The sequence below is a fragment of the Lissotriton helveticus genome, chromosome 1_1 (genome assembly GCF_964261635.1).
Source record: "Lissotriton helveticus chromosome 1_1, aLisHel1.1, whole genome shotgun sequence".
In the NCBI taxonomy this organism is placed as follows: Eukaryota; Metazoa; Chordata; class Amphibia; order Caudata; family Salamandridae; genus Lissotriton; species Lissotriton helveticus.
This window is the reverse complement of record NC_136057.1, coordinates 290,517,125-290,589,213: the sequence shown is the minus strand read 5'-3', so window position 1 is coordinate 290,589,213 and position 72,089 is coordinate 290,517,125.

Sequence of the window (72,089 nt, the reverse complement as noted above, 5' to 3'; positions counted from 1 at the left end):
ATAGTGTAGAGGTCCCACGGCCGGGGGGGGGGGGTGGGGGGGGGAGGTGCCTGGAGTAAATATGTCAGAGGGGTGATTTTGTGTGATTCAGTTCTAGTAGCTCCCAGCAGTGCTCCCTGCGACTGATGCGTCCTGTGACAGTTATACCTAGGTATTAGCTTTGCCCCAGGTGACAAGTCTTAAATAACTTCCCAGGTGATAAGGGTCTCATGTATGAAAAAGTCCCCCATATTGTGCATTTTCAATTTATGCAGGGACTGTATTATTGCTCTACCTGCAGTTAAGGGGGGAGGATGTGGCCTTACGGCTAGAGCAGTCAACCTCGAAGCTGGAGAACTGAGGGGCATATTATCAAGGGGGTTTAAAAGCCAAGAAAGCGGAGATAAAATGATCTCCCTATTACCTAGCTGTCGCTAACACCAGTTAGCGACAGATAGTAGGAGAAAGCGACCATCTTGGGCCCCACTTTGCATGTCAGTGATATTTATCACTAATGACATGCAAAGTGGGCGTGCCAAGATGTTAGCGACTGGAAACAGTCGCTAACATCGCTATCTCCTATTACCAACATTTGGAGATATTCGCGCTAAGCGCGAATATCTCCAAAAGCTAACACCTGCCCTGAGCAGTTCTTAGCCATGTTATCCAATGGGAGGTGGATAACATGGCTAAGAGCATTAGCTCGGTAATGCATGAATATCGCTGACTTTTCAGCGATATTCATGCATTGCGGCCGTTTTTTATTGCATTTGCGATAAACCTTGGCAATACCAAGGTTTATCTGCGATAAAAATCGCCGCAGCTCTGCGGTAAAATTTTGTCTCTAACCAAGCAATAGCGATAATTATCGCTATTGCTTGGTAATATGCCCCTGAGTTCGAGTCTCGGCAATGACGCCGAACTTCCTGTGATTCAGGGCAAATCGCTAAATCTCCATGTGCCTAACAAAAATGAATGTGTCCTTCTGCGAAACAAAACTGGGGCTCATGTAAAGCGCTCTGATACCCGATGTCTCAGGTCCAGTTCGCACTAGATGAAACAAAAAACAAAAATGAGCGGAACAATATGCAGCATTCTATAGGAGTTTCGGCGAGTATAGTAGTGGGATCTGCATTGCATCTGCAGCCTTCTCAAGGAGGTAAGTCGTGGTGCCTTTAGGGTCAATTCTGTGGAATCTGTGTCCAACTGTACTAAGCAGGGACATAGGGGCATATTATCAAGAACGGCGATAAAATTAACAGGAAACTGCTGCTAAAGCGGCAATAATGGGCTTGATAAAAAACGCTCTTGTGAATTCCCATAGCAGCCCAGGTTCTGGTGTTAACCTGGGCTGCTATGGGAATTCACAAGGGCATATTATCAAGCCCATTATCGCCGCTTTAGCAGCATTTTCCTGCCGCTAAAGCGGCGATACTTTTATCGCCGTTCTTGATAATATGCCCCATAGTTCTACTCCAAGAAACTAAAATTGGTTATAAGGAAGGTCTTCTAATGAAGAAGGGTTGAATTTCTGATATCACTTGTTTTGAAGCAGGAAGAAAACCAGGGTTCCTACCCTAAAATCGAAGAAATTGAAACTGACTGTAGTCGCCTCTAAACACGACACCAATGGCAGATGGTTACTTACTAGACTAAATAATGGTTTACATGATATCGATATTATGAACATATATGTCCCCAATGTAGACAATCCTCTATTTTGGAAGACCCTCAATAAAAAGTTTGTAGACATCCCATGATGCTCAAAATCTATTGTGGGTGGGGGCTTTAATCACCCTATGGATCCCATTCTACATCGCTACTCTGCTTTTTAGTTTAGAATTCATAGGGCACACAAACAAATACTTAGTCTTTGCGCCTCACACCATCACTTGGATGTGTGTAGACTTCTCTATCCTAAAGGTAACAATTTTACTTTCTTCAACTCCTCTCAGTCCAGTTTCTCATGCATTGATCATCTACTTGTAGACAATTCACTCTACAAAGCAACTACTAATGTTAAGATCCACCCTATTCTTATCTAGGAACATGCTGCATTATCCATGTCTATCAGATTTGTGTCTGACATAAAAACTGGCAATGTCTGGTGTTTAAATACAAAAGTCCTGGAGAATCAACAGGATATTGAGATCTTCAACATGAAATAGGCCACTTCTTTAAAGAAAATGAGCACTCTGTTGAGCCCTCGGTAATTCTGTGGGACACATTTAAACGTGCCATCATGGGATATATTATAATACAGATGGCAGCCATACATGGCAAAATTAAGAGAATATTACATAACTTCAATACCAAAATAAAAAACAAAGGAGAGGCATTTAGAAACTTTAATGATAAATTCTTACTAGATGAGATTAAAAACTTCAAATACACCTATAATACCATTATCAGTAAAAGGGCATATCTCAGTGTTCACGCACAAAACTCATGCTTCATAACAAATCTGGGAAAATACTCAACACCACTATTAAATGTAATAACTACAACAACCAAATATCTCACATCATGGTCCATGATGGCTCACAAAAATTCAAAACTGAAGAGATACTTGCGGTCTTCAAGGATTTTTACAGTAAACTCTATACTCCAGAGGCACTATGCAATAAAACTAAATGAATGCTTAGACTTTCTGAATTCCCTTCTCATGGTCTCAGTCTCTGACTCGAATAGAACAAATTTGAATTGGCCATTTCATACAGAGGAAATTGTTAAAGCTATAAAATCTGCGTGGGCGGTAAAGACACCATGGCCCGATGGCTTTCCCACTGCCTTCTATAAAGTTTTCCCCCTCAACCATTAACCACCTCAAAAACACATTAGATCACTTTGTGCGCTAGGGCATAGTGTCGGGATCAGCATTAGAGGCCACAATAGTGGTCACTCCTAAAGATGGAAAGGGTCATTTTGAGCCTAAAAATATCCATCCCACCTCACTTTTAAATATGGAAGCAAAAATGTTTGAGAAGGTTTTAGATAATAGATTAGAGAGTTATATACTCAAATTGATTCACAATTCTCAAACTTGCTTTGCAGAGGGTCGTCTTGCCAGGGATAATATTCATACATTTTGCCACATAATAGAAAAGTCCTGCCTCTCTTCATGGTGATCACACTGGATGCCAAAAAGGCTTTGATAAAGTATCATAGCCTTTTCTCCATGCTGTCTTGGAATCCCATAATCTTGGGCACTCATTCATTAAAATGGTTATGGCTTCATATGCCAACCCCAGAGCAAACATCAGGATAAATGGCTCTGCCTCCTCATACATTGACCTACACCTACACAAGACAGGTATGACCCCTAATCCCTCTAGTTTTCTTACTCCCTATCGACCCCTTACTTCAATTACACAATGCTGCCCTGGGGATCAGTGGTTTCCAATTCCAAGAGTTATAAAACCGCTGCCTATGCCAATGATATTCTCATCTCCTCAGAAGGTATTAAAACCGTAATTCCAAGCATTACCAACGTCATTCACTCATTCTCCGAGGTCTATGGCTGTACTTTAAATAGGGATAAGACTGCTGTCTTTCCTTTAAATCTGTTATGCTTCTCCTCATACCTAGGTGGCTCAGGTCTTAAATGGCAACTTAAATAGTGCAAATACCTAGGTATCTGGTTCTGTGGAGAACTAACTGAGACAGCGTAATATAAGGAATCACACACTATTGTCAAAGTTAGGGATCTGCTATCTTCATGGTCGCCGAAGTTCATCTCTTGGTAGGGCAGGCTCCAAACCCTTAAGATGATGATCACTCCTAAAGGGAACTTCGTATCCTCCATACTCCCGCTAAAACTTTCAACTTCTTTCTTCCATAAAATTAATAACATTACTTAGAAGTTCCTTTGGAGTGATAAGAGAGAAAATGATCTCTTATAAATCACTTAGGAAAAGTCCTCATGGAGGTTGTAGTTTCGAAAATTAGAACCCTTATCAGTCTGCCTTCCTGGTGTCCCAGGGGCTTTTTGGTTACTTACAGAAACTCTCCAAGATAACTGGAGATAGAGCGTAGTATATGCTCGCCCTTTCATATATGCTTTATTGTTACAATGTCAAAATTCACTATGCCTCATTCCCAACAAATCTTTATGGATTCCGCCAATGCTTTAAAGATTCTTGACGAAATTAAAACTGAACTTGATGGTCAAGTCGCAAAATCATGGGCCACCCGGGGCATTACGCTGATCGGACACCTATAAGACACCAATGATGACCGCTCCCCTTCTCGACCTTAGCAGATAGGTTTGGCCTTTCTAATGTTGACTTTTACAGTTTCCTCAAAATAAAGGTGAACCTTTCAAAACGTACTCTCACCAAACAATCATCCCTATCACTACGTCTAGCAAAATGGCAGCATTCAGGGCTTCTTGCCTATAAAATCTATAAATTCTTATTGGAACCATTCACGGCACAACCATCGATACTATACACCAAATGAACCAAACATTTCAATACTGACGTCTTTAAACATATTACTGATGAGCAATGGCGAAATATTGGTAAACTTGCATTAAGCTAACAATATCAGCCACCCTCTTATACAATACACATTTTTTACAATTAACTTGCTACATTGGACCCCAGCCAGACTTCATACACTAACCTTACAAGAGACAGACACGCATCATGGTTCACACAAACACAATTTCTTTGAATGTACACTTCTGGATCCATATTGGCACTCAATACAGGGTAGACTTTCAGATATATTTGACATTCCCATAACCCTAAGCTTTCCTATGATAACTTTAGGTCCCTGGGCCTTAGAGTACACTATGAATCTCTACACCAAAGACATGGACCTCTTAGATTTGCTTCTAGCTATTGCTGTGAAAATTATTCTTTCAGAATCATTTAATTATCTCTGTCACCATACTTGGTGGGCAAGGTTTTCATACCTCAGAGAGGCATGCTCTATGCAATTTCGATCGCAGTTCAGTGCAGTGTGGTGCTTTCTAGATATTTTAATTGAGAAGAACAATAATGTTGGATGAATTACCCTCACTAACGCCCTAGGGTATGGCGAGGCCCAGAGACAATTTCTTACATAGCTCACTTTTTAATCCCCGCCCCTCTAATTCTCCTCTCCTCTGCCTCATGTTTATAATTCTACTCTAGGCGCTTTCATTATAATGTAAGCAATACTTTATGAGAAAACTCATATTCCCTAACTTACATCTCACAGTGTGAAAACCATTTGCCATGCATAGCCCTCTTTTTGTCTGATCCCACCTACTCCTTTATGATGGTTGATCTCTTTCATACATTTCTTCTATATGCATATATTCCAATGTACCATTATAATTGTGTAAGGAGGATCTCTTGTAATCCCCATATGGAATTGTATATAGCCTACTTGGAATGATTGTACTACAGAATACCTTGTACTTGTATCGCATGTCATCTGATTGTATGTTTATGCACTTAATAAAATACTTTGAACAATAAAGCCAGGCCGCTGGCAAGAGTGGTGTGAGGGCCCTCAGAGAGAGCATTCTCCATATAGCAATGCTTATATAAGAAGGGACGAGGTGGAACATAGCTGACTGGGACACACAAACGTTCGCAATTCCAGGAACAGAATTGTACTGAGAAGCATTAGAAGGTACAAAATCAGAGGCATAACTATCAGTGGTGCAGCCAGTGCAGTGGCACCAGGGTTAAAAAACAAGGGAGGCCCACCTTGCTTGTGTAAACTGCATCTTTTTTACTTGTTGGCCGCTCAGATCAGTGTTTTTCCTCATATCTGCCCTGCACCAACCTCTCTGTTTTTACTCACTGGCGAGAAACTGGTAGGCCAGGAAGAATAGAAACAGACCAACTGCAGATAGCCAAGGAGATGGACAGTGGTTTAATTTGTAGATTACTTCTGATTACTTCTGAGAGGTTGTATTTCAATGGTGGTCTGGCTGTTTGTCAGGAGTTGTGGTGCTTTATAAATAAGTGACTGCAGCATCAGCCATCCAATGACAGAGCAGTTCAGAATAAAGATATTTTAGAGAAGGGATGCTGAGAAGGCAGAGTATTTGGAGAAGTTAATGGTTCCTATGTGGCCAGAATGGTTCTAGAAAAAGACACAGGAATTTGTGTCCGGTATTTAGAACAAAAGCTATAAATGTAGAGTTATGGAATTAATGCTGGAGGGAGCAATGAAGTATATACACAGGGACAAGAATAGAATAAAAAAGAACTATGTAATTTATTTTAAGCAAAAATAGTACAGCACATGCAATGCTTGCTGCTTGCCACTTGCCACTCCCATGCTCAATTGCTATAATCATATTTTCCTCTAAAAGCTAGAAGAACTTAAAAATTAAACAGTAGTGGAAAGTTGAAATAAACACATCTAGGGAAGAGAAAGTGATTTGCCATTATGAACTAAGTTGAGTGCTTCTGTTCTTGTTCTAGAAACATTGACACTTACCTGGCATTAAATTACATTTTGTTGTCTGTACATACAGTCCCTCCTGAGGTGCAAAGTCTTTTCCATTTTTCGAGGGGGTGCCTGGGCACATTAAAACAATGTTATAAATGTTCTTGCAGTTACAGTAGTCCATTAAAGTGCAGTACTGGTGCTGCAGAAAGGTTTCTTGACCTGAGCTACATAGTAGACACCACAGAGACATGTTTTGTTGTTCATGAATTTGAATCTCAACTAGTCTATAGTTTCAGCTTTTTGAAGTTGGTAAATTATACAGTAATACCTTTGAACTGTAGAAAAGCAGAACAAAGCACTATGTACAAAAAATGTTATTATATGAGATGCCTTGAGGTGTAGAAAGTTAGTAGGGAGTTCCGAAGACCAAAGGAGAATGAAATAAGTATCCTGTGATCGAGAGTAACAGTGAAAATATAAGACCACAAACCTGAGAAACCTGAAGCCCTCCTAGATATGAATATATAAACACAGAGGAAAAAAGATATTTTTGAAGAGAATTAATGTGTGCATGTGAGAAAGAGAACGGGGTTAGAGCTATGGAAATTGTATTAATTTGCACAGAGAAAAAACACTAGTATGAAAGAGTACAAGATCAAAAGGTGAAAGAATGCCCCAAAGAGAAAGCATAAAAGGAGCCTGAGAAACCCAGAGAGCCACATAAAGAGTGAAAGAGACCCACAAGAGCAAACAAGGCCCCCTTGAGAATGACGGAGAAAGGCAGATAAGCCACGAGAGAAAGCATATGAATTGTGTGGTTTGTAAGGATCCCTGAAAAACAATAAGTTTACATTCTATTGAACATCACCAACATACTTTGTGCAGAGAAGATTAAAGAAGCCAGAAATGGTAGATTGTGTTGAGTGGACCTGTGTCAGGGGATAGACAAAGAGAGGGAGGGGGACAGATGAGCAAAGAGAGAAAGTTAATGTTAGACAACCTAGAAGGGAGTGAAAGAAAGAAAGAACACCATTAATATAGGGTAAAAAGATCCAAACTAGGAAAATGGGTTTGGAGAGCCCCATAGAGACCGGTAACCCACAAACAGAGTTGAAAAGTAAAAGAGAGAGCCAGTAAAAGATAACCAAGAGAAAGGAGAGCAGGCTTTGCGAAAAAGAAAGAAATATTGTGGAAGGAGAAGTCCACTAAAACAATGGGTAAAGGAGACACACAGGAAGAAAATTAGATAAGGAAACACTGAGGAGGACTAAATCAGAATTCCCTTTACATGAGTTTTTTGTCAGTGTTCAGTGCATTGTGTAATGGGCCAGATCGTGAGCACAGAGTTTGAAGTTCTCTAATTAAGTATCAATAGCTCACACTAGTCTGATCAGCCACTACCATATCTTCCAACAGTGCTACCTCCTCAGGCTGCTCAGCGGGATCGAGGTTCATTCATTAAGGACCATGGACCACTTCCTGCAAATTCCACAATTAAAATCCAACTCTATATCAGGGATTTAATGTTGACAGCTGATAACTCTTTATACATTGACTTGATATTTAAGTCTCACATTTACCATCACACTAATCTAAGTGGATGTACTTTTCTTCAATCTTGGTGCAGTTAGAATATATTTGTTTTTAACATATATAAGTATTTGGTGGCATATTTCTTTCTGCTTAATATAATGAGACCTTGGCTTTTTCTTAAAATGTTTTATTCTGGTTTATTATCCTTGTAAATAGTGCTTCTTATTGATGTACCTCACTTTGAATTTTATTTGTGTTAATGTAATATTATTTTAACAATGTTAACATTTAAATATTTTGCAGAACCGTGGACCTTTTATAGTTCGGCTACATCCAAAGACTGATGAGGAAGAACAGTGTAACATAAGAGTGGGAGAACAGGAGGAGGTGATCGGAGGAAGGGAAGGAGGGATACCCAGGGGGACTGGAGAGGGTGGGAGGGAGAGATAAAATATCAGAGGTTGGTACCCAGGCAGCATAGCCTCCCTCACTAAAATTAGCTCTTTTACAACGTATTCAGTGTCTGCAGGCTGGGACTTATTGTGTGTCGTACCCACTGCTATCAGTCTTTTTCTTGCTGGTCAGGCGTGCCCCCTCACCCTGTAAGCTGGCGTACTTGTAAGTAAAGAGGACATGTAAGTTCCCAAAGGTCCCGTAACAGAGTTTGAATGCATGGTCTCCCCATTTTGCCAAAGTGTGGCAACTTATTCTCCAGGTAAGCAGTAAACTTCTCCATGCATATAAGGTCCCACAGTTTATGTAGCCAGTTAAAGAGAGACGACAATGTATCTGTGCCCATTTGGATTTGATGACATTTATAGGCTCACACAAAGCCAAAAGCCATTAGGATTGCCATCCCTTTGTTAGAGTGTAGAGGGTGTGTCGAGGCATTGGGGAGTTTCAGTAGGAAGCAGCTAGAAAGACACAGCATATCTATTGTAAAAATGTCCTTGATATCTCTCAGCACTGCCTAACAGTAGCTTCTGAGTTTGGGACAGTGCCAGAGGAGATGAGTCAGTGTGTTTGGGTGGTCTGCAGTTGTGCCAACAGCCATTAGGACTGTTGGGTTTCCATTTTGCCTTTTTGGCTAGGGTGTGGTGCTAATAGTGTGTTATCTTAAGCATTGCTTCTTTTTCAGAGGTATAGAAGGAGGTGAACATTTTGTGGAGGATGTCAGTCCATGTCTTTAGGATGAAGTGAAGGTCCAGCTCAGCTTCAGCTGAGGGGCGAGAATAGTTGCACAATTCACATATTTTGAATCATGTACCAGGACCCGTCTTATACAGTATTTCGGGCAGAAAAGGCCAGTGCACTCGATCAAATGCCTTGCCTCTGTCAATTGACAAGAGAAGTGTTGGGACTCACTCTAAAGTGAATGTGTGTCTGACTGTCAGTCTCTCAGACACCCTGGAAGAGAAAGCTGCACAGTATGGAAGGTACGTGTGAAGTGGTCAGAGTATATTTCTTTTCAAAGCATCAAATGTCACATATAAACATTACATATCTCAAATTATAACCAGTCCATTGATATAGTGCATATTTTATTTTTTGCACATAGTTAAACGGAAACTTAGCATCAATCAATAAGTTCCGGAAATTGTTAGATCAAACAAACTTATGAAAAGCATATACATTAATTCATTGAGTCAAATAAACTTGTAGACAAACATATAGATCAATTCATTGGAAACTCATCGTATATGTAACTTGTATCTGTCAAGAATTGTAACATATTATTTACACAGTAGTATATCAACGCGCTCTCGGTGATAAAGAAAAAGGAGGTAGTTAGGTGGGATAGGTGTGATGGGATAAGTGTGGGGACTGGGTAAAGGTGTTGTGACTATAAAACAATCACAATAGAATTCAGTGCAACCTTTACAGTCTAGTTTAGATCAGTAGTTCCATATTGCTCTTTAACATAGGATTTGTTTTATTCCATTAATTTTCTCCTATGTTCAGAGGGATGGTGTGATCTGGTCTACGTTTCGACCCCTGGTGTAAGGGTTAGTAGAAACCTCATTATGGGGTCTTCTTCAGGACACGAATAGGACAGGAACTCCTACAAATAATACAATTAAAATGAATGTATCGATCCAATAAAAAGGGTCTATAGTGCAAATGGACTGGACTAGAAATTAAATACATACTTTACGTCTGGCCATCCAATGGCCATTATGGTAGGACCATCATGGGTTCCTATGGTAGAGGATATGACCTGCAATTAATTAGAAGGATTGTTGTTACAAGGGGGTACCTGGGGAGGGATCCCCTGTCTACATTTCGATTGATGAGATTAACAAGGGGGGGCACTTACTGGAACGTGGTAACCATCCAGTCGCGGTTTCTAGTATTTTACAATTCTTTTCATATGTACAACGATAGCCGTAGGGGTGCGCAGGAGGTCACACTGCCCCGGTGGTTCTAAGAGATGAGGATAGATAAGTACATTAAGGGTCTCGGTTGTACTTAAATTGGGAACCCTATCTGTCGCTGCGTTCTACCAGAAAGGAAAGGGTCATGCCTGCATCTCAATTTATACAAAACACACAACCCATGATATCATATCTTCCATATTATTACTCGTGAGGGAACTACTGATCTAAACTAGACTGTAAAGGTTGCACTGAATTCTATTGTGATTGTGTTATAGTCACAACACCTTTACCCAGTCCCCACACTTATCCCATCACACCTATCCCACCTAACTACCTCCTTTTTCTTTATCACCGAGAGCGCGTTGATATACTACTGTGTCAATAATATGTTACAATTCTTGACAGATACAAGTTTCATATACGATGAGTTTCCAATGAATTGATCTATATGTTTGTCTACAAGTTTATTTGACTCAATGAATTAATGTATATGCTTTTCATAAGTTTGTTTGATCTAACAATTTCCGGAACCTATTGATTGATGCTAAGTTTCCGTTTAACTATGTGCAAAAAATAAAATATGCACTATATCAATGGACTGGTTATAATTTGAGATATGTAATGTTTATATGTGACATTTGATGCTTTGAAAAGAAATATACTCTGACCACTTCACACGTACCTGATTAACTGACCCAGGTCAGATAGTTTTGAGGGTCTACTCCGTTAAAACTCATCGCACAGTATGGAAGGTTATGTTTGTGACTGGTTGGCTTTGTCTTTATCGATTTGGAGAAGTTTGGGGAAGACATTTTGGATTATTTCTGCAGGACAGCAGGTGTGAGAAAGAGGTAGATCAGTAAGTCAGGAGTTGTGGAAACTAGTGAGTCTTGAGTAGCGACATCACATGTTGATAGGTTGGGTGTTGGCAGATCCTTGAGTTGTTCTTTGAACAGTAGCAGGTTAGATGGATATGTGACGCTCTTTAGGAAGTCTGTTTCAAGGGCTGTTGTCAATCATTAAATGTATCAGCTCTCTGCGGAGTATTTTAAAGTGAGTTATTGAGAACACAGCTTATTTTTTGGGGTTATTTTTTCAATTGTGTCCTTGATTGATAGGAGTGCTTATCTGTGAATTACTTTGTGAGTTAGTGGCGTGGAGGTTGAAAAAGAAGCATGAGAAAGGTGTTAGCATCCAGGATACACAACAGTGGACTGTTTAAATACATATGTCCTCAACAAATACTGTGGTCAATAATGGTAACAGACAGCTGCATGTGTTCAAAACAAAACCTTAGCACTGCATGGTCTCTACAATTTATTATCAGCACGTGGACACCAATAAATAAGCAAAACCAGATTCCAAGATTAGGTTTGCTAATGTCACAGCTGATGGAAAATGTTGTTAAACGTACTCTGACCACAAGAAAAGTGTACATCCTCTTTGAGCTACTGTGCTCACCTAAATGATGCACCTCATGCATTATACTCTTTTTTACTTTTCCCTATATTGGATTAAGCCTGGGGGGTTGTGGGAGTTGTGTCAATGTGGATGTCTCTGTACATGAGTTATTGACCTGGTGGGAGCTTTTTTTCTTGTTGCATTAGGGTACACAGCAACATTATATGTCACATTCTATTTGTACAGAATACAAATAGAATGCTGTATAAGTGGTAAGGGGTGTGAAGGGGTGATTGAACACGTTGATTATACATGGTCCAAAAAAAGGGCTTGTTAGGGTAAGGAAGTGTCCGCCCTCCAGCAAAATCCTCTCCTCAATCAGTGGCCTTTTTGTATGTGTGAGAGTGCGTGTGCATGTGCGTGTGTGTATATAGGTGGAGAAAGAGAGATTCAAACATTTTAATCAAACAACACTGATTTGCTTCAAAAGGTAGTTGGACAATTTAATGTGTGTGGCTAGGTGCAGTATCTGTTTTTTTCTGTGTTTTCTCCTGATTCATTGAGAAGCTGTGGTGGTGGTCACCAGGGGAGCCAGGTCAAATTGCACAGGGGAACTGGCACCATCTACCCTCTCTAGAGACACTAGGGAAGACTCTAGAGTAAATAAATACAACCTTTGTGGCTAGGGGTTCTTGGAGAGTATGAGGACAAAGAGGGGCAATGAAAGCTCAAGACGAGAGATCCAGGCTCCATGTCATTTATAGTCTACATTACAGCAGAGAATGAGGTAGGCTCTTCACCCATGGACCAGGCATGTACAGAATTGATGGCGAGCATAGTGATAGATGAGAAAGCACTGTAAGAGCTAATCGAAGGGCACAGAGAGAAAGTATGTAGGAAAGAAGTCACTATGTACCGAAGGACAAAATCAGCTGGAAATATGATATGGAAGAGAGGGTTTGGTATAAAAGAGGAGGAGAGAAAAGAGAGGTAGGAAATGGGGAGGATGGAAAAATGGATGAAGGAAATACAAAGGAGATAGTATGAAAGAAGAGCAGAGAAATACTTCACAGGCAAAGGAAAAAGCATAATGGAAACTTATTGATGGGATGGGAGAGAAGAAGTAGGAGATAAAAGTGACAGAGAATAGCAAGAAAGATAGGATGATCTGAAATCATGGAAAGAAAGTGCTTGGAAGCAAGAGAGAGGAAGGAGCTGGGAAAGAGAAGGAGCAGTGGATGTACTTTTGGCAAAACTGAAAGATGAGTGGGCCTAATGTTGCATATCCTGACAGGAGTCAGCCTCAGGAAACCCATCTAAAATAGGACAAACATCCACAAAGTACTGATGGCGGGACCCTGTAGTGGATAGACCACCACCTATGATATATTGCCAGTGTACTATGCTCAACAATTAACTCCACTATCAAGGGTTACTTATAACAGTTGTATTTGTAACAGTGGCATAACAATAGCCCCCTCGGCCCCTGCGATATGGCGGGTACCTGGTCTGAGAGCTCCTGACAGGCTTGGAGCATGGGGGGCCCCCTCCATGTACTTTGCAGGGTGCAGATTTCCCAGGTGAAAAAAATCAGAACTAGTCTGACAGCCGTCTTCCAGTGGCTCTCAAACCATCAGCTTAAATGCAATGCAGGAAACACAAAGCTTCTGTTTTATGAAGTAAAGGCCTGGAAACTTGGCAGTCTTTCTGACCTGCAGATAGTCCCCAACCCCAGTGGGCTATGCAATTCTGTGAAGAATTTAGACTTCAAATTTGATGACTATCTCTCCTTTCTACTTCTGGTAAATGCTACTGTAGGGACTTGCTTTGGTCTCTTGTGCATCCTAAGAAAGTTTCTGCACTTCCTATCTTTCACTGCCTGGAACAGGTGGTACAGGATCACATATCATCAAGGCTTGATTATGATAATGCCTTGTATTTGGGCCTTCCGAATGATCTCATTAACAAACTACAGCTGGTCCAGAATGCAGCTGCAGGTACTCTCTTGGGACTGCCTTTGAGATCCTCTGTGGCCGGTCATTTGCTGGCTTTGCACTGGAAGAGACTTCTATTTAGACCCTTGTTTTGATTCCTAACGCCCTTAACTAGACTGGTTCTAGATATGTTAGAGCAAAGATTAGTTTCTATGCTCCTGCTAGATGTCTTTTTTCTGCCAATTATTTTTATGCTAGAATTCACAAAATCCGAGGATCTAAGGCAGATACCTTTCTATTCTAGGGCCATCCCCCTAGAATAAACTTCCTCCTGAACTTTAGACCATCACGGTTACCTCCATGTTCAGAAAGAAAGAAAGATATGGCTTTTTAATCAAGCTTAAATATGCTCTGGTCCCCGGTGCAGTGATTACAGAAGTGCAGAGTGCCAGAACACCCTCCGGAGTAACGGTGGAAGTCACATCTGACATTCTACCTTGTATGCAAGGGCGTACCTTAGTCATTTAAATTTGGGGGAGGGTGAATCACAAATTTCCCAACTAAAAAACAGTATGCCAAGGGTGAAGTAATGACCAAGGTTTGGGATACACTGTTCCCGTGAGGAACAGATTTAATACTGATTTGCAGTAGGTGGGTCTCTGTCTAAGTTCATGATAGAAAAAAACAAGTTAAAACCTTTTAGTCAAACCAGGTCAAGAAAAACTAGCAACGTCATACGAGGCCCGACTTAGGATCCCCAGGCCAAACTCTCAAGCCAAACATTCATTAGTTTGGGGGATGGCACATCCCAAACATCCCTCCAAGCTATGCCCCTGCCTGTATGATTAGACAGAGAATAATCTTGCTGTGCATTATCAAATGAACAAGCAATACACACATATTTGACACCAATACCCTCCCTCTCTGTGGATGTCTTGTAGAAGGATCTGTACGGCTGGGGCAAGTTGGAGATATCCTGGTTGGGGTATTTCATCGAGGTGAACTTTCTACCAAGTCTACTATACTTCACAAGCTCTAGACCATCCAGAACGCCGCAGCCAAGCTGGTCCCAGACATACCCCGCCACCATCACATCACCCAACACCTCTGTGATCTCCACTGGCTCGCCATCGAAAGATGAATAACTAAGCTACAAGCTCCTCACTCACACCTACAAGACCCTCCACACCATTGGACCAGCATACCAAAATGACCGCCACCACTTTCTATCCCGGGCATCTACAAGACCAGAACGGGAGGAAAGTCCTTCTCCTACCTCGCAGCCAAAGCCTGAAACAACTTCCTCCTCCACCTCTGGCTTACCGCCACACTGCCCCAGTTCAGGAAGGACCTCAAGACCTGGCTTTTCTGATGACCCCAGCACTCAAGGGAGCTGCCCCCCCCCCAGCGCCTTGAGACCCTTGCGGGTGAGTAGTTGCGCTATACAAACTCCTGATTGATTGCTACTTACTCCAGGCACTCCCACGAAGTTGCACACCATCTCTACCAAAAAAGATCCAAAACAAACTTCTCACCTTCATTTAAGGTAATAAATCCCCAGGTGTCCCAACTTATGCTGTTCAGGAAACCAGTGGATGGGGGTGTGGGGCTTCCTAACATTACAAGCTACACACTGGCTGCACATCTGTTACCGACGCTGGATTGCTACGAAACTCCCCACACAACATTCAGCACCACAGACAAACAGCATTGTGCCAATATACCCATGGCTCATATGCTGTGGCCGCTACATAAACACAGACTTAAACAAAACACCCTACAACACTCCATTCTATACTTTTGGCCTTTTGGAAAACAGAGTCTCGATCCTGTAGCATGACCTCTTTACCATCACCCCTGACCCCTACACTTATGTCTAGGCCTGGGTGGTGAACTCTGCTCCATTTGCGGAGTTTGTGGAGTTTTCTGCACGGCACGGAGCTAGCGGAGTTACGAAAACCTTTTCCTCGCTTACCCTCTCCAAGATTTGGTTGCCATGCGCAAGTGAGGAAAGCCCAACGCTAGACCATCTCCCAGCAAGGTTTCCAAACATTGGCGGTCACGGATGGTCACGAACGCTCGCGTTGAGAAACCTTACATTTACGTTGAGGAAGCTGCTGCTTGAGTAGAACATCTACACGAGAGGCACAAAGAAGCGGCGCCCTCTTGTGCTGCACATGGTGCTGCTCGCACTGATTTTCCTGTGCGAGACAAACACCCAGAGCTAAGAATCAGCACGAACAGCACGACCTTAGGACTCCATCGCTTGCGGAACTTCCCGTAGTGAGGTGGAGTCGCGGAACTCAGCGAACTCCGCCCAGGCCTATTTATAACCCAAAGTTCCTACCTGGCTGATTAGATATCATCTTCTCACACTGGAATGAAGGAACATATTATGCCTAGGGGATTTTTCCGAAGAAGGAGCATTAATCAACAGAAAGGCCTTCATAGTCCAGCTCCTCCACCAACCACATGATGAATACACATTTACCCAACTCCTACATTGAATGAGGAATAGAGAGGTTGACAGGTAACAGAGTGGTGTTTGATCGAACACATATTAAACATTAAAACAAAAAAATCTCTCTCGTATACTATCATAAACCAATCACAAACTGAACAGCTCCCCCGTTTATGTTAGCCTGGAGATGACACCCAGTCAGAGAGGTCTTGTATGACCTTGGGAAAGGTATGGATCAGGGTTGCAAAATCTTCCATTAATGCACAACACAATGAAAATGGTACCTCATCCCCAGCAGTTTAAAAATCAGTAAATGGCAGAATTGATCTCTGTTGGGGGGTATGTAGGGAAACAGGTGCCATGTTAGACATGTGGTGGTCCTGCTCAAAGGGCCAAACCTACTGGGAGGAGGTAATTCAGATGATGGAGGCAACCACAGGAGTGAAATTCCCGATGGACTCTCTTATTATTTTGCTGCTGATCCTGGCAGAGAACTCTATATACCAGCTGAGAATCCCAATTGGCAAACGCACAACTCCCTGACTATTATCAGCCCTCTTCACTCTTGCCCAATTCAAGAAACAAGCCCTACCCCCCCTCTGCTTCTCTGGTGGGTGAAACTATAATACATTTACACAAATAAAAATTTGACAGCTTTATTGCATGGCACACCACACACATTCGTAAAAACATGGGCAACCTTCCAAACCTTTATTAAAACAGGGAGGCGATATAGAGAGGGCTCCACATGCACACCATCGACCTTTCAGCACTCGGGCATGGACGCAATATCCTCAACATCAGGACTTGACTTCTCAGGCCAGGTTGTGTGAACTGTGGCCATGCTCCAATCAATTTGATGTATGTTTAATACAAAAAAGTGCCTTTTCAGCCAACACAAAGAATGGATCCTAGAACTTCTACTTGGCGCCAACAACCATGATATTTTAATGTTAATGTTAAAAAGGACTGGTAAAGCACACAGCTACTCTGCAGAGTATCCTGGCACTGAGACGTAAAGATACAGAGGCCAAAAGGGAAAACGGCGATCCCGGGATAAGTAGCTACTTATACTGCTTGTTAGAACAGCCAGGTTTTCAATTGTCTCCTGAACGCCAATATGACCTGCCTAAGCGGGAGTGGCAACTTGTTCCAGAAACCAGCCACTGGCACCTGGAACGAGCGCCCGCCACAGCGGGCTCTGAGACACTTTGGAATGACCATAAGATGTTGATGTGCTGACCTAAGGGATCTCCCAGGTACATAGTGTGAGACTCTTCTGCGGATGTAATACTCCCCCAAGCCATGCAGAGCTTTAAAAGCCAGGACCAGAGCTTTGAAGAGAATTCTGCATCGGACAGGCAGCCAATGCAGATTCTTCAGATGGTGGGAGATTCGTTCTCTGGGACTGAGACTCAGTACTGCCCTAGCTACCACGTTCTGCACAACTTGCAGTCTGTTAAGCAAAAACTCCGAAAGGCCCAGATAAAGGACGTTGGCATAGTCCAATCTGGAGGTGATAAGGGCCTGAACGACTGTCTTTCTTTGTGAGGTTGGTAATAGGAATAAAAACCTAAGGAGCATTTTCAAGAGTCCGAAGCATATGCCCGCTACCGACTGTACTTGCGGTGTCATGGATAGGGCGTCGTCCATTTTCCCTCCCAGATTTTTTATGATCTTGACTGCTGACTGGGGGGAGACATATTGAGGGGCCACCCGTGTTTCCAGGCATCCAGAGGAGGAGTGCCAAAAAAGATAATTTCAGACTTTTCTGGGTTACATTTAAGATGAGTAGATCTGAACTAGGTAAAAGTTTCTTTTAGACACTTGTCAATCCTCTCCCTGTTAAACTCCTATCCCTTCTTGCATGTGAACAGAAGTTGAGTGTCGTCAGCATAGGATACAATCGAGGCCTCTTCTGTTTCAACCAGAGAAGCCAAGGGAGCCATGTACAGGTTACAGAGTACAGGGCTCAAGATGGATGCCTGTGGCATGCCCACACTCAAGGGTGGCATGCAGGCCGAGAACGGGGGTGACCAAACCTCTTGAAATCTGTCCTCCAAGAAGGAGGAGAACCACTTCAACACCATGCCCTCGAGCCCACACTCCCACAGCCTCTGCAGGAGGTGACCATGAGGCACGGTGTTGAAGGCCTCTCTTCCTGATTCTTGTGGGCCATTAGTAAGGAGGCAATCAGATCTTTCCTGCCCAAGCCATCAAAAGAGGATTGGATTGTTGTGATCTTCGTATAGAAGAAGTTGTCTAATTTACCAATCCAATCGTCTGAGGGAGGGGAAGGCCTAGTAGCAGCCCTGAGCGAGGGGAAGCTTTTAACAATATTAAAAATGTCTCCGCTTCTCTGCAGGAGGAATAACTGTGGCAATAGTCCGCGGGAGGAATGGCTGTGGCAATAGTCGGGTTTGATGTGTCCGACAGCCAAGTTTAAGTCAAAAATAAGAAAACAGGTATGGTCTTTCATAACATATCATACAGGTGTAAATCATGTTTGTTAAACGAGCGACAATTTAACAGCAGAGCAATAATGTGTTCATGTTTTTTTAACATTAAGCCCGGCTTTGGCTCGTCCTTTCTCTGAGTATAGGGCACTAACGGTCTGGTGAGTTTAGGGGCTCCCCAGCTGCAATGCTGGCAGCACAATCGTAGGTCGCCTGCCCCTATGTCAATAACATTCTTACACTTGGGAGTGGAACCCAGCTTCATAATAGTCTCCCTGCCCTAAGTTATTACCTTGTTTGGGTGTGCTGTGAAACCGGCAGAGTTCCCAGCCACAGCCACCTCTGGGACGCTGACGGGTGCAGACAGGCTTGCCTTTGGCGCTCGTCCGCTACGCTGCCTGATTCCCATCTAATTTAAAAGTCGTGCCTTGCCCGGAAATGACGGAGGCAGGGGGAGGAGCCGCGTCCCTCTACAACAATCGGTCACTAGGAGACCGTGGTGGACCGGGGACCGGCTTAAACGAGGAGAAAATGAGATGTGCAAAGTAAGCAGATATATAACATGTCAGTAAAAACTCTTCACAAGAATAAAAACAATTTATGTTAAAAGAGGGTACTCAGGCGCTAACAGGAGCAGTATAAGCGCACAAATCTAATATTAATCTTGGTAGGTTTAATAAAAGTCAATAGTGGCCCATCAAGTCCATGATCTTGTGCATTTCAGACAATTGTGGCAGGGTGTAGCATATAACAGAAATGGAACTGAAATGTTTAACCATAATCTTATCATTGGCATACATGTAAAAGTAGAGATTGTAGGGCCTAAAAAGCAAAGCTAAGAGCTCTACAAAAAGGTTGACCAGGCCTAGTGACAGAATATAATTTATTTATTTATTTATTTTTTCCATTTGTATGGCGCTCAGCTACCCAAAAAGGGTTTCCCGGCGCCTGTGACATTCGGTTGGATTGAAGGAGATATGCTGAGTAGTAATTTTAATGCAGTTGTTTCTGGAACAACCAGGTTTTTACATGTTTCCGGAATTTCGTGTAGCTTTCCTCTTTTCGGATATGCGGGGGAGTGAATTCCATAGAATAGGCCCTCTGACAGCAAACGATCGCCCTCCAGTTATTTGCAATTTGAATCTCGGAACAGCGAAATTCGCTGCAGTTTGAGAGCGAAGGTTTCTTGTTGGCAGGTAGGGGGAGGCCAAGGCTTGTAGGTAGCTGGGCGCAGTTTTGGTTTTGATTTTAAACATGTAGCTCAGGGTTTTGAAGCTGATCCGATGTTCTATCCTGAGCCAGTGTAAATCATTCAGATGTTTTGATACTCTTTCAGATTTTGGTATCCTGCACAGGAGTCGTGCAGCAGCGTTTTGGACCATTTGGAGTCGGTGGATCACTGCTAGGTTTGAGCTCAGGTAGAGAATGTTTCCGTAGTCAATACGCGATGTTATTAATGCGTTGACTACGGTTTTTTGGGTGTTTTGGGGCAACATCCAAATGATTTTCTTCAACCATTTTATTATGGTGAAGCAGAGGCCAGCGACTTTATTTGCCTGCTGTTTCATCGACAAAGTATTGTCAATAATGACTCCTAGGTTTCTTACCTGTGTAGCTGGGGAGGGAAGATTTCCCAGCTCTGGTGGCCAATGTAAGGGGTTCCAGAGCTCTTTATTCCTTCCTAATAGGAGGACGTCAGTTTTATCCCCATTTAATTTCAACTGGTTGATGGTCATCCAGTTGAAAATTTCCTGAAGACCAGTTTTGAGTAGAGATGGGGCTGAGGGGTTTGACTCTGATAGGGAAAAGATGATTTGAGAATCGTCAGCGTAAGACATTAAAGTCAGGCCTGCGCAGTCAGCTAGATCGGCCAGTGGTCTAAGGTATAGATTAAAAAACAGCGGGCTCAGGATGGAGCCCTGTGGGACTCCATGAGGGGCGGGAAACGTGTCTGAACATGCAGTACTTGATTTGATCTGGAAAGATCTATCGGTGAGAAAGGACTTTATCCACTGTAAGGCATCCTTGCGGATGCCGTTTCTCTCTAGAGTGGCCAGAAGAGTTTTGTGTGATATGGTATCAAACGCCGCACTCAAATCTAAAAGAATGAGTGCGACTGTTTGACCCTCATCCAGAAGCTTTCGAATTTTTTCCGTCACACCCAGTAGAGCGGTCTCCGTTGAGTATCCTGCTCGGAAGCCTGATTGCGATGGGTGGAGGAGGTTGTTTTCCTCTGTGAAGGTAGTGAGGGCTGAATGGATGTGCCTTTCCATGAGTTTGGAAAATGCTTGGAGTAAAGATATGGGTCGGTAATTCGATAAGACCGTGGGGTCGGCTGATGTTTTTTTCAGTAGTGGGGTTACCATGGCGTGCTTCCAACTTGACGGGACAGTGGAGGATAGGAGGGAAGCATTTAGCGTGTCTGCTATCGTGATCAAGGGGGTGGTGTCAAGTTGTTTTAGAAAACGGACAGGGAGAGGATCGCAGGGGGAGCCTGATGAAATGGACTTCAGGGACGTTTTTAGGGAGTCCAAGGTTACAGGGGGCCATTTCTCAAGAGGGTTAATTTTCTCCGGTGGTTTCAGGATATTCTGCTGTGAGCAGTTATCATGGGGTCTAGCAGTGATGTTAGTGATAATGTTTTCTATTTTATCATTAAAGAATGTCGCCAGGTCTTGACATTGTTTTTAGGGAGTCCAAGGTTACAGGGGGCCATTTCTCAAGAGGGTTAATTTTCTCCGGTGGTTTCAGGATATTCTGCTGTGAGCAGTTATCATGGGGTCTAGCAGTGATGTTAGTGATAATGTTTTCTATTTTATCATTAAAGAATGTCGCCAGGTCTTGACATTGTTTTTTTTGTTAACGGGCGAGTGGTAGCAGTTGTTTGAGCACCTGCTAGATCCTTTACTGTATTGAATAAGGTCTTTGTTTTGCGACTGGTAATGAAGAGAGAGAGACAGGTCATAAAACAATGAGGCTAAAGAAAAAGTATGGCTAAGAGAAGAGTGGTGAGGAAAGAGGTGGATGATGTTTGCAGATGCTGCTGAGGTCTTCAATTTTGATTGCTTTTCCAGTTGTTTTCTTGAAGTAAATGTACAACAGTAGGCACTTTACACACCTTTAAAAAGGTGCACCTGCTCATGCCAACAACTTTATTGCTCCATCTGGTTTTTTGTCCTTGTGTTAAATCAACACTCATCAGTGTCCATGCCTCAAAGAGACTGCACAGTCTCTCTGCTTGTGACCATCTGGATTATTGGTCCTTCTTTCTGCCCTTGGTGTTGAGTTGGCGCTGTGTTATCCTTATGAAACAACGAGAAACCTCTTGAAGCAGTAATGAAAGTTATGGTAGAAACTGAAATAATCTCACAAATTTCAAACAGAAGATATTAGGCCTGCATATTGCAAACATTAAACACAGCACAGATATGACATATAGCTAGCCTTCATTCTGCTAAGAATATTGACACTTTTAATGGTTGCAAATTAGCATCCAACAGAACACATGGGGCGGAATGCCCGGGACTCACCCAAGCCAGCAGAGAGATGCCATGTATATACCATATATCCCCATCACAGGCCTACCTTCCTCATTCAGGATCCTCAGAACATCTTCCCCTTCCTTAAGGCATTTCCATCATTTGGACATGTTTGACTGCGGGTACCTAACACCATTCTCCATCTTTGCATAATGACAGACCTGCTCTCCATTACCAGGTTCTTGCAAATGCATTATACTATAACTCATTGCTCCCTTCTTATACTTACTTATACTCCAAAGTGCTCTGAAGCCAACGTTGGGTGATTACACCACAAAAAAGAGAAGAAAATTAAAATAGCAAACTGCATTTAGTTTATAGATATCACCGTTTGCAACAACACTAGCTGCCTCCACTCGACAGTGCTCAGTATAGGGCACCTTTCCAATTATGCTTGGATGTTGTTTATTCAAACAAAACATGCAAGACAGGCTCCCTGAACACGATGCCCTCAAGCAAACAACACATTGTCAAAGCTATTTAGTTGGCAGCATGCTGTCCACCAACAGCACTCCCTGCTACCACACCTATCTGCATGTTACAACAACTCAAAAACGGTTAGCTTAAACATGGCACACATTCTCAACCGTACAAAAATAAGGATTATATGTTATACTTTAACCATCAGTAGCAAAAGTGCTGAACGCATTTATGCACCAGTGAAAAATGTAAGGGTTACACTTCTTACCTAGCCCCATATTTAGTGCAGGTGCTAAAGGATTTTATGCACTGAAAAACGTACAAAAGTAAGAGTTACACGTCTTACCTAGCATCGTCTTTAGCGCAAGTGCTAAATGCGTTTACACACCATAGAAAAACCTACAAAAGTAAGGGTTATACATTTTACTTTGTCCGTCGTCGGCATAAGTGCTGCATATTTCTGCACACCATCTAAAAAGCACTTTGTTCCAGTCCACAAAGGGGAATGGTTCACTTGCAGCCGTGATGATAATTTGTGTGACGCAATCTTTACGGAGGTAGTCTGAAATTAATTTATTGATGTTTTCAAGAAAAGATATCTCTGTTGCAAAACATAGTTGAGGTAAATTACGTTTGGGTCATGTTGAAACCACTGAACTTTGTATTCATTCTGTATGTTTTAATGTATTGAGTTTGTTTGGCTTTCCATCAATAGGCCTAGTATAAAAAGTCCCATTTAGAGGAGAGGGGCACAACCAAGGGGCATATTATCAAGGGCTTTATCTCCGCTTTTTTGGCTTTAAAAGCCAAAGAAGCGGAGATAAAAATATCGCCCTATCAACAACAGGGTGCTAACATGCAAAATCGCCTGGTAACACTCTTTTCCACTACGCTTCCCTTTGCATCTCTAATGAGATGCAAAGTGGGCTTTCCAGAGCAAAATAATAGGAGACATGTCGCTAAGCGACATTTCCCCTATTATCAAGCTTCACGCTAACCCTGTTAGGGACAAATAAAGCAGCGCTAACAACGGTTAACACTGCTTTTTTACGTCTGCTAATTTTCAGACTTTGCCATGTAATTCAATGGGAGGTGGATTACATGGCTAAGATCACCCTGCTCTATCATCAAGGTTTCGCTGGTTGCAGTGTGATTATCGCTGAATTTCCAGCGATAATCACACTGTTTACCAGCTAACGCATGGATTCCTATCGCTTGGGAGATAAGCGTTGCTTATAGCACGCTATCTCCACGATGAAATCCAGCGCTAGCCTGCGATAATTATCCTCGCGCTGAAAGCCCTGAGCGATAATTATCACAGGACCTTGCTAATATGCCCCCAGGTACTTTCGTTATTTTGCTCACCATGGCACCTCAGTTTGGACTGAGAAATATGCAAATCAGTCTTGACCCTGCTTCTATTTAGGGCGAAACTGGTTATAGGTTGCTTGTTTTCTGGTTCAGGGAGGACCTGGCCTGGCAGTTCAGCTGGACTATTTCCAGTGAAGCAGGGCCAAGACTGATTTGCATATAACTGGGTCCAATCTGAGGTGACATGATGGGCACACTAACTGATGCAGCACAATTTTCTATACCTTCCGACTCTGATGCAATCGTTAAACATATTGCACCACTGGTTGTACGGACCTTTGGTTATTTGCTGTATGTGAAGTCTATAAATTTACATCAGTACAACAATTTCGAATTACAAAGTAACTTATTTGGCTTCACAAGAATAACAGAAGAGAGAGGATGGTTTCCAAACCATGAAGGTTTATTAGCAAATTAATCAAAGTTAAAGGCGTTATTACTTTAGTAGTGCTGCACAAGCAAATGATGGCTAGAATGCTGAACAAATCAAAAATTCACCTCCAGTCAAGAGATATTGGTTAAATCCAGAAAAGTTCAGGCTGGATTGTACCCATGGGGAGCAGGGTCAAGACTGATGGCTGGGTCTAAACTGGAATGGCATGGTGAGCAAATAAACAATGGATTTATGCACAGATCTTCATACTGAGGGCAAAGATTTGACATTGCTCAGCATTCCATCCATCCAATGTTCAAATTTGCATTTGTTAGCCTAAGTGGGACAGGTAAGCCCAGATGTGGGTCCTGTGCTCTACATGCCAGTGATGTCAAGCTAGCCTGGCTGATATGGGGAGATACCCCAAAATAGGACCCAGGATTCTTGATCACCGTCCAGAGAGGACCTGGCTTGACAATTTGGACTGGACTGTTTTGAATATGGCTGGGTCCAAACTGGAATGAAATGGTGAGCAAACAATTGATGGATCTAGGCCCAAACCTCTATACTGTGGGTGAATGTTTGACATTGTTCAGCATTTTGTCTATCCATTGTTCTTTTTGCATTTATTATATTTAATTTATCAGGTAATCATGTAATTCAATGTTGGTCATCAATCCACCAATATATATCAGATGTTATGTGTTCTGTTATGAGAGTTTTTTTGAGGGCACATTTCACCCGAAGGTCTCAAAGCTCTCCCCTGTCACGGGTTACGGGGAAGGGAAAGGAGAGAGAGGCAAACTGAGAGAAAAGACTCAATTTAGCCAGGTTTTAAGAGCCTTACAGAACATTCTGTTGTCGGTCTCGTACATAGATGCAGAGGGAGTGAGTTCCATAGGGTGGGGGAAAGATAAGAGAAGAATATTCCGCCGTTCCTGGCGGTGCGGATCGTGAATGGGATGAGAATATGTTTGTAAGCAGAACGGAGAGTTCTGGAGGGGTCATACCTTTTCAGTGTATTAGCAAAATAGTGAGGGCCATGACCACTGAAGGTTTTGTGAACCAGACAGTTGATCTTGAACGTTATGAGTTTTCTGATAGGGAGCCAGTGGAGAGCTCACAGACTAGGTGTCCAGGGAGATCGAGATGGTAGATTTAATACCAGTCTGTCTGCCATATTTTGGAGGACCTGGAGTTTTGTTAGGTGCTCTTCGTTGATGGAAGCCATGAGCGCATTGCCATAATCTAGCTGACTGATGATTAATCCTTGCACAAGCGGCATTCAAGATGACAGTGAGACCCATTTAAAGATCTTACAGAGGATGCGCATTAGTCCATAACAGATGCTGGCCACATGACTGACATAGTCGGACATGGAAAAATGATAGTCAATCAGTACTCCTAGGTTGTGACATGCCGACTTGGGTGAAGGATATGTGCCAAGAATGGGAGGCCACCAGTCCCTTGACCACAAGGTTCGAGCTTTGCCGAAGAGGATGATTTTGGTTTTGCTTGGGTTGAGTTGCAGATGATTATTTTGCATCCAGCAGTGTATACCAGACACACACTGCCTGGATCAAAGTTTAGTGTCAGTGGGGTCTGGTCCAAGCATGATTAGCAGCAGAGTATCATCAACATACAATACTGTGTCAAACCCGTGTGATTTGATCACCCTGGCTAAGGGTGCCACGTACAGGTTGAAGAGTGTGGGGCTCAAGATAGCGCCCTAGGGGACACCTTTGTCTATAGGTTATCTGCTGGAGATGAAAGTGCCCATGTGAACTTTCGAGGTTCTATCTGTCAGGTAGCTCCTAAGCCAGCTCAGTGCGGTGCCCCCGACACCCATCTGCCGCAAGCGATTCAAGAGACTGCTGAGGGAGATGGTGTCAAAGGCATCTGACAGGTCGAGAAGGACCAGGATGGCTGATTGTCTGGCGTTGAGGGATAGTCAAATGTTGTCTACTATTTCCCGCAAGGCAGTTTCGGTACTATGTGAAGCCCGAAACCTGGATTGAGAGGGGTCCAGCAGATTGTTACTCTTGAGATAGGTAATACGTTGTTTATTGATTAGTGACTCTAGGACCTTCCCAAAGAAAGGGAGAACGGAGATTGGCCCATAGTTGTTAAGCTGCTTAGGGTGTAGGGTGGGCTTCTTTAGCATGGGTTTGACCATGGCCGCTTTTCACCTTGTTGGAACAACTGAGTGTAGTAAGGATAGGTTGAGGTGCTTGGTGAGGCCAAGAAGAAGAGCTGGTCTAATTCTAAACAGAACGTGAGGGGAAACTGGGTCAACAGGAGAGCCGGATTTGATCTTTCAGAGAGCTGTTCTGACATCCTCTTGGGTGAATTCAGTGAATTCATTGAGGGAGGAAGAGTCCGGGAGGTGATTGCTGGCAGGCCTCTGGTGTTGTTGTTTACCGGCTTTGTGGGGGAAAAGACTGTGAATATTGTTAATTTTGTCCACAAACAAAAGAGGACAAGGTACCTACCAACTCTTGTGATATAGGCTGTACTGGCTGGCATGAGATCAGGCTGGTGAATTATTTTAGTATTTTATACAGTTCTTTGTAAGAATTGGAAGCCAGATTTATTCTGTCACCTAAGTAGTTTTTTTTGGTTGTGGCTATATGGTCAAGATAGCATTTGTGGGTGGATTTAAAGGCCTGTCTGTTGTCAGAACTTTTTGAGTGCCTCCACTTGCGTTCTGCCTTCCTAGAGGCTAGCTTGTCTGATTTTAGAATGGCGATGAACCAAGGTGATAATTTGTGGTGACGTTTGACTTTATTTACGGGAGCAATTCTGTCTATGGTCTGACTGATTGCTGCCTCAGAAGTCTCAACTGCAGAGTTCGGGTTGTCTGTTTCAGGTTGGGGGGGGGTGGTAAAATGGAGAGAAATAGTGGCTAGGTTTGTCCCTAGGGAGACAAAAAACAAATGAGTGGGCTGGGAAGTAAATGTGCCACAAGATAACAGTACTAGAGTGAACTACCACCTTCCACTGACTGAACCGTTTTTTTGTTGTACATTTGATGGTTCAGTGATTTAATCGAACTGAGGGTACCTTACAACCTCAGGGTGTGGAACTAAAAGTCTCCTATCATACTGAGAGTCAAAAAGTATTTTAATTTTAAGTGAGAATAATGTTTGTTTCCTTTAATTTTTTTAATTGGAAGTATTTTCTGTAAATTATAGTTGGATCTGTGTCATGAAAAGACAATTAAGGTCAACAGCAAGGCTAAGTAAACAGACCTAAGAATGCCCATCAAGGTCAGATCACACCAGAAAGAACAGGATATAGGACACAAGAAAACAGCAACTGAGAAAAATAGAGAGGGAATATAGGAACAGTCTTCCTGTAAGAGAGAGCCCCCTGGCCAACTCCTTCTCAAGTAGGCAGCAGTGTCAGCTCTGACTTTGCAGAATGGAGGCATGCTGTTTAGACGAGGAGTACAAGAAGGCTGAAGGGGAGCTGAAGTTACCGTTAGCTTAGATCAAAGTTGAAGATCAGAAGGTAGAGTTGAAGCGTGAAAATACTAAATCTACTTTTGCACTGGAAGAACTGAGTGCACTCAGCACATGAGGCTACCTAGGTGCACACCAATGAGCGCATCAGCTCCATAACTCAGCAAGGAGCCAATCAAAACAATGAGGTCAGAGCACACTGCCTGACATACCAGCACACAATGTGCCCAAGACACCCTTGTTTTGAGGACCACTACCATAATAAATCCCTCTGAAAATATGACTTCACCCTTCAAAAACTCATCAACCAGAAAATTATAACTCCATTCAGTCTTTCCAAAATCTCATATGATTTTAAACCATCAAATGTCTCATACATTAAACACCAAACTCGTTTTGACTCTATCTTAATTCTAAGACTAGGATGTATCTTTGAATATCTATATTTCTCCTCAGATTCACTCTGCAACTCAATCTCTCCCATTTCGTCCGAAATTCTACAATTTTGTTTTCTCTTCTCTCATTAAATTCTCTGATAAAATTCAATATATCACTGATTTCAAGGAAGTCTTGATCATGAGGGATCAACATTACAATGCTACAAGTTAACACTTATGAAAACCACCGTTAATTGTAGCTCACTCACTCTGCAACAGAAAAAGTAGATAGTTCAGACAAAACAATTTGTAAAGTTTATAATGGCTTAATGATAATTTGTCAAATTAGCATTATACTTTTAATTGTATTCAATAATGGTAGCATTATCATCAAACCTCTTTTCCGCCCTGGCTTCAGTACAGAATCAGCTCTGATTGAGATGGCAGATGCCATTCGCTGGGTGGTGGGTGGTAGCTCTGCAGTCATGTTGGTGCTTCTTGACCTGTCAACAGCGTTTGATACAGTGTACCATTCCATATTACTGGATCGCGTCTTACCTACATGGCCGAGAACAACAGGTCTCGATCCACCCTTTCACCTCCCCCGCTAAACCATTAAAATGGGCAGTGTCGCATGGATCGGCCCTGAGCCCGCTACTTTTCAACATGTATTTGACAATGCTCACGGAGCTTATCACCAATATTGGGATCAAGGTGATATCTTACACCGACGACACTCAACTGATGTTTACCTTCAGTGGAGTGTCAGCATCTTCTTTTGACTCTCTGAAAGATTGCCTAAAAAGCATTTCAGCCTGGATGAGCACTAAATTTTTTTTGAAGAGTTTTGTATAGCGCGAACTAGACCCAAGGCATCGAGTATCAGAGCGCTTTACATGAGCACCAAGTTCCTTACAGACGGACACATTCATTTTTGTTAGGCACAGGAAGATTACGTGATTTGCCCATAATCACAGGATGTTGAGCGTCCTTGGTGAGACTCAAACACGGTTCCTCAGCTTTGAGGTCGACAGCTCTAACCGCAAGGCTACATCCTCTCCCCAACTTCTTTAAACCTAATGCTGACAAGACGGAGGTCCTGTTCTGTAATCAAGCTGTAGCACCCTCCTCAGCGTTATGGTGGCCAGCTGATTTAGTATCTCCCCCCACACCTAAGAACTTAGTTAAGAATTTAGGAGTCAGACAAAGACCAGTCCCTTGCTACCCATGTTCAACAGGTATCCGCGGCCTGCTTCGGCAAAATAAAAACCATTAAAAAATGTATTGACTTCTTGCCTGAGTCAGCACGCAAAACCGCTGTCCATGCATTAATCACCTCCCATCTTGACTATGCAAACAGTCTCTACATGGGTCTGCCAATTGGAGTGGTCCATAAGCTCCAGATAGTGCATAATTCAGCAGTCAGACTGGTCTGCAAGGTCCCTCTCTGCAAACTTATTTCTCCTAACCTGAGACAGCTGCATTGGCCTGTGGCCAAACGCATCGAATTCAAGGCCCTTACGTTTGTTTGTCAGGCATTTCAAGGTACCAGCAGGACATATCGCTTAGGTCTAACCACAAACGATACCTTACCACCCCCCGGTTCGCAAAGGTCAGAATGGGGGGAGGCCATTTGAGGTGGGGACCACTAAATGCTGGAAAAACCTACCTGCTCACTTAAGCGCATTGCAGTCCAAATAGGAGTTTAGAAAGGCCTTGAAAACCTGGCTTTTTAGTCACAATGACTAAGGGCCCGATTCACAGAATGAACTTAAAACTCAATCCTAAACTTACTACTATTTTGGTATTCACAGAATGCACTTACTACTTTTGGCATTCACAGAATGAACTTACTACTTTTGGTATTCACAGAAGTTAGGATTTTGTCTTAAGTCTGTCTTAAGTCTGTCTTAAGTCTGTCTTAAGTTTGTCTTAAGACAAACTTAAGACAAAATCCTAACTTCTGTGAATACCAAAAGTAGTAAGTTCATTCTGTGAATGCCAAATGTAGTAAGTGTATTCTGTGATTACCAAAATGGTAGTAAGTTTAGGATTGAGTCTTAAGTTCATTCTGTGAATCGGGCCCTAAATGTCTACTGGCTATTTTCTCTGCTGCTGTCCGTATTAGCGCCGGGACACCCAATCCGTGGTAGCTGTGCGCTTTATATATTTCTTTTGTTATTATTATTATTATCTGTTTTGTCTTCAAATGGAACAGTATGATATGCTGTGATGGCGTTCATATTTTCTACACTTTGTATCTCTTGTGTTTCGTGTGCTTTTTGTGTTTCTCCCCACTCTGGGTCTACATAGCGAACTTGAGTTTCACACTGTGAATTTGGTTGGTGTTACCGCTTCATATGCAGCCTTCACCCTCAGGGCCAAGGCCAGCACTCTCCCCAGCAGCTCCGCCACACCGCGGCCAGGTCTGAGCCAATCCCCATGCAGGGTTCAATCCAGCTACCCGGCACTGCACGCCAGGGCCCGCCTCGCTGCCGCTGCCTCCACCTCCTGGTAACCCCCAAGACTCCCCCATCTGTTGGTGATTGTTTTTCTTTTTCTGATTCTGATTACTGTATTATTTTTTGTGTATTGCTGCCTGCTGCATTCGTTTTGTTCCCCTCATTTCTGCTGCCTTGTTGCCTTGTCTTTGCTGTGAGATTTTCCATGAGGTGGTCAGTGAAGGAATCGTTCATGCCTGGGGGGTGGTAAAAGATGTGCAGGCTGCACAGTAGGGAGGCGTTACTGCAAATTGAGAGGGCAAGGTACTCGCAGGAGTTGGAGGTATCCGCCAGAAGCTCCGTGACAAGAAGGTGAGAGCGGTAGATGCTGGCGATGCCACCCCCTTTCTTGCTATGTTGTCTGTCTAGCCTAGCAATGTTATAGTTGGGGGGGTCTAAGAGGTCCAGGCAAGGGGATGAGGACTCATTAAGCCATTAATCTGTTAGAATTGCTAAGTCAAGGTTGTTGTTCTGGATGAGAGCAGCGACATCGGCGGCATGCTTTAATGCCGATCGGCAGTTAATTAGGAGAGTAGTCAGGGAAGTGTCAGAGGGGGTGTCGGGAGTCGGGGCAGAGAGGTGTACAGGCGCTAAATTTCTTCTGATCACACTTCTGTTACTGTGAGAATCTGGTCTCCAGGGGTTGATAGCGACCGTGCAGATGGGATGTTCTGCACTCACGTCAGATAGACAAGGGGTAACTGGGGCTGCTTTGTGGTCCTGGAGAATGGCAAGGATTTCCTTTTCAGTGAGGTCTAGCAGATTTGGTGTGGTGAGGGAAGGGTTGTAGGAGAGGGCAAGACGTAGGGTTTCCTCCTCCGATAGGTGGCAAGGTTGCTCTCGCAGGCAAAGGTGCCTCAAGTTAAGCGGTAGTGGGTATATGGGGAGCTCTGAGATAGGAGGGGAAGTGGGATTCAGCAGGGGCTTGAGGCTGGTGAAGGAGAGTTTGGCGAGGTGAAGGAGGTTTGTTAGATACAGGATGGAGTAATGGATGCTCTGAAATATTTTGGTGGCTTGGGAGTGCAGAGTATCGATGTCCATAAAAGGGGGGTAGAGGTGCTAGGAGAGTTAGGATGGACTGTGTTAGGGAAGATGGGAGGCATGGTCTGTGGGTTAGCAGGGCTAGTTTGCCCTGCATCGTAGGTAGTTAGAGGCGTACCAGACTCAGAGTCCGAGTGAGAAGCTTCATCTCCTACGCCGACGACACCCAGCTGATCCTCTCCCTCACCAACGACCCCGCCACCGCCAGAGCCAACCTGCACGAAGGGATGACAGATGTAGCCAAATGGATGTCGAACAGCCGCCTGAAACTGAACTCGGACAAGACGGAAGTCCTCATCCTGGGATCATCACCCTCCGCCTGGGACGACTCCTGGTGGCCCCCCGCGCTGGGCAGCGCACCCAAACCCACAGACCACGCACGCAACCTGGGCTTCATCCTGGACTCCTCCCTCTTCATGACCAGACAAGTCAACGCCGTCTCCTCGTCGTGCTTCAACATCCTGCGCATGCTACGTAAGATCTTCCGATGGATCCCCATCGAGACCAGGAAGACGGTCACCCAGGCCCTCGTCACCAGCCGTCTGGACTACGGCAACTCCCTCTACGCCGGAACCACCGCCAAACTCCAGAAGAGACTCCAGCGGATCCAGAACACCTCAGCACGACTCATCCTGGACATCCCCCGCCGCAGCCACATCTCCGGACACCTGAGAGACCTGCACTGGCTCCCGGTCAACAAGAGAATCACCTTCCGGCTCTTCACCCACGCTCACAAAGCCCTACACAACCAAGGCCCAGGATACCTCAACAGCCGCCTCAACTTCTACGCTCCCAAACGCCAGCTTCGATCGACCAGCCACGCCCTCGCCGCCGTCCCCCGCATCCGAAGAGCCACCACAGGAGGAAGGTCCTTCTCCTACCTGGCCGCCAAGACTTGGAACTCCCTCCCGACCCACCTCCGCCTGACCCAAGACCACCTCGCCAAGACCTGGCTGTTCGAGCAGTAGCGGACACCCCCCCCCCCCCCCCAGCGCCTTCAGACCCTCCGGGTGAGTAGTGCGCTATATAAATGCTTTGATTGATTGATTGATTGATTGAAGCTTGGCGTGAGGAGACTGAGGGTCTCGGGTTGATTGCCATAGCGAGGCCGGTACGTGAGCTGAGGGGATTAGGATGAGCTGTGTTAGAAGCCATGGAGACTGTGGGGGGAGATAGAGGGGAGGAGACCAATGGTCTGGGGGCAGTAGTGTTAGCAAGGCCAGTAACCGAACTGGAGGGGTTAGGAGGACCTGTGTTTGAAACCCTTAGAGAGGAGTTTTGAAGGAGGTTAGTCGTCCCAGGCAGGAAGGGCGGAAGATCGTCAAGGCAGGTGTTGGTCGCCTTGCCAGTGTCATGCACATGGTTTCTGAGGAGGGTAAAAAGATCCGTAAATTTATTAAGGTTTTTGTTTGAGGCTTGGATCAATACATGCCGCTTTTGTAGAGGGTGATGGTGAGGTCGGCTCGCAGGGTTGCGGAGGGCGCTATTGTGAGATTAGTGCCGTAAGGAATGTTCCTGGTTGAGCGTACATTAAGGAGGTGCGAAAAGGCATTGCGGCAAGAGGGGATTCTTCTGGAGTAGAAGACGAGGTCGTTGATGATTGTGTCGTTGTCCGCACTGAGGCATAGGTCAGAGATCAGTGTCTTAGTTGGTTTGGTTTTTCAGGGTGATTTGTTTGAAGGTTTTTGTAGTGGTTTTGGAGAGTTTAGGGTGGTAAGCCAGGGTGTATGAGTTTGCCCCAGTAGCGGTCAGGCCAGGACCAACCATGATGGTTAGGATAGGGCACAATAGGAGAGACCTGGGTCAGTATGTAGCAGATGTCCTTATGTCCTCGGTCATTGAGATAGTAACTGTTTGAGGATATGAGATTGGCTGGGTCGTGAGTGAGGAAAAAGCAAAAGAAGAAAATTCCTAGGCTTTCCCAAGGAACAACAGGTCTTTTACTGAATGCTGTAGCCGGTTAGTGCCACTTCAAGATGGCCACCACCTGAGCGAGTAGGCTAGCTTGTTGTGCTGGTGCAGTCCTATTTCTGTTGCCACTGTCTGAGCATGCCTGGCTGGGGCACAGCTGTGGGCCCTTATTAGTTTTTAAAGTGCAGTCCTCTTTCTGTAGTCATTGCCAGGTACTGCCATTTTGGAGGGAAGAAGTTCCGAGGTAATATATTTACTCTGAAGTTTCCGCAGATACAGAGAAAAATCCAGTTTTCTGGTTAATTCTGGGCATGGTTCACTGTTCACCATCACAGTCTTGTTCTAAAAGCGTTCTCTAACAGTTAGACATCTGCCGGAGGTCTCTTAGTTGCTGTCCTGCTGGGGTGCAGGGATATAGATCATAGCTGTATGCACCCCGATCTCACTGCTGGCATGAGCACAATTGCCGTGAAGAACCTTGAAAGAGGGGTGGGGGGGGGGGCGAGGCAGCAAGCAGCTCCCCTGGGGCCCGGCACTCAGGTGCACTGCTTTGCAGCTCCTTGATCTTATTGCTGCCTGAAGCGAGATCGCCGTGAGAGCATTGTGATAGGGTCGAGGCGGTCTACAGCTCCCCGGGGCTTCGGCTTGTGATGTGTGAGCCAGCACAGCTGCAGTGTGGTTCAAGGGTCTGCCTGGGTGTGCTGCGCAGGGTCGCTGGTTCCAATGTGGCACGCGGGTTCAGGGGCTCGAGGTGAGGACACCGCCTCGCAGCTCCTCAGCGTCTTTGCAGTCAACCAAGTGCTCCCCTAGCGCAAGGCAGCAAGGCTGCGACGCGGCAAAAAGCTCCCCAGTGCCTCGGCCAGAGCCCGCGTGTCCGTCACCAGAGGGAAGACTCGCCTTAGGGCCGACACAACTTCTGGCGAGATAACAGGCTTAGCGCCCAAAAGCGAAGAAGGCCTGCAGCGGGTAGAGGGGGAGGGTGGGACCAGACTCACCAAGTTAGCAGATCCGGCAAGCGTCCACGGTCTGTCTCCCAGCAGCCCAGCCTTTGGTCTTAGTCAGCTGGATTTAGAAGGCGTCACAATAAAATTGAGCACAATAAAAATGAGCACAATAAAATTCTTGATACTGTTCTCAACAGACTGAATGAAAGATCATGACAGTTGCGAAAAATAAATATAAATTCTTACAGGAAGAGGTAGAATATCTAGGTCATATCTTGAGTGGAGATGGCATAAGGCCAAAACTTGATTTAGTCAGAGCCATTTCTGATGAAACTAGGCCTAAAGAGAAAGATTCTCTTAGATACTTTTTAGGACTAAGCGAATATTACTCGCGTTTATTGAAAACTACGCTGATATAGTAAAATCATTGCGTGCTTTGTTACGAAAGGGTGAGAAATATGTTTGGGCTAATGAACAGGAATCCGCGTTTGCTAAGTTAAACTGTCTATGTCGAATGCTCCTACATTAAAACCATATGATTCTGAAGGTACAAACATCATTACAGTTGATGCAAGCTCAATTAGACTTGAAGCAATTTTTACTCAGAAACTGAAAGGATCTGTACATACTGTAGCTTTCATTTCAAGGTGCCTCCACGATTCTGAGTTTCATTACAGCACAATAGAGAGAGAAACATTAGCTTGCGTATGGGCTGTGGAGAAACTCAAAATGAATCTGTGGGGCAAAACTTTTGAATTGATCACTGATCACAAACCACTCACCTACATGATGGATGGTTGTGGTAGAGGTAATGGTAAAGCTTCTTCTAGGTTGGTGAAATTGCAGGAATACAACTTTTTCATAAAGCGCATATCTGGCAAAGATAATGTTCGTGCAGATTGTTTATCTAGGCTCCCTTTAGAGTCATCTAAGCCCGAACCGGAAGAAGACACTGAATATGTGGTAGCGACTGTTGATATTTTCAAAGATACAGATCAATTGTATTGTGAGACAAAATGGAAAAAAGTATCCAGTACTGATCCTATCATACTTAAAGTTAAAGAATTTGTCATGGGAAATTGACCCCCAGTGAGAAATCTGTCATCAGAACTTAAAACGTACTTCCAGGTTTCAAATGAACTCAGTATCGTAAATGATTTTCATTTCCGTGGTGATCTTTTGATCCCATCTGCACAGTTGAGAAAAACGTTGATTGATATAGCTCACTGTAGTCATCCTGGTGCTACCTTGACCAAGAAAATGCTAAAAGAATACTATTGGTGGCCAGGTTTAGATACAGATGTTAACTTGTTGGTTGAAAATTGTGCAGTTTGCTTGACATCTGTAAATGTAAATGTACCGGTATTTATAGAGCGCACAGCTACTTCCCTGAGGTAGTGTCCCGGCGCTGTCCGTATACCGCTTAGGAACCCTTCCTGGTTTTCCCTGTGAGTGTCCACTCCTGGGCATCCCAGCGCTTTTGGGGCCGTTGTGGAGATTAAACAAGCTATTGCCCAGAGTCGCAGAGTGGGACCCATGATTAGAATAGGCACCGAGGTGAGAATTGTCAGGTCCGAGGAAATTGAGCCCAAGACCCGCCAAGGAAGATATTGAACCCTGGTCCCGGGCCAGACCTCTGCATCAGGGTCTGCCGCTCTAACCATTTGAGCCACAATTCTCCACACTTCTCCATCTGAAAAGCACTGGAAACCTTTGGGGGCATATTAGCAAGAACCTCGTTAAAATTATCGCCGTTTTAGCGGCAGGAAACTGCTGCTAAAACAGCGATAATGGGCTTGCTAATATGCGTTATAGAATTCCAATAGAAGCCAAGGTAAGATGTGCAGGACATCTAACCTAGCTTCTATTGGAATTCTATAACGCATATTAGCAAGCACATTAACGCCGTTTTAGCTGCAGTTTCCTGCCGCTAAAACGGCGATAATTTCATCGAGGTTCTTGGAACAAAGTTGCAATAGATTTTGCAGGTTCATTCACTATCTTAGAAAATGACTGTACATTTTTATATGTAGTGAGTGATTACTATAGTAAAGGGATTTACTTTGAGTTTGTTGCTGCAATAGACACTAAAACTGTCATTGAATTTTTAAAGAATTGCTTTTTCATAGAAGGACTACCTCACATTTTGGTTTCTGATAATGGTAAACAACTTACCACAGAAAAATGGTTTCTTTTCTAACTTGCAATGGTATCAAACAAGAGAAAACACCTCTGTATTCACCCAAATCCAATGGACAAGCTGAGAGGATCAACAGATTCCTGAAGGAAGGTCTTCAGCTTGCCATTGCTTCAAAGTTTCCAGTCAAAGACTTTTTACAGGAGAAGGTAAACAGTTACAACAACACTACCAACAGTGTAACTTGACATACACCTTTCTTCCTCATGAGAGGCAGGAGAGGGAACACTGTACTCACCCCCAAATTTGTACCAGAGAAGGAAGGGAAATCCAGCTTTGTTGAACTCAACGATAATCATCTTAAAGTACCGAAAAGAATTCAAGAGCATCAATTTAAGTTTAAGCTTTACCATGACAAAATTCATATAGCTATAGTCAAGGAGATAAGCAAAGGAAATTGGGTCATAATTAAGAAAGCCTACAAGGTGCAAAAAGGAGAGTCTAAGTACTCTGGTCCTGTTGAGGTCGTTGAAGTTTCTCATGGTCCTGTTCTTGTAGATAAACTAGGATGGAAAAATACTAGTGATATTATTAAACTCAAACCTGGTCAAAGGAAACTCATTGGAAATGACAAAAAGAATGGTTCATTTTCAGAGGATGACTATTTGTGGTTTGGCCTTGAGCTTAAGGAAAATGCAGAGCTAGAGTCACTTGTTAGCTCTCATAATTTGAACTTTACATCATGTAATTCTTCAAGTTACAATGGTATCTGTATACATAGTCATATTGTTGCAGATTCTGAGAATATAATGACAAGTAACCAAAATGTTGATAGTCCAAGTTTAACAAATGTTCCCACTACAGGAGATCAGTCTTCCGGAGTTTGATTGAATCTTCTGAAAATATGTATAATGATTCTTGCACTAGATCTGGTAGGTTTTCTCATTTTCCTAACATGTACAGAGACTATGTGTTGTACTAGCTCACTTGTTGTTTAAAAACGGGAGATGTTGTACTCCCCCTAGGGAACAATAAAGTTATCCCATTGTATAGTTAGCTTGCACCCCTTCCCTCTTAACTGCTTTTGACATTGTGACGTCATATGGAATCCTAGTTGTGTATATAATGTACGTCATTGAATGCTGCGCCATTCCTCAGCCTTTGGATTCCCCTGTTTGCCGCGCTTCTTGCTGGCTGCTTGTAGGCCTATTTATAATAAAGAACTACTACAGATTTCAACGTTCCGCCTCATGACTTAATTTCTTCGCCGTTACTTCGACCACCTTTGTCAATAAATTTAGCTTGAAGATTACTATTGCACTATTCTCTTCCCCTGACTCGCTTACGTCTGTAGCCTTTGCCCGGCAGACAACACGCAACATAGGGTGTGATTAACAGATCTTGCAGACACCTTGCTCACAGCGTTCTTAGTGATACTCTCGGCTACAACCCTACCAGTTATTAAGGAAAGCCGTTTTTATTTTGAGCCATACTACTGACGAGCTCCCCTTATTTCTTGACTGCCCGACCCATTTGCCTGCCATGGAGGATTTCACTCTTGTTCCTTCAATGCTCGAACAACCCATAGGTCCAATTCTCAGAGGGAATCTGCACCCAATCCCTTGTTTATGCTTTTCATGAAAGGACTGTTCCTTCGTTCCCTTTTTGCACAGATATTAATATATAGAAGATATGTACATGGCTGCAAACTCTGCTTTTGCTTAAGTTAAAGGGGCCACTTAATCCCATCCCGTCTCTCAATTGCGATGATGCACTAGATATTTCTAGGACAGTACTAACTTATTCACCGATACTTGGCATAAGTGTAAATAGGCCCAAAAAAGAATCATGCATACCTTAGGTCAGTAACAACGATGTATCATCCCTTTCCAGCTCCTGTGCATTATATTAAACGGAATGGCCCTTTTCCCTTCTTACTGTTCATAGCCCTTTTCCCTTTGTCTCCCCTCTTCCCAGATCTCAGCATTTAATATGTTTGTTGAAGAATGATGCATTATCTAAATATGCCTAAAGGAAACTGTGTTTGATCTACTGACGTATTACTATATTGTGACTATAACTATACTGTGAAACTATGTAATGTTTTACTTCTAATTCACATACAGTACTAAGCTCTCTGTCAGATACCAATGCCAAAGCGCAATCCTATAAAGCTATGACTTCCATACAACTTTGTCAACCGGTGCTTCCTAAACGCTGGGTCAGAGACACCAAGAACCTGGACCACAAGGAACTTGAGGTTCGTTGCAAATCTGACCTCCCTCCCCCCACGTATCACATCGGTCAGTGACCTCAACGATCACTACTCTGCAACTATGTCGACCATTCTGGATGACCTAGCCCCGCTAAAACTAAAAAGAACTCAAGTCAAAGATAGAAACCCACGGTTCACCGGGTCCCTCAACAATGAGAGGCGATCCCTCCGACAATCCGAAAGAATCTGGAGACAGCACCCCTCTGCCGCTCATCTAAAACTTCTCAGTCAAGCCAGAAATACTTACAACAGGAATGTCCTCAACTCCAAAAAAGAATTCTTCAGATCGGAACTAGGGAACGCCCAGAACAGACCCTGCAAACTCTTTGCACTGATCAAACATCAGTCCAACAAACTGGCCAAAACATCGAAAGAAAACCCCAAGTCTCTAATTTCATCCGAAGAATTCTCCTCGTTTTTTGCGAACAAAATCAAAACCTTGGGCAATGAGCTGAGTTCCGCCTCACACTCTCTACCGCCCCCTGACCTGCCTCCTCCACCCACGCCGCCTCAGCAGACCTCACCTAAGAATCAAGCACACTGGACCAACTTCACTCTCTACGATGAAGACTCTGTCTCCAAAATCCTTTCCACCTTAAACCCGAACAACCATTTTAACAACCTGCTCCCTTCTAACTGTCTAGCTGCCGCCGCCTAATCCATATATTCCTAGCTGGACTGCGATAATTAATACCTCTCTTCGGCAGGGATCAACCCCTGACTCCCTGAAAGTGGGCAAAGTCCTCCCCATTCTGAAAAAGCCATCGCTGGATCCAGCCTCCCCAGACAATTTCAGACCTATTTCCAACATTCCTCTATTAGCCAAAGTGCTGAAGAAATGTGTGCAACTGCAGCTAAGTCATCACATCAACAACTTTCACCTACTCGATAACTGCCAATCTGGATTCTGATCTGGACACAGCACTGAAACCATCATGCTCCACATCGTTGATGATGCCCTCCAAGCCCTTGACCAAGGCAAAACCTGTCTCCTAATCCTTCTAGATCTATCCTCGGCCTTCAACTGGACAATTGTCCAATTTTGTCACAACTTTAACATAACTCTATTACATCCTGCACATCCTGTAAAACCTGAATCACCAAGCAAAGTAACTCCCTCATTAGAAGGCCATAATTGGAACGTGGTGACATGGTGCAACAGGGAGTAGCTGACAACTGCAGACACCGCAGACACAACAGATAAGGCAGCAAAGAAGAAAACCCTTCAACAATCTATCACCAACCTACCAACCTACTAACCACAGCTGATACGATTTGGGGGACGGAACTCCACCACTGCCCGCCATCCTTCCTCCGAATCCCAGATCCTAGCTATCTTGGCTATCTTGGCTAGCTTTGCAAACTGAAAACCTGCTGCAACATATTATTACTTATCACACCTAGCCCTCTAGGAGATCAGTCAAGTCTAACTTAGCCCTACTAAGTGATTCACTTGGCAAAATGGGCCCCAAAAGAAAGGGACCACTGTATACGACCCCTGAGGAGAATGCCAATAGCCACGCCTCTACCATATTAGGAGCAAATCACTAACAGAAACCCCCACAAAATGCCAAAAACGTGGGTAAAGAGGGTCAATCAGGCACTTCTTCAAGAAAAACTGCACTCCTAGTCCTAGCAAGGGCAGCACCAAGGACGGGCAAGCCCACACAGAACAGGATATACCATCTCAGGGCTACGATCCGCGCACAGCTCCAATGAGCAGTTTTGACAAGCTGCGTGGACAGGCCCCCACCGACCTTCTCTCATCCAAGGGAGGCGCACCCTCTGCGTGGAGTACAGTAAGGAGCAGGGAATGGTCAACTCAGTCTGTAAGCAACGTGACTCCGTTCAGTCCAATGGATTACCTAGGGACCAATCCCCTTCTCTACTCACAGATAAGGGGCATGACCCCACAATGGGCAAGCACAATGCAATAGCCCTGACTAAAGAGGATCAAGTTGCTGTAACAAGGATGCAAATTCAGCAGTCCAGTGACCACGGCTCAGATTTCCAGAAGGCGGAGAGCACGGTGCCCTCAATAAGGCCAACAAGTCCATGGGAGTATCCAACTGATCTGCGCCCAGAGTCTCCAGTGGCGGGGGAGCTCACAGCGTTGTTCCTCCAAAATCTAGGACAAAAGATTGAAAGAACCTTAGAACTAACCCCTAATCTGCTGCGGCTGGGGCTACCAGTGCTTCCACGGACCGCCAACACAAAAACAGACCATCATATCCTAAATGACAGCTTTCATGCCGATTTGCAGAAATCACCTACGACTGCAATAAACAGAGCCACCAATAGAGCCCTACTGTGGCAGTAATCTAAGATGGAAGTCCAAATAGATCTGCTGCAATCGATTGCTGGCCGCCTAGTCAACATAAGTTCCAGGGTGGAAGACCTGGAAAACAGGATCACCCAGTACCTGGTCTCCAAACCAGGGGAACGTCTCTGGCTGAGGTGCTAGCGGGCATAGTAGAGATAGCCAAAGGAAGCAGGGAGACGCGGACGACAATAGATAGGGCAACGGTGAACAGTCATCCTAAGTCGGCAAGACAGATAGTAGGACAGATAGAAGGAGCACTATACGGCCCGAAGACGGTGGCATCGGCCGGACCAGTCCAAACCGTAGAACACAGGATCTAGAATTCCCCCCTTATATCCAAAGAAGACCAAGGCACACAAAGCCCTAACAGTGGGGGAAGCAGGGGTAGCGGTGATCTGGCAAGTGACCCGCAAGAACATACTCCCAACAAAACGATCATTACAGAAACCACTCTATCAAGAAGAGCAAAAAAGAGGCTGAAGAAACAACTGAAAAAAGCAAAGTTAAAAGGGTGACAATCGCAGCTATGGAAGATCAATGGGGATGTTAAAGTTAGTCAGCTCTACCAAATCTTCATAGGCAAAAACAGGGGCAAGAAGGACCTGCCCACTGCCCACCTCCCGGAGACCATAAAAAGCAGCTAACCTTATCAGGCAATAGCACCACGAAGGGCCAAAAGCCGCTGGCAAGCTCAGGCCAGAAAATAGACAGTGAAACAATGGTGGAAATAAGTCCAGCCAGGGACGGCTTCAATGCCGCCGCAGCCAGATGGCTCTAATGTGTTCCGACTAAGTCCAGTGCATCATCTCGGAACAAGGAGCAATCAAGGCAGGAGAAACAGTTCTCAAGTGGAACATGTTACAAGCATGCCATGAGGTACAATCCCTGGATCAGCCAGGCCTAGTCCAGTGGCTTGGACTGATCATTTCTTACTAAAAAAGATTCTTGTGACTAAAGAGCATCCTTTTAAGCCCCTGGATAGAGTAGTGTTCAAACGCCACTGGAAGAAACTCAAATTGGAGGACTTTCATCATCTCCTGGAGGTCAACCCATTAGGCTCTTACCTTAGTGTCGAATCTGGGTATGACGCTTTTTGCGACTGGGTTTCTCGTGCTTTAGATGCTCTGATCCCCGCTGCCTGGACTAAATGTCGTCCCAGAGAACCCAGCCCATGGTACGACAGTTCCCTGGCGCTGCTAAAAAAAGCTTGCAAACAGGCAGAAAGGGACTGGCGGAAATTCTATGAGGCTGATAAAAAACTTGTGTATTTCTCTAAAATTAAATCTTATCACAGAGCGGTGTGTAGAGCTCGTGCAGCTTACTACTCCCAGGAATTTAAAAATAGTCTCAATCCGTCTAAGCTAATTTTTAAAGTCTTTAAGGACCTGACGGCCAAAAAAGCCACTGTGGCAGAAATCTGCTCTGTGGATCACTGTTAAAATTCTGCTGCTTTTTTTACGGAAAAGGCCCAAGCTATTTATCGTGCTTTTCCCATCGTCAAGCAGGTAGTGGAGCCTCCTAGTTTTACACTAGCTACTGGGGTAGCTTTAGCTGCACTACCTAGTCTGTCGATGGAGACATTCCACAAGCTGGCCTTTAAAATTAAATCGGGCTCGCCAGATGATCCCTTGAGGCCTGCCCAGTTTAGAGAGTCTGCTGCTGTTTGTCTCCCTCCAGTGTGTCATCTCATCAATCTTTCTCTTGCCTCGGGTGCTGTCCCTGTAAAGTGGAAACAGGCTGTTGTGACACCTATTCTCAAAAAGGCGACTTTGGACCCTCTCAAATTTGAGAGCTATCGCCCAATCTCTCTCCTTCCCTGGGCCGCCAAAATTTTGGAGGCCCACGTGAATGGGGTGTTGTCTGAACATTTGGCGAGGGCGTGCATTCTGGATTCTTCCCAGAATGGGTTCCGTGCTGGTCACAGCACGGAAACAGCCTTGCTCTCAATGACGGAACATCTCCGTTCCGTGCTCGACTCTGGTCAGACTGCGGCACTGGTTTTACTCGACCTTAGTGCCGCGTTTGACACGGTCTCGCACGGAATTCTACTTCAACGCCTTCGAGAGACGGGTGTTGAGGGCACCGCACTCGAGTGGTTCCATTCCTTCCTTGCTGATAGGTCCTTCAAGGTTGCCACCCCGCCGTTTGCGTCCAAATTCTATCCCCTGGAGCTGGGTGTGCCGCAGGGTTCATCGCTGAGCCCCACATTATTCAATCTTTATGTGAGGCCGCTGGCTGCTGTCGTCACGCAGTGGGGTATGACTATGGTCTCCTATGCTGACGACACGCAGCTGGCGGTCGCCTTGAGTGGGGACCCGACCTTGATGCCCCCAGATTTCGGGATGGACTCTTGGCAGTAGCTAGCTGGATGACTTCCAACTGTCTCCAGCTTAACGCAAAAAAAAACGGAGGTCCTGATAGTGGGTAAGCGAACGGATCTCTGGGGTGACATGTGGTGGCCCCCTGAGCTGGGTGTAACTCCTATTCCAGTCTCAGAGGTAAAAAACTTAGGGGTTTGGTTAGATCCTGCCCTCAGTTTCTGCGGCCACACAAAAAAAGTAGCGGCCACCTGTTTTGGCATCCTACGAGGGCTGAGACCTATCCTGAGGTTCTTTGATGCCTCAACTAGGCAGTTGATTATACAAGCATCCATTCTATCTAGGCTTTATTATGCCAGTTCATTACTGCTGGGGGCCAACCAGACTGAAATCGCCCGGATGCAACGTATCCAGAAATGAAATGAAATGAAATTAAATGAAATGAAAAATTGCATTTGTATAGCGCATAACTACCCTGAGGCCTCGCAGCGCTTGAATGCTGCAGCTAGAGCCCTGGTGGGACTACCGAGGTTCTGCTCTGCTGAGAGTACCATCCCTTCTCTACTCTGGCTGCCTATGGCACAAAGGATCTATTTTAAGACCCTGCGCCTTTCTTTCAAGATCCTCAAGCTGGCCTCTCCCCAGATTCTTGATAATCATCTGAGGCCTTATGTGCCCTCGCGTCCCCTGAGATCTTTGGGCCAAAACCTGGTCGTGGTTCCACGGTTTAGATTATGTAGAGCGGGAGGTCGCTCCTTCCGGGTCCTGGCTGCAAAACTGTGGAGCTCTCTTCCGTCTTACATTCGTGAAATTGATGAGTTGCTGAAATTTAGGAGGGCTATGAAAACGTATTTGTTCCCTCATAGTCCTTAGGTTCCAGATCTGTGCGTCTCTGCTCCTGTAGGGCTGTGTTGTGCTTGGGTACTCTTTCAGAAGCGCCGGGACGCCCCTTGGCTTGGGCAGCTGTGCGCGATAAAAGTGTTATTAACATAACATAACATAACATAACATCAACCACTGTAGAGCACGCTCTTGGAAGGAGAAAGGCTGCCCAAACTTCAGGTCTTCAAACAAGTGTCCATGAGGTGGTACTGACCCCAAGATTTTACAGCTCGGGCCAGCATGACATCCTGAACCAGAGTAACATTCTCCACCTTTTCAAACACCCCACCACCCTCTACGAAATTCAGACCAAGGATCTAGAGTGGGTGAGATTCTTGAACATCAAGGGGAACACACACGGTGACTCAACAGAGGTGGCCCTGAAAGAAAAGGAAACACAACTAGCCATCCTAAACAACTCTACACAACTTGCCGAGTGGGGCATTGAGGTTCATTCTCTGTCACTCCCAAAATATCCTCATGTCCTAGCACCCGAAAACGGGGTAAAGGGCCCATGGTCGTTCTTTCACGGAACAGACAGCTCTGGATCCCTTGGCAGAGACGGATGGGCTCCATGGACCCAATGGGCATCAGGATATCATGCCAAAACAACAGCCGGTCATCTGCGCAACTCCCCTTGAACCAGACATGCGTGGAATCCAAAGAAGAAGGCAGCAACATCCCTAACAGATGCAACATCAGGCCCGGCAGGGGAGTGGCGGAGGCAGAAACACCTTTCAAACAGCAATTAACCATAATCTAATGGAATATTGCAGGGTTCAGTAAAATCCTTGAAAACGACAATTTAAAGCAGTTCCTGGAAACCGGAGACATACTCTGCTTTCAAGAGACTTGGGCACTGGCAAGCACCCTATTGGCGGGGTATCATGAGCATTATGTGCCAGCAACAAAAAGGAATCTCTTCGGCCATCCGTCTGGCGGTCTATTCGCTTTTATGAAACATGCAAGTGCCCTCGCTGAAACAGACATTAATCTGAACTCAACACGGTTGCATGCTCTACAGATTGGTGGCCTGAACTTCAATGCACATCCACTGTGCCTTCTGATAATAAACTTCTATATCAACCCGGCGCAGACCACCATGAAAGACCATATGGAGGCACTGTCATGGAAACTAGATGACCTCTTAAATAAATACAAATCATTTCAAGTTATCCTAGCCGGAGACTTCAACCTGAAGGATCTTGATAAGGCTGAATCCCCCCATTGGGTTCTGGGCAGGGCTGCTCGTCTTTATGACCTTCTCGCCAATCACGAGCTGACCACAACGCATGCATGGAAAGAAGCACGCTCGAAGGCCTGGCGTCCCCAACAGACCTTCCAGGAAATCTCCAGAATCGATTACATCTAGGTCAGTGAAGCAATGATGGCTAGTTTGAAAGACTTTGTTATCGTGGATAGGACTGAAAGCAACAACAGGCCATCAAGTGTGGTGTTCTAGCTGGAAATACCTTCAGCCACCATCCTCTATGTCATCGGAGAGTCAAGAAGGGACGAAAAGCACAGTGTCCTGAGGAGGATCAAATGGTCGGATAATATAGGCAAGAAGCTCCAAACATGGTTGGATCAGAACCAGGAAGGGAACTCATTTCGTTGATCTCACCCATAAAGTACTGGGATAATACAGTCGAAGATCTACAAGATAAAATCGGTCAACATCAAGCCCCCAGGTCCAAAGTCCAACCAACTGGTGGAAGCATTTGCGTAACCAAAGATATACATGAAAATAAACGGCTCCTGCGCAAGGCACTGATAATAAAGAACAAGCATTGGCATAGAGAATAGGTCTCTCCTTGGGAATCTTTGTGTTTAGTTATCCAGCACAATATCCTTGGTGCAACAACATCAACTGTTGCATGGCTAAACACTTATAAGGTCCCAAAGGCGAGACCTATTGGCTATGCCAATGCTTGTTGGTTTTGATGCAATTACAGGGAGCATGAACACTGGACCATTAACTGGCTCCCAGGTTCCCCTTCTTCTTTTTTTGATAGAGATGTTAAATTGGTAACATGTGTGTTTTTCCTTAGAGACTTTTGTGAGCACCTGACTTCAATCCCTCCTGAGTGACAAGAATGTCAATAGCCACCAAAGGGACCATTTTATGAAGAGCACTGGTTCATGAACGCTACTAGTAATACAAAGGGAAATGGACGGTATGCTTAACATATGTAAAGATTGGTTAACACATTCAACTTATCCGTGGCCGCAACCCACATTGTAAGAACCCTTAAATACTAATGATGAAAGCTTACACCTGCTTTGCCACAATTTAACCCCTTCGATGCTGATGACGGAGCGGTTCCGTCATCAGCATCGGTTGGGCTGTGCTGATGACGGAACCGCTCCGTCATCAGTACAGCCCTCGGGGGGAGCGCTGTCGCTCCCCCCCTGGGGGTCCGATCGTGGTTGTTTTAGGGGGGGTGGCAGCGGAAGACTTAGCGCTGCTCCCCCCTGCCCCCCCGCACTTCCTGGTGACGTCAGCGCGCTGTCGCGCACGCCGACGTCATCAGAAAGTGCTGGACGCACTGGAAGCCATTTCTTTCCAGCGCGTCCAGCTGCAAAGTAGGTTTTTTGGTCTCCGTTGGGGCGGGGGGGGCATTTCTCGGTGCCTTGCGGCATCGGGGGGGAGGAAACACTGTTTCCTCTCCCCTGATGTCCCAATGCAGGGCATTCCTGGTTCAGGATCGCGCACAGCGTCGCGATCCTGCACCAGTAATGCCCCCACTAGACACCAGGGATGTTTTTGTTTGGAAAGGAAGCGACCCCTTGGGCAAAGGTCGCTTCCAGGGGCGAATTTTATGTTTTCAGACTTTTCTGCCCCCCCTGGGTCGACATCGGTCGCTTTATGTTATGTTATGTTTTATATGGGCCTTGTATAGCGCAACGGCTACTCCAAAGGAGTGTCCCGGCGCTTTAGCGAGCGATCTCGACCCAGGGGGGGCAGAAAAGCCCACTAGACACCAGGGATTGTTTTTGTTTGAAAAGGAAGCGACCCCTTGGGCAAGGGTCGCTTCCAGGGGCAAATTTTTTATAATTCAGACTTTTCTGCCCCCCCTGGGTCGACATCGCTCGTTTTAGCGAGCGATCTCGACCCAGGGGGGGCAAAAAAGCCCGCTAGACACCAGGGATTTATTTATAATTGTAAAGGAAGCGACCCCTTGGGGAAGGGTCGCTTCCTAGGGCCATCATTTTTCAATCCAGACTTTTCTGCCCCCCCCCTGGGGGCAGATCGCCCATGTTAGCGCGTGATCTGGACCCAGGGGGGGGGCAGAAAAGCCCACTAGACACCAGGGATTTATTTCTAATTGTAAAGGAAGCGACCCCTTGGGGAAGGGTCGCTTCCTAGTGGCCCATAATTTTTTTTAGACTTGTCTGCCCCCCCTGGGGGCAGATCACCCATTTTTTGGGCCACATCTGGACCCAGGGGGGGTAGAAAAGCCCACTAGACACCAGGGATTTTAGTATATTTATAAAGGAAGCGACCCCTTGGGCAAGGGTCGCTTCCAGGGGGCATTATAAATATTGTAGACTATTCTGCCCCCCCCCCCCCCCCCCCCTGTGGGCGGAGTGGCTGTTTTTTTACAGTTTCTGGTCCCGGGGGGGGGGGGGGGGGGGATAGAAAAGCCCACTGTACTCCAGGTTTTTGTTTTTTATAGGGAGCGACCCCTTGGCCAAGGGTTGCTTCCTTGGGCCCATTTGTTTTCAGTATGTTCTGCCGTGTCTTTATTTGGCCTCTCTGCCCTCCGTACGGTTGCTTCCAGGGGGCCCACGTTTATAATGATTTATAATCTTCCCCCCTTGGGGACAGACACCCCATTTGTGACATACTCTGTGACATAGCATGTTGTAATGTGTGTTGTTTTTGTTTCTTCTAATGTGTTATGTTTTTTTTTCTCTTTAGATTGTTGCAGTGTGCGGTTCTGTTACTGGTGGTTCTGTTGTGCTGCTGTTTCTGTAGTTGCATGTGTTTGGTAAGAGACCTTATTTTTGTTCAATTGTAATGTAATTGTTTATTTTGCAAAGTGTGTAGTAATACGAGTATGTGTTGTTGCTGTTTGTTGTGATTGTAAAACATGTTTTGCATTTGGTTTTGATGTGTCCTTCTGTAGATGTAAGTTTTTTTTTCTTCTTCTTTCTAGTGGGATATCGTTGCCTATTTGCTGTGTCTTTGCAGAGTAGCTGCTGGTGAGTGTAGTTGTGTCTTGTAAGTGAATTGTATATTTTTTCTAAATCTATTTTTTGGTGAAAAAGTTTTACATTTTTAGATTACTTTGCGCGGTGTTGGGGTTGTTGAGGTGTTTGTGCAGACTCCTTTATTTGTAAGGATAATGGCTAGCCGCCGGATTACTGCTCAGCAAGTTGTTGGAATGCTTTTTGATTCTTCCTCCGACCATGGTCCAGAGTCTGACTCTGATTCTGAGCCAGAGGTGGGAGGTGAAGATTCAGGTAGTGAGTTTTCTCTACACATGGCTTCATCTGATGATGAAGACACTTTGAGTGCTGATGAAGCTACTTTTGGTGTGGATGATGTGCCTGTGGTTGGGGAGGACATTGCTGTGTTTACGGTTTTGGAGGACATGGTTGTGCCTGTGGTTGCGGAGGACAGTGATGTGCCAATTGTGCGGCAAGAGACATCTGGGCTGCAGCCTGGGGCTGCTAGACTTCCAGTTGGTGTTGTGAGACAAGAGTTAGCTGGGCGGCGGCCTGCGGCTGCAAGACTTGACGATGAAAGTTCTGACCTCTGGGTTGCACCAGGCATGGTGCAGCCGGCATTGCCTAAATTTACTGGTGTTCCAGGGTGTAGGGTGAACACTGAAAACTTTTTGCCTATTGATTTTTTCAAGTTGTTTATGGATGATGTCTTTTTGGCAGAGATTGTAGAGCAGACTAATTTGTATGCTGAAAATTTTTTGAGGGTGAACAGTGCCAGCCTTAAGCCCCACGCTAGAGCTACCCGGTGGACTCCCACCAATTTGGAGGAGATGAAAAAGTTTTTGGCTTTAACTCTTTTGATGGGCTTGCTTAGGAAACCATCAATGGCTTCATATTGGTCTACTAGTCCCTTGATGGCAACAGCTATATTTCCGGCAGTCATGACTCGTGATAGGTATTTGCTTCTGCTGCGGATGATGCATTTTGTTGACAATAGTCTTGCTTTGCCACGAGATCACCCTGATTGTGACCGTCTTTTCAAGATTCGGCCTGTCATTGATCATTTGGTTGATCGATTTTCTGAGATCTTTTATCCTGGGAAAGAAATTGCAGTGGATGAGTCTTTGCTGTTGTTCAAGGGCCGCTTGGTATTTCGGCAATACATTCCTAGTAAGAGGGCACGCTATGGAATCAAACTGTATATGCTGTGTGACAGTGAGACTGGATATGTCTCTAATTTCAGGGTGTACACTGGTAAGGAATCCAGGATTAACCCCCCTGGTTGTCCGTCGACTTTTGGAGTGACTGAGAAAATTGTGTGGGAACTTGGTCATGGATTTTTTAACAAAGGCCATCATTTGTATGTCGATAACTTCTACACTGGTGTGCGGTTGTTCAGGGAATTGGCCAAAGTGGACACTGTTGCTTGTGGCACAATCCGCTCAAACCGTAAAGGTTTCCCAAAAGAACTTGTTTGTCGAAAGCTTGCTCGGGGACAGTGCAGTGCTTTGCGTTGTGAGGAGCTTCTAGCTGTGAAGTTTACAGACAGGAGAGATGTCTACATGTTGACTACAATACATGATGAAAGCACTGAACCGCGGAATGTTTGGGGTCAGGTTGCAGAAGTGCGCAAACCTGTGTGCATACTGGACTACAATAAGTACATGGGTGGTGTTGACAGAGTTGATCAGAGGTTGGAACCGTATGCTGCTCTTCGTAAGGCTTACATTTGGTACAAGAAGTTGGCTATCCATCTTTTCCACTTGGCAACCTTTAATGCTTTTATTGTGTTCCAGAAATCTTGTCCCCAGTCAAAGTTGACTTTTGTAAAGTTTCAGGAGTCTGTAATAGGCAGCCTTGTTTTAGTGGAACAGGCAAGTGTTCCTAGAGTTGGAGTGGTGGAGGATGTTGCCAGATTGAAAGATCGCCACTTTCCTGATACAATTCCTCCTACAACCTCAAAAGACTTTCCCAGTCGGAGATGTAGAGTCTGTTGGCGAAGAGGTTTGCGGAAGGAGGTTCGCATGTACTGCCCCGACTGCCCTTCAAACCCCGGGCTGTGTGTACCTGCTTGTTTTAGATTGTACCACACGCAAAAGAATTTTTGGGAGTATCAATGAGTGGTAAAGTGAACTGGTTGGTCTTTATTCTGTAATAGTTATTGTTCAGTTTCAAAGTTTGTATTTGTGTAGTATTTTTAGATTTAGTTTTCGAGTTAGTAGATTTGTATCAATTTGCAATTTGTTTTTGTTTCTCTTTTATTTAAAAAAAAACTAAAGTATGATGTTGGTTTGCGTGTAGTGTCCATTGTCTGACTGTGTGCATGGTTTGGCGCTTGACTGCCGGTGTCTGTGGACTGGTGCTTGTCTGGCGGTGTCTGCGGACTGGTGCTTGACTGGCGGTGTGCGTGGTCTGGTGTTTGGTTGGCGGTGTGCGTGCTCTTGCGCTTGCCTGGTGTTGTGTTTGGATTTGTCTTTGGCTGGTGGTGTTCGTGGAGTGGTGCTTGACTGGTGGTGTTCGTGGAGTGGTGCTTGACTGGTGGTGTGTGTGGAGGGGCGCTTGGCTGGTGGTGTGCATGGAGTGGTACTTAGCTGTCTGTGCACGGAGTGGTGCTTGGCTGGCGGTGTGTGTGGAGTGGTGCTTGGCTGGCGGTGTGTGTGGAGTGGCGCTTGGCTGGACGGTGTGCGTGGAGTGGTACTTGGCTGTCTGTGCACGGAGTGGTGCTTGGCTGGTGTTGTGTTTGTGGAGTGGCGATTGGCTGGTGGTGTGTGTGGAGGGGCGCTTGGCTGGTGGTGTGCATGGAGTGGTACTTGGCTGTCTGTGCACGGAGTGGTGCTTGGCTGGTGGTGTGTGTGGAGTGGCGCTTGGCTGGTGGTGTGCGTGGAGTGATGCTTGGCTGGCGGTGTGTGTGGAGTGGTACTTGGCTGTCGGTGTGCGCTGAGTGGTGTTTGGCTGGCGGTGTGCATGGTCTGGTGCTTGGATGGTGGTGTGGGTGGACTGGCGCTCGGCAGGCGGTGTGTGAGTAGTTACTTTCTGTTGGTCACTACACACACTGCTAGTTGAGTGACACTCCACACAGTCCATCATTTTGTGTAGTTGCAGTGTCCGAAATGTGGGCGTGTGAAAGTGATGGGCCCTTGAATGGCGCTGTTTGCTGGTGTGAGTGTTGGAATGTGATGGGTCCGTGGCTGGCGGTGTGAATGTTTTGTATGTGTCACGCGTACGAAAGGTGTATGAATGGCCTGTAAAGAGGTTGGTGCCTTGACGTGGCTTTACAGCTCACGAGCTGAGAGTCAGTGGTTCAGTTTATCATACTTTCAATTATACACAGTGTATTTCATTTTTGTGAAATTACTTGCGTATACAATTGTATGTACTGAATCATCACTCACCCTCGTGCCAAATCCAACCAGTATGTGTGTGTGCTTGCGGATTAGATGGGTGTGCAGTAATAATTGTTTTTTTTCTCTTTATGCAGTAGGGTGTACCTTGCCCCTTATTGTGATTGTTGTTATGTGTTGCTTTTCCATTCGGATGGTGTCAATGGTCTGGTTTGTATCAGGTATGAAAGGTGCGTGAATGGCCTGTAAAACGGTTGGTGCCTTGTCGTGGCTTTACAGCTCACGAGTTGCGAGTCACTGGTTCAGTTTTTATGCATTTATTTATTGACAGAGCATTTCATTTTTTTGAAATATCTTGTTAATAAAATTTTATGTACTGAACCATCACTCGCCCTCGTGCCAAATCCAACCTGTATGTGTGTGTCTTGAGGAATAGATAGCCGTGCTTGAATGTTTGACTTTTGAGTAACTCTGTTAAGGTGTGGTATCATTTTACTCGGGAGCACAAGGGGAACGCAGGGTGGTAGGACTTTTTTGCCGGCACGGCGATCCCACGCCAAAAAGTTTGGAAAACTGGATTTCTACCTATTTTTTAAGGTTTGCAAGGATTTCTGGGTAGGAAAACATTGGGGGACCCACACATGCCATACCTCCCTGGACTCTTCCGGGTGTCTAGTTTTTAGAACTGTTTGGGTTTGCTACTTTCCAAAGAATACCACCCAACCCCGGGCCAAAAACTCAGGTGCACCCCCCCCCCCCCAAAATCAAAGTTATATTGCTTCAGGGTATTTTAAATTCACCACCGTACGATTTGGACCTTTTCCTGTTGCAGCCACTATGGCTACCCACGCAAGTGAGGTACCGTTTTTATTGGGAGACGTGGGGAAACGCTGGGTGGGAGGTAATTTGTGTGAGACCAGTGATGCCACGCTTTCCCAGACTACAACGTGTGAAAAAATTGACTTTTTTCTGCTAAAATTGAGGTTTGCAAGGGATTCTGGGTAAAGGAACGTTGGAGGATCCACGCAAGCCATACCTCCTTGGAAGCCCCCGGGTGTCTACTTTTCAGAAATGTGTGGGTTTGGTAGGTTTCCATAGATGGCTGTCTCGCACGGGGCCAGAAACCCAGGTAACCGCTCTTGCAAAAGCTGGTGAATTTACCAATGGTGAAAATGTTAAGTCCACCAGCTTTTGCAAGAGGGGTTACCTGGGTTTTTGGCCCCGTGCGAGACAGCCATCTAGGGAAACCTACCAATCCCACACATTTCTGAAAGGTAGACACCCGGGGGCTTCCAAGGAGGTATGGCTTGCGTGGATCCTCCAACGTTCCTTTACCCAGAATCCCTTGCAAACCTCATTTTTTGCTTGGAAAAAATCAGTTTTTTCACACGTTTTAGTGTGGGAAAGCGTGGCATCACTGGGCTCACACAAATTACCTCCCACCCAGCATTCCCCAAGGTCTCCCGATAAAAATGGTACCTCACTTGCGTGGGTAGGCATAGCGGCTGCTTTAGGAAAAGGCCCAATTCATACTGTGGAGACCAAAATATTACCTTTTGCCAAATAATCTTATTTTTTGAGGGGGTCACCTGAGCTTTTTGCCCGGGGCTTGGCAGGCATCTTTGGAAACTACCAAACCCAAACAGTTCTGAGAACTAGACACCCGGGGGAGTCCAGGGAGGTATGGCATGCGTGGGTCCCCCAATGTTTTCCTATCCAGAAACCCCTGCAAACCTGAAATTTTGGTCAAAAAACCCACTTTTCCATACTTTTTTGGGTGGGATCTCGCTGCCGGAACAAATGTCCTACCACCCTGCGTTTCCCTTGTTCTCCCGAGTAAAATGATACCTCACTTGTGTGGGTGGGCCAAAGGCATGTGACTCAGGCTGGGGTGCTTAATTTGTAAAACTTAAATATGACTAAAAACTACTTTTTTCAAAAATCATTTTTGGCGTGTTCTGCTTTGGGGCACCCACACAAGTGAGGTATCCTTTTACTCGGGAGAACAAGGGGAACGCAGGGTGGTAGGACTTTTTTGCCGGCACGGCGATCCCACGGCAAAATGTTTGGAAAAGTGCTATTTTTACCTATTTTTAAGGTTTGCAAGGAGTTCTGGGTAGGAAAACATTGGGAGACCCACACATGCCATACCTCCCTGGACTCTCCCGGGTGTCTAGTTTTCAGAACTGTTTGGGTTTGCTACTTTGCAAAGAATACCACCGAGCCCCGGGCCACAAACTCAGATGCCCCCCCCCCAAAATCAAGGTAGTTTTGCAATAAGGTAATGTAAATTCACCACCGTACGATTTGAACCGTTTCCTGTTGCAGTCACTATGTCTATCCACGCAAGTGAGGTACCATTTTTTTTGGGAGACCTGGGGGCACGCTGGGTGGGTGGAAATTTGTTGATCCACGCAGATTCCAGAACTTTCCACCACAGAAATGTGAGGAAAATGTGTTTATTTGGTCAAATTTTTATGTTTGCAAGGGATTCTGGGTAACAAAACCTGGGGGTAGGCAGACGAGTCACCCCATACTGAATTGCCCTGGGTGTCTAGTTTTCAAAAATGTATAGGTTTGCTAGGTTTCCCTAGGTGCTGGCAGAGCTACGGCGCAAAAACAAAAGGTAGTCTTTTTGTCTGAATCGTGCTAAATTTCACTGGGAAATTGAGGTGCGACCATGCTGCGTTTTGCGCTGTTTCATGTCGCAGCCACTATGCCTACCCACGCAAGTGAGGTACCATTTTTTTCGGGAGACCTGGGGGAACGCTGGGTGGGTGGAAATTTGTTGATCCACGCAGATTCCAGAACTTTCCACCACAGAAATGTGAGGAAAATGTGTTTTTTTGGTCAAATTTTTATGTTTGCAAGGGATTCTGGGTAACAAAACCTGGGGGTAGGCAAACGAGTCACCCCATCCTGAATTGCCCTGGGTGTCTAGTTTTCAAAAATGTATAGGTTTGCTAGGTTTCCCTAGGTGCTGGCAGAGCTACGGCGCAAAAACAAAAGGTAGTCTTTTTGTCCGAATTGCGCTAAATTTCACTGGGAAATTGAGGTGCGACCATGCTGCGTTTTGCGCTGTTTCATGTCGCAGCCACTATGCCTACCCACGCAAGTGAGGTACCATTGTTTTTGGGAGACCTGGGGGCACGCTGGGTGGGTAGAAATTTGTTGATCTACGCAGATTCCAGAACTTTCCACCACAGAAATGTGAGGAAAATGTGTTTTTTTGGTCAAATGTTTATGTTTGCAAGGGATTCTGGGTAACAAAACCTGGGGGTAGGCAGACGAGTCACCCCATCCTGAATTGCCCTGGGTGTCTAGTTTTCAGAAATGTATAGGTTTGCTAGGTTTCCCTAGGTGCTGGCAGAGCTACGGCGCAAAAACAAAAGGTAGTCTTTTTGTCCGAATCGTGCTAAATTTCACTGGGAAATTGAGGTGCGACCATGCTGCGTTTTGCGCTGTTTCATGTCGCAGCCTCTATGCCTACCCACGCAAGTGAGGTACCATTTTTTTGGGGAGACCTGGGGGCACGCTGGGTGGGTGGAAATTTGTTGATCCACGCAGATTCCAGAACTTTCCACCACAGAAATGTGAGGAAAATGTGTTTTTTGGTCAAATTTGTATGTTTGCAAGGGATTCTGGGTAACAAAACCTGGGGGTAGGCAGACGAGTCACCCCATCCTGAATTGCCCTTGGTGTCTAGTTTTCAAAAATGTATAGGTTTGCTAGGTTTCCCTAGGTCCTGGCAGAGCTACGGCGCAAAAACAAAAGGTAGTCTTTTTGTCCGAATCGTGCTAAATTTCACTGGGAAATTGAGGTGCAACCATGCTGCGTTTTGCGCTGTTTCATGTCGCAGCCACTATGCCTACCCACGCAAGTGAGGTACCATTTTTTTTGGGAGACCTGGGGGCACGCTGGGTGGGTGGAAATTTGTTGATCCACGCAGATTCCAGAACTTTCCACCACAGAAATGTGAGGAAAATGTGTTTTATTGGTCAACTTTTTATGTTTGCAAGGGATTCTGGGTAACAAAACCTGGGGGTAGGCAGACGAGTCACCCCATCCTGAATTTCCCTGGGTGTATAGTTTTCAAAAATGTATAGGTTTGCTATGTTTCCCTAGGTGCTGGCAGAGCTACGGCGCAAAAACAAAAGGTAGACTTTTTGTCCGAATCGTGCTAAATTTCACTGGGAAATTGAGGTGCGACCATGCTGCGTTTTGCGCTGTTTCATGTCGCATCCACTATGCCTACCCATGCAAGTGAGGTACCATTTTTTTGGGGAGACCTGGGGGCACGCTGGGTGGGTGGAAATTTGTTGATCCACGCAGATTCCAGAACTTTCCACCACAGAAATGTGAGGAAAATGTGTTTTTCTGGTCAAATATTTATGTTTGCAAGGGATTATGGGTAACAAAACCTGGGGGTAGGCAGACGAGTCACCCCATCCTGAATTGCCCTGGGTGTCTAGTTTTCAAGAATGTATAGGTTTGCTAGGTTTCCCTAGGTCCTGGCAGAGCTACGGCGCAAAAACAAAAGGTAGTCTTTTTGTCCGAATCGTGCTAAATTTCACTGGGAAATTGAGGTGCGACCATGCTGCGTTTTGCGCTGTTTCATGTCTCAGCCACTATGCCTACCCACGCAAGTGAGGTACCATTTTTTTTGGGAGACCTGGGGGCACGCTGGGTGGGTGGAAATTTGTTGATCCACGCAGATTCCAGAACTTTCCACCACAGAAATGTGAGGAAAATGTGTTTTTTTGGTCAAATTTTTATGTTTGCAAGGGATTCTGGGTAACAAAACCTGGAGGTAGGCAGACGAGTCACCCTATCCTGAATTGCCCTGGGTGTCTAGTTTTCAAAAATGTATAGGTTTGCTAGGTTTCTCTAGGTGCTGGCAGAGCTACGGCGCAAAAACAAAAAGTAGTCTTTTTGTCCAAAACGTGCTAAATTTCACTGGGAAATTGAGGTGCGACCATGCTGCGTTTTGCGCTGTTTCATGTCGCAGCCACTATGCCTACCCACGCAAGTGAGGTACCATTTTTTTCGGGAGACCTGGGGGCACGCTGGGTGGGTGGAAATTTGTTGATCCACGCCGATTCCAGAACTTTCCACCACAGAAATGTGAGGAAAATGTGTTTTTTGGTCAAATTTTTATGTTTGCAGGGGATTCTGGGTAACAAAACCTGAGGGTAGGCAGACGAGTCACCACATCCTGAATTTCCCTGGGTGTCTAGTTTTCAAAAATGTATAGGTATGCTAGGTTTCCCTCGGTGCTGGCTGAGCTACGGCTCAAAAACAAAAGGTAGTCTCTTTGTCCAAAGAACGTAAAATTTCACTGGGAAATTGAGGTGCGACCACGTTGCATTTTGTGCCGTTTCCTGTCGTAGGCACAAGGCCGACCCACACAAGTGAGGTACTGTTTTTATCGGGAGACCTGGGGGAACGCTGGGTGGGTGAAAATGTGTTGATCCACTCAGATTCCAGAACTTTCCACCACAGAAATGTGAGGAAAATGTGTTTACTTTGTCAAAATCTTAGCTTTGCAAGGAATTCTGGGTATTAAAACCTGGTGGTAGGCAGTCGAGTCACCCCATCCTGAATTCCCCTGGGTGTCTACTTTTCAAAAATGTATAGGTTTGCTAGGTTTCCCTAGGTGCCGGCAGAGCTAGGGTGCAAAAACTACAGGTAGGCACTTTGCCAAAAAAGGGTCAATTTGTAACTGCAAAATTTAGGTGTGACCACGTTGCATTTTGCGCCGTTTCCTGTTGCAGGCACAAGGCCGACCCACACAAGTGAGGTACCGTTTTTATCGGAACACTTGGGGTAATTCAGATTTGTAAATCAACTGTTATTACCAATTGAGCTTTCATGCATTTCTCCCTTTCAATGAAAGACATTGTGTAAAAAAAAAATCTTTATGAAAAATGACCAATAATTCTCATGCTAGTATGAGTATTCCCAACTTTGAAAATGTGCAATTATATACTGTTTCTGAACTCTATAATTTGTACCCAATTCAGAAATACATAGGTGTCTTTCATACAGATTATTCCATGTATACATTTTCCAAGACAAAGTGCACTATACCCAGTAAACGAAAAAATACCATTGCAAGTTGCTGCTCAGTTTTTGGATCTGGGTTCGTCGGGTTCTTGGTGAAACTACAAGTCCTATATATCCCCACAACCAGGAAGGTCTAACAAATGTAACGGTATATTGCTTTCCAAGAGCTGTCAAAATTAGAAAAAGTTATAGGTGAAAACGTTGAGACAAAAGGCTGTTTTTTTCAACAAAATTTCAAATATTCCAATATCTAACTGTTAGTTTCTATAACGAAACCTTCATGGATTTAGACAAATGACCCCTTTCTGAATTCAGAATTTTGTTTACATTTCGAAAATGTAAAGCTTTCCAGGATCCATTATTGCTTTCAAACTCATTTCTACCATTAACTGGAAGGAGGTGGAAAGCTCTAAAAATAGCAAAAATAGGCTATGTCCCAGAAAAATGCCAAAACTGAGTGAAAAATTTCGGTTCTCTGACAAAAGTCTGCCATTCCCTGAAAGCTGGGAAAATGGAGATTTCAGCCCCACAAACCCTTTTGTGATACCATTTTCAGGGAAAAGCCCAGAGGCTTTCATTTGCAGCCCGTTTTTCCCATTTTTCTGAAAAAAACAATAAAATCACTATATTTTGGTTAATTTCTGGGACCCCTCCAAGGGAATCCACAAACCCTGGGCGCCTTTAGAATCCACATGATGTTGGAAGAAAAGGACGCAAATTTGGCGCAGATACCTTATGTGGTCAAAAAGTTACAAGGGCCTAAGCGCGCACTACTCCAAAACGCCAAAAAAAGGCTTAGCACAGGAGGGGAAAAGGCCTAGCAGCGAAGGGGTTAAGGACCATACAAATGCACCATTCTGGGGCTTTACAAATGCTTGCGACATGCGCCACATGTATATACTAAACATGTTAACACAATGCAGCATCCATATTTAAATGTGTACAGGCAGAAAAAAAAACATTATTCTCAATACATATTGAAATCAAGGCCTCGAGTAACTAGAGAGGAGGACTATCATACCAGGTCTGGAGCCACAAATTGGCGTCTGAAAATGCATGTTGACACCATGAAAAGAGGCAATATGACTGTACCAAAGACAGTGAATTATCAGTGAGCCTCGAGAGGTCGCCGCAGAACAACCATACCCTGCATAAATAAATGCCCGTGGGAGCCAAGATGCACATGCGGAGAGAAAACTTCCTAACTAGTTAGAGTCCTTCTCTGAAAGGCAGTTATTTAGTTCAGGGTTTAGCCAGTTCCTAAACGCTCCCAATTACAGCATATATGGGATCAGACGGCACTGATATAAAATGACATGACCAGGACTGAATACTGTGGTAATAATTCGGAAACAGGTTCACAATCCGGGCTTCCCGGTTATACATTCTTTCTTGCTGGCTAATGTAACTGGCTCCACTCGAGTCTAACACCCTCTCTCCACTATTCCCAAGAGCTCTCCTCGTTTTGCAAAACTAGCATATCCGCTGTGTAAATTGGGTTTATTTTTACCCACGAGGCAACGTTTCACATCACTACATAGCACACAAAATGTATATGCAGTTCTACATAAGAGCAGGCAAGGACACACACGATGTCATAGCATTGTACAGGACAGTCTTATTTTATTTAAATTGATTTATAAAGTTTTATATAGCACAAACTAGATCCCATAGGATATCAGACCGCTTTACATTAGGAAGGAAAGGAAGGACAATAATGCAAGTACATCAACAGGTAGGGATAAAACAAGCATGATCACAGATTACACGACAAATGCTTCAAGGAGGTCATATTAAACAATTGTACAAGGGTAGCGAAGGAGGGGCATAATATGTCATAAAGAAAAGTAGTAGTAAATGATGGTACAATGGGAGTAGGAACAAAATAATCGGGGAGGAGAGCCTAGCCCACTTATGGATGGAATTTATTCGTAAGGAATCTTTTGACTTCCAATTTGAACACCGTTGTTACCGAAATTCTGCGTACTTCCGGTGGAAGTGAGTTCCATATCTTTGGGGCAGCACCAGCAAAGGCTCTGTGACAAGTTCTCTTTTTGTTCAGGATAATTAGTTTCAGGAGGAAAGTAGTGGCACTTCTTGAGGTTCTTACACCACAGGATCGTTCAAGCTTTTGCGGCAGGTACCTGGGAGTAATGAAGTAGATGGCTTTGTGCGTCATAACGGCAATCTTTAACTGAATATGTGCTTCGTAGGGGAGCCAATTTAGTGATTTTAGGACTGGCGGTATGTGCTCATTGCGTTTGGAGCCTGTAACCAGTCTTTCAGCAGCATTCAGAGATGCCCTTTGTGGTGCAAGGGTATATTTGGGAAGGCCACAGAGGGTAGCGCTGCCATAATCTAGCCTTGGTAGGACAAGTGTTTGGACCACCTGCTTGAAATCCTTAAGTGGAAGGAAAGGTTTGATGTTTCTGAGTGTCCTCATCAAGTGGTTTGCACCCTTACAAATAGTGCTGATATGGTTTTTCATATTAAGGTGATTGTCCATGGTGACTCCCAGGGATTTGGCTGAGTCTACGATGAGAGGAGTGCAGTTAAAAGCAGTAAGGTGACTCAGCCATAGGTCCAGCTTGGGATGTGGTTCGGAGGGGAGATGAGCAGGACTTCAGTTTTTGAGGTGTTAAGCAGGAGATGGTTCTCAGTTAACCAGTTTTTAGTAGACGTTAGGGTAGTGCTGAGTGAGATGATGTTTTCCGGGGATGCGATTTTCAAATAGAGTTGCGTGTCGTCAGCATACATGTGGAAAAGAATACCCGTGGAATTTAGTGTGTTAGCTAATGGTTCTAGGAAAAGGTTGAAGAGGATAAGAAATAAGGCAGATCCTTGGGGGACCCCCATGAGAACTGGAGATGGCTGGGAGAGAGAATGATTTGCCTTGACTCTTTGAGACCTGTGGGGGAGGAAGGACGAGAACCATTGTAGCACCTGATCACAAAAACCCATCCTATTTTGCAGAATGGATAGGAGGTTCTCATGGTTTACTGTGTCAAAAGCGGAGGAAAGGTCAAGGAGGATCAGGAGGCAGGATTCGTTTTGATAGAGCATTTTTAAAATGTCATCCATAACATGGGTGAGAGCTGATTCGGTGCTATGCCCCTTCCAAAAGCCAGATTGATGCTGGTCTAGGAGTTGGTAGTTCTCTATGTGAGCACAGAGTTGGGATTGAACGCATTTTTCAAGGAGTTTCTCTAGGGTGGGGATGTTGGAGATTGGTTGGAAATTATTGAGATCAGTCTTGTCAGCGTTAGGTTTTTTTAGTTTAGGAGATACCTGAGCTGCTTTTAGGCAGTCGGGGATCGTGTCTTGAGATAGAGAAGCATTTACAATCCTTGTCCAGATGGGGATGAGTGCATTGTTGATTTCCTTGAAAATGGCCGGGGGTAACGGGTCACTGAAGTGGTTGGATGGATTAATATTCAGGAAGATCTTTTTGATGTCTTGTTCACAAAATAGGGTAAAGGAGCCCCAAGACGCATTGTTCTTGGCATTCTGGGGAGTAGAGTTGAGCTTTACTAGGAGGTCAAGGGGTGATGCTGCCCTGGAGGAGAGCAGTAAGGCCTTCTTAGAGGCGAGATCAGTGGCGATGAGCTTTGATTTCTCAATGAAGAAAGCAGCAAGTTCGTCGCAAGAGGGTGGGCTGCCTAAAGGTTCAGAGAGGTTTGGACCTACGACTGATGCTGTTTGACCAATTCAAAAGGTTTCTTGGGACGGTTTGCCGCTTGATCTAATTGGTGTCTGAAGTAGTTAGCCTTGGCGCTCTTGATTTGTTTGTAGTAGAGGTTCCTAACCTCTCCTAGGAGTTTAAGTTGGTCCGAGGAGGGATTTGCTCTCCAAGAACGTTCAACTGCCCTAAGGTTGCGACGTTCCATGTTCAAGTTTTCATTATACCAAGGTTTGGATATTTTTGTTGAAGCATTTTTATGTTGGATTGGAGCAATGTCATCCATGATGTTGGAGATGGTTGAATTGTAGGAGTCAGTGAGTAGCTGCACCTCAGTTCAGTCAGCTTGGGAGGAGAGGGCAGATGTACAATGGGCAGCTAGCTCAACAGAGTTTATTGATCTGAGGTCCCTTTTCCATATCTTTGATTTCGTTGGTTGAGCCTTCCTCAACAGAACCTCCTTGTTGATATAAAAAAGGATGCAGTGGTGGTCTGACCAGTCACATGGGGTAATGGAGTCCAGGGTGATGGTCTGCCCTTTCGAGATGATGAGGTCTAGGGTTTCTCCTTTATTATGAGTTGGTTGGTTACAGTGCTGAGTTAGATCATGATCGTTTAGAAAAGCTTTAAGGCTTGATACCGCAAGGTCTTTGGGGTTTGCCCAGTGAAGATTAAAGTCACCAAGGAAGATTTGAGACACAGCTGAGTCAACATTGCTAGAAATGATTTCCATTAATTGCTCAATGAAGGGGAGATTGTCTCCCGGGGGGTGGTAGAAGGTGTGAAGTTTGCAAACCTGCAGGTTCTTACTTGAGATGCTGAGACAAAAATATTCACAAGAGGAAGGGGCAGAGGACTCAGCATTTGAAATCGAAAGTGTGTTCCTATGAATACAAGCTAAACCCCCAGACAATTTCTTAGCTCTGTCTAACCTAATTATATCATGAGTGGGAGGTACTAAGAGCTCTAAGATAGGAGTAGAAGCGGAATTTATCCAAGTTTCAGTGAGGATGATAATGTCTTAGTCCTTGTGTTAGATGAGGTCGAAGATATCAGTAGCGTGTTTGCCGGCTGACCTGTAATTTAGGAGTACACATTTAAGTCGAAGTGAATTGGGGGGGGGAGGATTCTGGGTGACGTTCACATGAGCGAGGTTGACCTTGTTGCTGCCTCTAAGATTAAAAAGAGGTTCTCTGCTAGGGTTGGAGAGGACTGATTGTGTTTGTCTGGGCGGGCTCACATTGGGGTTGGACCAAATAGGGTTAGAGTTGTGCAAGTCCTGAAGATCTGTGGACGCAAAGTAGGGATCATATCTTTTGGGGCAATAGGGGTCGTTAGACAAAGGAATGGATTTCAAGAGGGCGAGGGCTGAAGGCTTGTCCCGGGGATTTCTATCGCTAGTGGGAGCCTTGGAAAAATTTGCAGCGGTGAGGAAAGAACTAAACAAGGGGATAAAACCATTTGAGATTACTTTCAGGTCATGTAGCTCAGAAGTTAGAAGGTGCAACGGTACGGAAATCTCATCTAGGCGCGCAGCCAAGTCTGAGTGTTGAGTGAGAGGTGGCGGGTGAGAAAGGGAATCAATCAGTGCTCGGGGGTCTCGGTTTAAGCATATGGAGTTTGCGGGGGAGATGGGGAGATCCAGGGGAGGAGGTTGATCAATTGAGGCTAGCATAGTTTCATGTGCTTTTAATAGTGAGGTTGGAGCCTTAGTAAGGGGGAGTGATCATTAAACTGAGGGTTAGGTCCAGGAAGCACCGGAAAGATTGGAATTGACCGATCCTGTTCGGATCGTACTCCAGCCTCATATGAGACAAAGGGAGAGAGCTGGGGAAAGGTGGGAGAATCGTTGGAGGCAGTGCCAGTCGGACAGCAGGGGATCTCTCTAATCGGGGAACGGATAGGCTCAGAGTGTCTAGATGTGCGCCAGGTGAACCCGAGAAATCTCTCACTTTCAGATTCATGGGTCTAGATAGTTAGGGCACACCGACATGAGATGGAACCACTCTGTGATGATCTGGTGGCGAGGGCTGATTTAGATAGTGATGGGGAGATGGCCTTCCTAAAATAGCAGGGAGTGGACTCGTAGAGTTCTGAGAGATGTGAGGTTGAGTATGGCGGACATTAGCCTTCGAAGAAACCGCGTTTTTGAGTAACGGGAAGATGTTGGTTATCCTAAATAGATTGACATTGGATGCTTGGATTAGGATGATACTATTGTTATAGAGGGTGATGGTGGCACTGGTGTTGAGTGTGGACGAGGGTGCTATTGTAAGCTTTATACCGTGAGGTGTTTTCCTAGTACTTGCTATTCGGAGCATAGAGTAGAAGACTTTTCACCAGTATGCTCTTTTCCTGGTGTAGAAAATAAGGTCATTAACTCTAGTACCATTGTTGGTGGAAAAGTAGACATGGGAGATTAAAGTTTCGGGCCTGGCCCTGAGTAAGCTTGTGCTTGTGTTTCTTGGCGGCGTTTTTCGATAGGTCGGGAGGGTAGTTGATGATAAAGGCATTAGAGCCCTTTTTGCGCGATCACTGCCCTCTCTGTATCTCTGCGGTTGTATCATTCCCATTTCAGTTTTCGCTTACTTTCTCTTCATTACTACCGTCCATATGACTATTTTCCACCAGTCACTTTCCACCAGTTCCTTCGTCCACTCTTTCGTTTGTTACACAGTTCATCACGTGCTTTTTTCTTGCAACTTTGTTTATGTGTATTTCCACACGTCTTAACATTGATAGTCCTCTTTCTATTTCCTCTTTCAGACGCTAAATATGCACGCTCACGCTTCACCAGGTTATTCATCACTTCAGGCAATAACTTCACGGCGTCTGTCCAGGTTCTTCTATATCCTGTTCACGGTAAGCTTCTTCAAATTCCCACCATTTTTTCCTTCTACACTGTTCACAACTGGCACGCTTGTGTAATTTGTACATACACTGACTATAGAAAACTACAGAACTCCGCTATTTAGTACGCATGATTCCCTCATGTTTCTGATTCTTTGCATTTATCACTTTTTAGTTCTACGCTGAGCACGCTTGATTCACTGGGTAGCTCTTTTACTTAGTAGATAGCTCTATTCGGCACAGTTTATATTTACTTTGTGGCATTTGCACTGCTTTTTTAAAGGTTCTTTTTATTCGTTCCCACACTGCTTTTCTCACGCACGCCACAGTGTCGTTTGCACACTGTTTTTGTCTTTCCCATTCTGCATATATGCCCATGATCACATTTTCAGTTCTACTGGCCCTTTTCATTTTTGTTTTTGCTGGGACATACCTTTATCAAGTAGACTTTTCTAGATTATGGTGCATTTTTTTTTGGGTTCCCAGTTACATTGGTTCCATATTTGTTTCTTTTTAGATTCACGCCCCCTGAAGAAGAGCCCAGAGCTCGAAATGCATTGGGGCTTTTCTTATGAAATCATGAATGGACCATATTTTGAGACCTGTGATTGTATTGCTAGTCATTTGAATTGATCTTACGAATGGAATTTTGAATCATATGATGAAATATGACTCACCTTGATTGGATCAACAAATCATAATTAAAAATCAGAACAATCTATCTATTACCTTTGAATTATTTACCAATGTTACACTACAGCAATTGACTTTGCCCATAGGTGTGCTCAAGTTATTACCCTTACACGCGTAAGGTTCATCGTCTCTTATTTGATTAGCACCTCACTGGACAGGAGGTGACTGCCTCGAGCACCCTAACCACGAGTATTCGCTTACCCAGCACATTTACAGAGTTTATTTTGGAGTTCAGCTGGACTTTTTCTTTAGTTAACACAAAAAAGCCCACATAGAGAGGGAATGGGTCAAAGTATTCACCCTGCTTAAGCAGAAGAATCCAGCAAGAGTATGGAGACATATAAATCAGCTGAGGGGTCCTAAGAGAAAACAGAGTAGCAGAGCAAGACTGGCTGACCCACATGAAGCAATTATATTCAATAGCCACTTCACATAGAGCCAGCTCTGACAAGACCACCCGCGGAGCAGGAAAATCTCAAGTAACCCTGGGCGTAGTTCGGGTAGTAGCACTTCACACTACGTAAGCTAACCGTAGCCACGCGAACTGCGTAGTGCACTGTGCACAATGCTGTTCGCTCTGATTACACAGTGCCGGATGCTTGTGCGCACTGTGCAATCAGTGCAAACCGCATCTTGCACAGTGCAAGCAGTCGTTTTCTGCTGCTCGAGTAGATTTCTACTCGAGCGGCAGCTTTTTCAACGTGGACTCGTAGTTTCTCATCGCGAGTCGATGGGAACATACGCAATGAGAAACCTGACCTCCCCGCGTTGAGAATCTCGCTGGGAGGTTTATTTTCCACGCTTGCGATCGGCAGCTTAATGTTGCTGATCGCGAACGAGGAAAAAGTCTCGCCGGGATGTAATTTTGCTCGCTCGCGGTCGCCTACTTGCCATTGATGACCGCGAGCAAGCAGAAAATTACCGCTGCACTATGTTATGCGTGTTTGAAGTAGTGCGAAGTAGCAAAAACTTAGCCAACTACGCGAGCGTAGCATAGTGCTTTGCCCAGGGTTATTTTCAAAACTCCGGTGCAAAGTCAGGAGTAATGAGTCCTAGCCCTGGCACCCCACCCACAGGCCAGGAAGCACAGGCCGAGGTGCATTGCACACCGCCAGCCCAGATAAACCCTCAAATGATCATTAAGATCCTTATGAAGAAGAACGACGGGCCCAATGGGCTACCAGCACCGGTCTTCAAAAAGGCTCCTGACTTTTGGGCAACAGCATTAACCACTCCTTACAACTAGTATTCTCGACTGCCAAAACCCCTGATTCTTGGAGGGGCTCTGTACTGGGTCCTATTTTTAAAAACGGATACCACCGGAGGCCATCAAATTATAGGCTCATTGCCCTGCTTTATCTGGAAGCCAAGGCCTATGCCCGCCTCCTACTGAAGGATCTTGAGACTTGGGTGGAGGAAAAAAACATCATCACCTTCCACCAGACTGACTTCAGGTCACAATCATCGACCATGGATAATGTACTGGTGCTAGCGCACCTATCAGCCGAGGCAGCAAGGAAGAAAAAGCCCCCACTCTTTTCTGCTGCTTCATCGACTACAGCACAGCCTTCGACAAAGTTATACGCATAAGACCATGGTGGAAACTAGAAAAATGGGGCAACCCACCAAACCTCTTGAACGCAATCAGATCGCTACATGAGGACACTTAGGTGTGGGATAAAACAAGTGACAGCACAGTGTCCCCCAAAATAACAACGACCAATGGGCTGAAATAAGGGTGCGTGTTGGCCCCCATCCCTTAACCAGTATACTGCGTACTTAGGGGATGCCCTGAAAGGAGCCAGCCTGGTAGCACCAGGGCTAGGAAGCATGAGGCTGCTACAATATGCCGATGATACCGCCATAATGGATCACACGAAGGTGGGCCTCCAAAGAGCACTAAATGCACTGAAAAGTTATAATAATGAAAACAACCTGACAGTTAACCAGGGGAAGACAAAGGTTGTCATCTTTGGGAGTTATCACTTGAAAAAGAAAACACAGTGGCAAATGGGAAGTCTGCTAATCAACACAGCGGCGTCGTATAATTACCTAGGGGTTTTGCTTACGGAGTGAGCCAAGTCAAACGCCCACCTGAAACAACAGTTATCTAAGGTTAAAAAGATCACACACCTGCTAAAGCAACTGAGCCTACACCTGGTAAGTTCTTTGGCCGGACCAATATTGTCAGTTTTAAAGGTGAAATTGCTACCAGCTATAAGCTATGACCACCTGGCTTTCCCTGGCTCACAGGATGCCCTCCTCAACTCAGCCCAAGCCAAAGCATACAAATCCACGCTCCTCATTTCGAGGTCAGCGAGGAACTCAAGGCTAAGATTGGAGCTAGGCTTGGCAAGGCCAGACCTGATGTGCCAGAGGGAGATCATGAAGCTATATTTAAGGATTTTAAGGGCCCCAGCAAATTCTCTAAGACAACAATTGAGTTCCATCTTCGAGGGGCCTCTCTCGGCCTGGCACACAAGCATTGGCAAAGCTCTCACCATGCTGAAAATTGAGAAAGAGAGCATCCCGCGGCTGCAAATATCATTGAATGCTTGGAAAAAAGCCATAAATAGACAAGTGCGCAACATATCTTTTGATCTCGACTATAAATCCCTCCACTCAAGCACCGTTTTATACCCACTGAAAAACTCCTACATGGCAGGCAAAGCACAACCCTACCTAAGTGAGACCCTCACACCACAAGCCCGAAGTAAGATTCTTTTTATGAGACTAAGCACTATGGGCCCGCAGGGGGGTAACCACAAATTGCAGATAGTGCTCCTACAGGAGGAAATCTTGGTTGCACCTCCCATGCTGCTGTCCCAAACTTAACAACGAACACCGGCGACTCCTGCGCCCAGTTTTCATCACCAACAGCATAAACTCTCGCAGTGAAGCGCCAGCCTTGTGCTTTTCCTCAGCAACCACGATGACACTAGCAAGACTGGGGAAATTTACACACCAGATTAGGATCGCCCTAAAGGCTGCCAATGAACAAAATCAAACCCTGGAACCAATCACATAAAACCCTAGGGAAGAAGACAGCCAGGCCCCCAAAAAGCACTGAGGCGCTTACCCCATTTCATTGACCCAATCAAGACTGCACAATTTTATGTACTTTAACTGAAGTGCCTTGGCGAACGGCTGATAGACTTGATAAGCAAACTGTTTTTAGGACTACCGAGGGCCACCAGTTGGTTGAGCGGGCCCCGGGGGAGGCGGGTGGGTAGGGCGTCACAGCCCCTAAACACAATCTGAAGTTTTGACTAATTTTAGTCGTGTTGACTGTTTTTTACTGTAAAGATTTTAATTAATTGTAGAGTTAATAAATAAAAACAATACAAAAATACAACTTCTTAATGAGTTTTATACAGTGACCGTCACACCCGTTTCTAAAGTGGGATCTCACAGAACTCCTTAGTGGCACTGCCTTTTAATTAATTTGAGGTGGGAGGCCTGCTGCTGCAGCTGTCCAGATCATGAGTCCAGCACACTGCTTGCTTCTTCTATCAACTGTGCTGCGGCTGCGCAGTATGGTGGGGACTAGGAAAAGTGGGGATACAGTGTGCATTGGTCCAACTCAGGACAACAGGGACACCTGATTTGACGATGTAACGACAACGAGGGCCGGGCTAATTTTATTTTGCTAGAGGTGAGTGGTCATTGGTAATGTCCTAGCACTGCACTAATATGATTCATGGGCTTGCCACCAGGCTGTTACTCTGAGACAAAGACTCAGGCAGTTTCTGGTGGTGTGTGTGCCTGATGATAAGGCAAGTGGCCACAACGAGGCATCACATTTAAAGAAGTTTATGCAAGAGAGAACAGCGACGAGACCGTCTTGACCCTTCCAGAGGCGGCCGCTCCCCCACGCAGCTCCCCACCCTGACTGCAGTGGTATCGTAGCGCTTGGCATTCATTACAATCTCTGCCTCCTCGCATTGCTCGTACTTTAAACTGTGCTGCTCTCACTTAGAGGCGCTGCAGAATCGACTTAATTGATTTAATCTGGCTAGAACACGCTTGTTGGTATCTGTTGCTGCTGGATTCTAGAAAGTGACAAATTTGAAGCGCGCAGTCCGCATTGTGACTTCATTTATTTACTTAATTATTTGTGAATGCGTGTTTGCACAGCGTAGTACTGCCCAATCCAAATTTGGTTCTTTTGGTAGCAGCCATCTTCACGTTTGTTGGTGCCTCCTTGCTCGGACCTACACCCCGCCCTCGGCCTCCCAGCTGTCCCTCCCTCGCCCCTCCCCCTTCACTATCCATTTATAACAGTTGCATTTGCGTGCAGCGTTCACGCGGAGCGATCGCGCCCCAGTCGCGCCGAAGGTGCGCCAAAGGTAAGCCCGTCTGCACCCCTCCGCGCCTGGACCGCGCCCAGCGCCATACCCCCTGGCCCACGCCGTACCCAGCCCACTAGACTCACATACGATGCCGCAACTCTCCTCGCCCTCAACCCCGGACGCACTCCACAATGCTGCAAAGCCACCCCAGGACGGACCCACGGCCCATTCGCCTGCCGCACCTGCAAGTTCACCTGCTCCAGGACCCTCACCAAATCCACTCCCTCCAGTCATAGCTCCGAGTCTAACCACCTGAAGTGCATCCTGCTAAACACCCGCTCGATCCACAGACACGCCACCGAACTCTGGGACCTACTCGACACTGCATCACCGGACATCGCCTTCCTCACTGAAACATGGATGAACACATCATCAGCACCCGACATCGCCATAGCCATACCGGACGCTTACAAGATCATCCGAAAAGACCGCACCAACCAAACAGGAGGAGGCATCGCCATCATCCACAGGAACACCATCAAAATCACGACCAGCACCGACGATAACCTCGCTACCGCCGAACACCTTCACTTCCAGATCCACACCGACCCCAGGACCACACTTAGAGGCACCCTCATCTACAGGCCCCCAGGAACCCGCACTAAATTCAGCGATGACATCACTGACTTCATCAGCCCACATGCCCTCGCCTCCGAAAACTACATTCTATTAGGAGACCTCAACTTCCACCTCGAAAACAAACAAGACAGCAACACCAACTCCCTTCTGGACAACCTGACCAATCTCGGACTCAAACAACTTGTGAACACCCCCACCCACGTTGCCGGGCACACGCTCGACCCCATCTTCACATCCAGCAAGCACATTTCCTTCGACCACACCACAGCTCTCCATTGGACGGACCACAGCTGTGTTCACTTCAGCTACAAAACCACCTTGACCCACAACTGCACACAACCTATTCCTCGGAGAAACTGGAACAAAATCACCTCTGACCAACTCCTCACATCACTCAACCAAAACCCTCCCACCCTCTCATCGGACCCTAACCAAGCGGCCACCAATCTCAAGCAATGGATCACCCACAGCGCTGACGAACTAGCTCCCCTGAAAAAGCGCCAGATCGATTCAGGCAATAAAAAGGCCCCCTGGTTCAATGATGACCTTAAAAAATCCAAGAAGCTATGCCGCACCCTAGAGAAAACATGGAGAAAAAACCCAACCACCGACAACATGGCCACCCTCAAGACGGCCACCCGCAAACATCACCAACTGATTCGATCCACCAAGAAATCTGCTTTCAAGGATCGTCTCGACATAAACGCCCACAACAGCAAGGAACTTTTCAACATTGTCAAAGAATTCACCAACCCCGCCGCTGCATCTAACGACATCACTCCCTCCCAAGACCTCTGCGATGCGCTATCCTCCTTCTTCTACAACAAAATTGCCGACATCCACAACAGCTTCGAGAACACTCCCGGCGAACTACCCTCCCCACCCTCCTCAGATCCCACACCGCCAACTAACAACCTCAGCGCCTGGAACCCAATCACCACCGAAGACACCATCCGCCTAATGAACTCAATCCACTCTGGCTCGCCAACCGACCCCTGCCCCCACCACATCTTCAACAAAGCTGACTCCATCATCGCACCCCATCTCCGTGATGTCATCAACTGCTCGTTCAACTCTGCCACCTTCCCAGAAAGCTGGAAACACGCCGAACTCAGCGCCCTCTTGAAAAAACCCACAGCAGACCCAGCTGAACTAAAAAACTACCGACCCATATCCCTCCTCCCCTTCCCCGCCAAAGTTATTGAGAAAGCCGTCAACAGCCAACTTGCCGCCTTCCTTGAATCCAACAACTCACTCGACCCCTCACAGTCCGGATTCCGAGCAAAACACAGCACCGAAACCGCCCTCATCGCAGCCACAGACGACATCCGAACACTACTGGACAACGGAGAAACAGTGGCCCTCATCCTCCTCGACCTCTCCGCCGCATTCGACACAGTCTGCCACAACACCCTTATACAACGCCTCAGCAACATCGGCATACAAGGAAAAGCCTTGAATTGGATCATCTCATTCCTCGCCGGGAGAACTCAAAGAGTCCGACTTCCCCCATTCAACTCTGATGCCACTGAAGTCATCTGTGGAGTACCACAAGGATCATCACTCAGTCCCACCCTCTTCAACGTTTACATGAGTCCACTCGCCTCCATTGCGCGTCAACACAACCTCAACATCATCTCCTACGCCGACGACACCCAGTTAATTCTTTCCCTCACCAAAGACCCTAACACCGCCAAAACCAATCTTCACGAAGGCATGAAAGAAGTAGCCGAATGGATGAAACATAGCCGCCTAAAACTCAACTCAGACAAAACGGAGGTGCTCATCCTAGGATCATCCCCCTCTGCCTGGGACGACTCATGGTGGCCTTCCGCTCTGGGCACAGCACCCACACCCACTGACCACGCACGCAATCTGGGCTTCATCCTTGACTCCTCTCTCTCGATGTCCAGACAAGTCAACGCAGTCTCATCCT